Below are 72,089 nucleotides of genomic sequence, written 5' to 3' on the forward strand. Positions count from 1 at the left end.
TAGAATTTAAAAATTTGATTTTAAAAGAAATCCAGATTGTTTTTCTCGAGAAAATGCTTCCAACAAAATGAGCTACATTTGGCAGTTTTTGAAACGAGCTCAGATTCTCAAGTTCAATAGCTCATTGTGAAGCAAATCCAGTGTAAAATTTAAAAATGTAATTTTGAAAGAAATCCAGATTGTTTTTCTCGAGAAAATGCTTCCAACAAAATGAGCTATTTTTGGCAGTTTTTGAAATGAGCTCCGATTTTGAAGTTTAATAGCTCGTTGCGAAGCAAATCCAGTATAGAATTTGAAAATTTGATTTTGGGAGAAATCCATATTGTTTTTCTCGAGAAAATACTTCCAAATTTAGACTCTCGGTGGTAAAAATGTTAATTTTGGAAACCCGAGGTTCTGAAGTTAATTTATGAAAGCTTTTAAAACTTGATCTGGATTAAAATTTATAAAACTGGAGTTCTGGACTTCAAAAAATGAAATGAAATGTGATGAAATGTTATGAAATGCTGAGAAATGATATGAAATGATGAGAAATGACATGAAATGACATGCGAAATGCAGACCCTTAATAAAGAATTTTGGATGTCAGACCCCGATTGACACTTGTACCAGTTTAAAAAGCATTAAAATTGATAAAATTTGCAAAATAGCTCAAGAAATGGTTTTCGAGACTCTATTGGGTCAGAGTGACACTGAAAATTGGGGTTTGAGATGGATTGAACTGAAATGAGCCAGATTGAGCTGGGTTTTAGAGTTTCAGAACTCCAATGAGCTGACAAGGCACTGACTCAACTGACCTTTCCGACTGAATTTTCAAAAAAAAGCTGCCATTTTTAGAGAAATGGTACAGAATGGTCACTGGAGTGAAGTGAATTACGAACTTGAACTGACTTTGAGCTAAGAAAAAGGTCAATAATACTGACGTGAACTAAAATCGAAGCTCAAACACTAGCTCAATTGACTGAACTCAACTCAATTTCAGCTGAAAGAGCTAAAATGGACTAAAATGGGCTCCTAGACACTTGGAAATGGTTTTGAACTGAAACTGGAGCGCTTGAACTCCTGGTGAGCTCAAGTTAGACTCTGGGGAACATGACTGACTGGGAATGACTGACTTGGAGACAATTGGCATGGATTTGAGTGAGAAACAAGCTCATTTCTGAAGAAATGATCCCATTTTGGTAGGAATGGTCAGAAATGGAAATGGTCTTCTCACTGTAAGCTCAGATGTGCTTGGAATGACTGATATTCTAAATGTTCTGAATTGACCAGTGAGCTTTGTTGACTCCGACTGACTGAGGTCCGGGATGACCTAGGGGTAAAATGGTAATTTTCCTAATGAAAGTTGGTAAAATGGTGATTTTCTGAAAGCAACTCGGGGTTTGACTCCTACACTGACCTAACAGGGTTGGCACTGCACGAGGAGGGTTGTTTGAGAATGGATGAGGAAAATTTGGGGTGTTTACAATATGGGTATCTACACATAACCCTAGACGGCACTATTAGTTGCTGGGTGACAGCATCCGACATCGCCCAACCTAGGCATTCGAGAGGTTGGAGGCTCATGGCAGAACATCAAATCGTTGTTCTATCCCATTGGATTACACTGATCCAACATCCTCTTTCTTTCCACTTTTTCCAATTGCTTCTAGATCTCTATGATTTCAGCATTTTTTTTAGTATTTGCTTACATTTTGTTTTGTATTTTCATCTCAATCAGCTGTTACGGAGGATCCTCTATTTGTATTTGGGATTTCTCATGCTTCTGATTCACATTTTTTTTTGTTTGTTTCATGTGTTACATAGCATCTAGTCAGTTAATGATAATATCCTCTGTGTGTATCGTTTGCATCCTAGTATTTACCCTTCCATAATGTGGCATCCAGTGATTATTTCTGAAAATTATTTAGTTGGAGATGCTTCAAAAACAAAGTTCACTACCTTGTTTGGATGTTGAAGTCGATATAAATTCAGTTGTTGCAGTCTCTGCAGCTGGGAATGTGTGTCCCACAGCTTGAAGTTGTGTCTGGATGTGTATCTATGGTTAATGCTCGCCTGTCTTCTGTAGAGAATTACAAAAGGAAGTTCGTAATGGTTTTTCTAGAAAAGAAAATCCCCTTTCAGTTTCGGCATATATCTCAACGATGTGGGATTACAATTCCTGCATGCATTAGTTTTGTACTTGTTATTATCATCAGAGCATCTTCACCTTGCTAATCTCATTCAGGTTCCAGCAGAATTTAATCCACATTCTCGCTTTCTGATTCCTTGCACAACAGCAGTTGTGCGTTTATACTTGTTAGTTCTAGCATTGTATCTAAGTTTTCTTTTTCTTTTTTTCCTCTTAGTTTCCTCACATTTTACCTGAGTTTTGCTTTATCTCTGCCTTTAGGAATTAATTTTATCAAGTCTGTGAGTGTTGGATATTGTATAATGGAGATTGTCGTTTTGGGTTTATGTCTCAACAGCCATTAGTTTTAAAACATGAGTAGATGTACCTATATAATTCACATGATCTTTCCTGCATAACCAGTATATTAATGCCCTCCAGGTAGCATTTATAATCTCTACTTGTCTATGATTTCTGTGGAAAAGAAAGTGTGTCTAATAACTGCAACATGATGGGAGATGATTTCAAGACTTGTCAAGATGTTCAAAAAAAATATGTACATGGTTGTGATAAGTTCGCAGGATGTTTCTTCAAGTCTGAAAGTGTTTTAGCTTTAAAAACATTATGGATGCAGGTCTGGAGGATTCATAGGGTTTAATAAGTCTAGAGAGAATTTGAGTCTTGATTCAGGTATCTGTGTACATTGTTGCCTGATTGCTTCATCTCCTGGGCGCATATCACTCGTTGTCATTGTTGTATACCCACCTTCACTGGCACTTTTGCATCAACACATAGCATTTACGTATTTCTTCTTTTTAATGCGGATGCATGCCCTGCGGTGCAATTCTTTCACTGAGAAGGATGATCTAGATTTCACAGAATGACTGATAAACTTGGGTGTGAAACTGGTCTTTCTATTTCAAAATCACAATGAAAGGGAGGTGATCATCCGTGACCTCCTGAAGGCCACCAGCAATTTTGATCAAATCAACGCTATTGGGTATAGAGGGTTTTATCTGGTATGCAAAGCAAGTCCCCAGATAATATAGAAGTTGCAATCAAGAGGCTTTCAGGGGATTCTTACCCAATAAAATATGGGTTTCAGGTTAAAGCAGGAGCCTTTTTTTTAGCAATTTTCTTATTCATGACATATTGTTTGTATGTTTTCAGGGTCTTCATCATTTGGCAGCAAGCATCTGAAGGGTCTGGCATTTCTTCACAACTATTCCAGTAGATCAAGAGATCTCATCAACCATGAATTGGCAGATTGGACAGGAAACAGTTCACTAAGTCTTAAATAGTTCATATACTATGTGATGTCACCTAGAGAAGCTCTTTTAAACAGTTTCCCGGTCCAGGAAGGAAGCAACAGCATGTCAATCGAATTGATCATTTAAAAGGATATGCTTTTAAAAATGTAAAGGTCAGTACTTTGCATTTACTTGAAGTAATTGTTTCTGCACATATGGAGGCTATTGTGCCTGCGATACCAAGAATGGCCCAAGTTTTGGTGTCTTTATGTAGGATCTCTTATTGTAGTGTGGATTTCCTAGATTCGATTCTGCATTTATTGAAATCATTCATCTCGTGTGAGCTAGCAAAGATTTCTGGCAATTAAATGAACTCAGTAGATGACTCATCTTGTTTGGATTCTGAATCAGGGTGTTTTGGTATTCCATTTAATAATTTTAAGTGTGAAACAGAATCATGGGACCCTCATGATGTCCACTTTGGGTGTCATATTTACTGATCTGTCAATAATGAAAATAAAGAATATCCTGCAGTCTTTAGTATCATGGGCAGAGTTTGTTAATTTTGAACCTACATCTACCCTTTGTGATTATTTTCGTGCATTTGAGAATGTTATGGCAAGTTGTAGCTTTATATTAGTCAAAAGCTTAGGTGAGTTAGGTTTCCCTGTTGCAACTCAGCTTTGTTTGTCTGTTAAAACACTATTTCATGCTTGAGTGACAGTTTAGTTCATGGTAATGATGTTTCTGAAGGTGCTCCTTTCCAACACCTACACCCTGTGCTATCGCTGCATCTATGCATATAGTATTTACATAGTACCTTGTGTTTCATACCTCCATTCTCCTACATTTACCTACTGTAATTCACACCCCTATTTGCTGCCATCACATTGCAGCACATTTCCACAGAATCACTTGCCCCTTTTACAACACTTCACGTTTGGTCCAATAGCCTCTCACAGCATGCATTCACTATTTCCAACTCCACCTATTGTAAAACATCACCCTCACTGTCAATCCCAACATACACATTCACTGTTGCACCCACCTTCCTGCAACTACATGTGTACTCCAACACTTCCCAAACCACTCCCATTCTTGCACATTTCTTCATAGCATATTCCCAATGTCCCTATAGCTTCTAGCTACGTACCCATTTACTTACCACTCTCAAGTCCTAGCAGCTACAACCCTGTTCATTTCCAACAACACACCCTGTGTCAGCTGCTGCCACACTTGTTGCACTTCTGCACTAACACCTTATACCTGTATGCTCATTTGTAACTCCCATACTAACTCCATTTCCATCACATTCCACTACCTTCTCTGCATACCACCTTACTACTTCATTTATCTACACCACTTCACATCAGTGTTTTCACTATGTACATCAGCCACTTACTGTCACCACTTCGTTATAACTGTGACATTTGCAGCAGCATATTCACCCTGTTAAGGCATTGTTGTGTCATACCTCACCTTCAGGTCGCACCACCTGTAGCATCCACTTCACTATTAAAACTTTGCTTTACTCCTTCCCTTTGTTAGCATTTCCATCATTGTCCCTTTGGTTCATTATATCCATTATCTCTGCATCATACAAATTTTGAATCATGTATGTCATGCTACCGTCTTCCAATTGATAATCCTCACATCATCCACATCCTATATGCATCTTCCCCTCTTGTCATATTAATACATGTGGATTTCTTATTAGGTCTAAATCTTGCCTTTAGGTACATACATCTTATTTCTCCATGTATATATGCATTCTCATGTGCATTTGGCATATATATTTTCATGTACATGATATCCTTTATATAATATTCTTTGCTCTTCCATATTGCTTTTATACTAATCTTGTTTTGCAGGGAAATAGGAAGATGTTGATCTTCTCTCTTAGACTAAGATTTTATCATTTCAAATTTCAGTTGTAATAGCTAGATTATAATAAGAATTTACATTTCTCGCATTAGAATAGAATGTATGAGCATGCACATTTTCTAGAATTATGTGTTTCATATCATTTTGCTTTTTTCTTTAAAAAATTCATGAATAGGAACACAAATGACACGTGCACCATTCTAATAAAAGGTGATTAAACCCTAAGTTGATGATTTGCATCAATGGCCATAGTCAAGGTGTGGACAAAACTTAGGATTTTCATCTTTTATGGAATAACACTAGATCTACATTGGATCTCTTTCCAAAAATCAACATATTTTTAAATATTTCTTCTTTAATCAGAGTTTAACTTAAAGTTAACTCATAATATATATCAATGGCCATAGTCAAGATATATTAAGAGTTAATTTCATTTTAAAACTCCATAAAAGCACCGAAATATGTCTTATTCTTCACTTGAATTTAAATATGATTACTATATAATACATTCAATGACCATAGTTAGGGATGTATTATATCTTCAATCTTATTTCAATTCATTTAAAGAATGAAATATGCTTTTCAAAAACCAAAATTCAAAATTCATTTTTCATTCATCATTTAGGATAGAATTACATCATATTTTCAAAATTCTTTAATATTATTTCAAAATTCAAGTGATTTCGAAATAAATCCTCAAATATCTCCTTCACTTCTCTAATCAATCTTCAATTCTTATTTATAAACTTCAAATTCAACTTTTCTATTCTCAATTTTATCTCATTTTCAAAGATTCAAACTTCAATTTCAAAGTCCAATTTGACTTTAAAAAATTCAAATTCCTTTTTATATTCGAAATTCATTTTCCAATTTAAATCAAATTTCAAAGTTCAATTCAACTTTGGAATTCCAAATTTAATTTAACATCTCAGATCAAATTTCAAAGTTCAATTTAACTTTGAAATTCCTAGATTCATCTTCTGATTTCAAATTCAATCTTTAAAAATCAACTTTATTCTTTATCTTCAAAGTTCTATATAAAGATTGAGTCTTGATTCTCAATTCAAAATTAAAGTTTTGAGATTAATTCTAAATCTCAGAATTCGGTTTTCCCTAAGTTTTAAAATCAAAATTCGGATCTTCAAAATCCAAATCCATCTTCAAAGTCCCATTTTGGATTTTCAAAATCCAATTCCATCAAGGATTCCAGATCCCGGATTCAACTCCATCTTGGATTCTAGACATTGGATCCAATTCCATTTAGAATTCCAAACTTCGGATCCAACTTCGTTTTGGATTCTAGACTTCGGATCCAATTCCTTTTAGGATTCCAGATCTCGAATTCAAGTCCATCCCGGATTCCAGACTTCTGATCCAATTTCATCTAGGATTCCAGATCTCGGATTCAACTCCATCTTGGATTCCAGACTTCGGATCCAATTCAATTTAGGATTCCAAACTTCGGATCCAACTTCATCTTGGATTCCAGACTTCGGATTCAATTCCATTTGGGATTCAAACTTCAGATTCAAATTCTACCTTGAATTCCATATTTCAAAACCAATTCCAATTTCAGATCACATCTGGACTTCTTAAATCCAATTCTATTTTCAAATTCCATTTGGATTTTTTAAATCCAAATTCCATTTGGATTTTTTAAATCCAAATTCCATTCTGATTTTGAACTTTAAATCTAGAATTCAATTCCATTACAAAATTCCATCTACATTTCGAAATCGAGATTCAAAATTTAAATTCAAAGTCCATTTTTGACTTTTTGAAACTTCACTTTTTCTATCTCAGCCTCAAATTCCCCTCTCTTCATTCTTTTCAATTCTAGATTTATTTTTCCAAACTCTGATTATTTCAAAACTTGGAACTTCAAACATCTTTTCAGATATATCTCAAGTTCTAAGTTAGATTCAAACTTCCAAAAATCATTTCTTCACTCCATTATCACATTTATTTCAGCTACACTTGGGAAATCTCAAATTTCCAAAAGTGTTTTCTCAAAAGCATACATTTCTGCATTTGCATTGCACAAGCATGATTCTCTGTGCATCCTTAGACTTAGAATAAATTCTTAGATAATATTTAGGCAAAGCAAAAAGGCATAAAATCAATCCTTGGTTCGATTACCCCTGGTAAGGGCAAGGCGCCAGTAATGGTCGAACCTCGTACCGACGAGCGAATCCTGTCTCTCCATTTTCCTGCAAATTTTCAAAACAAAGGTGAGTAATTTTTCTAAATATTTTTAAAATTAAGGTCAAGTGAGACCTTCGCAAAAGAGCTCCTCCCTCTCTTTTTTTTCTTTTCTCTTCTCTCTTCTTTTTCTGTCTTTTATTTCCCCTTCAAAAAAGGAAAATAGAGGCTAGAAAGGAAAAGAGAAGGAAACACAAGAGAAAAATTTTTGCGATGATCACAGAAGTTGGCAACCGAGATGGGACTCATCTTCGTCCGGTTGAATCTATGTCTTTGCTTTGCTTTAATCTTATCTAAGTCTTTATTCTACAAATGTTAGCTTCATTTTTCATGCAAACCTTAGGAGCCTAGACTCTGCACTAGATGACATCATTTCATATAGGATCTAAGTATGGTTTGGTAGGACCATATTGAGGAGATTATTCCATGTTCCCTTAGACTTAGGTCTGAAATACAACACTCCTCAATTCTAGGGATTGAATGCAAACAATGTATGCAAGTGTGTGCTTCCATTCATTTAAACTCTATCTCTTTTAGGACATGCATTAGAGCCTTCTGGTTTTATTGCATGTTGAACATGTTTTCAAAAACATTCCTACCTATATTTTCCCAGTCTTCACGTTGCTGGGTTGTCTCATTGAACCATAGTTTGGGAGAGAGCCTCACAACTGGACCACTTATTGGGGTTAGTGCCCCCCCTACCACGTACCTAAGGGCCATAGTCTGAGGTATATCGGTAGGTGCTCAAGGATGTTGGGAATCCATTACCTTAGAACCGGAGAAATATTTCTATGCCACGTACTTCGAGCTTCTGCTTGAGTATATCAACGTACCTTGATTGAAATCAGATGATCTAAACCATAGAGTTAGGATTAAGGTCCTACTAGCCATTTCAAAATATTGCATTTAGGGTCAGCTTTAGGGAGTGTTGTGTGCGCATCCTTGTTTATGTAGCTGTGATTCTATGATGTTTATATACCTCTTATATTACCTTATATTTTCTAAAACCCTGGGTATATTATTCAAAATTTCCTCTTTATTTTCAAAATGCAGGTGTATTTTTCTTTTCTTCTTTTGATTTCTTTGATTCTTTCTAATCCTGCCTGCAATTTTTCAAATTTTCAAAATCTACCATCTATTTTCAAAATTTTATTCTATGTATCTTCTAAATTCTATTCCTTGTCTTTCTGCAATAAAAATCTCTTTTGTCAAGAGATGTCCCTTTTAATTGGTCATATTCTTAATTGTCTATCTTCACAGAGAAACAATACGATTGTCGTACCTTCCATGCAGACTCAATCCCTAGTAAAGGGATATCCTTTTGTCAAATCGATTTCTCATATTATAAATTTCTGTCAAAATCTGTTTTAAAAGGGTCCCATTATGTCCTTCAGCGAGAACATTTGGCATTGTCGGGTGGTTTGGACGAGATCAAAGACTGCACCACTCTAGCACCTCAATCACAAAGTGAGATGGATTCCCATAAGTTTTCCGGAGAGGGAGTTCAGGATAGCAATAACGAGGTTGATGCCGCCATTTATCGTTTGTTCAAAAAGATGATGGTTGAGATATTATCTGAGCAAGTTGAAGCCAATTTCGAAAAAGTTCCACCAAAGAAGAGGCACCTGTCGTCTTCCCAATGAACGATCACGGCAATAGTGGCGTAGGAAGTTCTAAGACCTTCAGGGGCAGCGGTAACAAAGGCAACCAGGGCAATCCAAGCAGCAACCTAGGGGAATCTGAAGGCCAGAAGGGGAAGTTCGGCAAAACCCAGTACAGACCGCTTCAGTCCAGTCCTCAGCAAAAGGGCAAGAATCAGGAGAAGCCAAAGCGCAAAGACTGGAGCAGGGATCGAGAGTTCACTCCTTTAGACAAGTCGCTCGACAAAGTTCTTGAGTACATGTTGACCAAGGGATCAGTCAGGCTCCCAAAAAGCCACAAGCCCTCCCACAATCATGGGAAGATTCAAAGACCAGTTCTGCAAGTTCCATCGAACAGTGGGGCATGACACTGATCATTGTTTCGTCCTCAAAAATATTGTCCAAGATTGCATTGATAAAAATCTCTCTGTTGAAGATGAAGAAAAAGAGCATCCGGTGGTCTTAACTGAACAGGGTCAGTCGAGTTCCCAGAAAGGAGTTAGCACCCAACAGAAGTCAAGCAAGCCAAAGAAAATAAAGCATGATGGTTGGGGTTATGATCACAAGTTTACCTCTTTAGGTCAGCCAATTGAGGAAGTTCTCGGATACATGCTTGCAAAAGATATGATTGAACTCCCAAGGATTGTTGATCCTCCTGTCACCATGGGAAAATGAAAAGAGTGTTTCTGCAAATTTCATCAAGCAAGGGGGCACGATACAAAGTGTTGCTTTGTCCTAAAAAACATCATACAAGATTACATCGACAAAGAAATTTTGGTACCAGAGGAAGGAGAGGAGCAACCTGCAGTTCCGACCTAGACTCTTCCAGACCACTCAAAGAATTGATGATACCAAAGTTTTCTGTTTTGATCCACTTTTGTCGGTCGCCTTGTAGGGGCAAGTCAACCCAGTCTTTTATGACCTTTTGTTCAAAGTACTTGTAAATATTCAGTATTGTTATCAGTTTCTGCTTATCAATGAAATGTCAATTTTCTTCATAAACTTTGATATCCAATACTTCTTTCACTTGCCATACTGGGGCATTAAATTCCTATTCTTTTTAAGATACGGGACACTCCCGACATCATTCATGAGAGAAATGAAAATACTTATGTGGGTTTTTCAAAATCATGAAATTTTAGAAATTTTCTACAAAATCTTCATTATGATCGCCAAGGGTTCAATATTTTGGTCTAATCCTTTTTCAAAAATCAACCCTTGTGTTGATTTTATCTGCCAAAAATCGGTTTCAAACCATTGTCTTCAAAAATCAACCCTGGTGTTGATCTTCTTTTTCAAAATTAGGTTTCAAACCATTTGTCTTCAAAAATTTGACCCTCATGTTGATCTCTCTTCAAAATTAACCCTCGTATTGACTCCCCTTTTAAAGATTAGTTTTGGCGCTGATCATTCTTCTTGCGATTGATTTTCTTCCGAAAATGGTTTCTCACTTGTCTTTCAAATAAACATTTTCCTCTCGCTTTAAAGATCTCACGTGCAGGCAGGATCAGACCAACTCTTTTTCTCAAATCTTATCAATTTTCAGTTAATCTTGTTATCTTTATTAATTTCATCCATTGTTATTCATTTTTCAATTTGATCAAGTTTACATCAATTTAGTATCAATTTGTCAATTTTTGTCAAGTTTTATCAATTTTTCATCAATTTTATTCTTTATTTCTTATTACCCTTTCAGGTTAAGGGATAAACCTAATGCCTCTTTTCAATGAGGTGTTCTTTTATTCAATTTCCCGCTCAGGTTAAGGGATAAACCTGACCCTCATTCTTCGTGGTGTTCCCATTCAGGATAAGGGATAATCCTGAGACCCCTCACGGAAGTAGCAATGCTACCTGTGAGAATTCCCTTCCAAAATAAATTTTCATAAATTTCTTTAAGTTTTCTCCATTTTTACAAATTTTATTCTTTTTCCCCCTTCAAATTAAGGGTTAAACCTGAACCTCGTTCTCCAAGGTGTCGTCCCCTTCAGAATAAGGGATAAACCTGAATTATTTCCCATAAATTCATCAAATCACCATCAAATTTTACTCTATTCTCCTTCAGGATAAGGGGAAATCCTCAAATCATCATAAATAATTCAAATTTTAGACCATCTTGGGTCAAGAATCTTGAATAAATCTTCATAATCGTCAGAATCTATTCGTGACTTTTTGTCAATCCTTCCAGAATCTGACTCTCGGGTTGGAAGTATTTCCTTCACATCTGAGTGCTGACTCAGGTTTTTTATTTCTTTTTATTTTTCTTTAAAAAAAAAAGGTCCGGGTTCCGCATCGGGTCTCATATATTCTTATTTCTGGAGTTTCGAGTTCTGACTCGGGCTTCCTTTTGGATCCGATGTTCGCATTGGACCAATTGTTACATCGAGAATTTGAGTTCTCCAACTCAATTTTCTCATTCTTTCTTTTATTTTGAAAAACCAGGTCCTGACTCGGGTTTTCTCCTTTTGTATATATTCTTATTTCCAGAGTTTCGAGTTCCGACTCGGACTTCCTTTTGGTTTCGATGTTCGTATTGGACCAATTGTTACCTCGAGAATTCGAGTTCACAAACTCGATTTTCTCATTCATTCTTTTATTTTGAAAAACCGGGTTCCGACTCATGTTTTCCCTTTTTATATATATATTCTTATTTTCAGAGTTTCGAGTTCCGACTTGGGCTTTCTTTTGGATCCGATGTTCGCATTGGACCAATTGTTACGTCCAAAATTCGAGTTCTTAAAATCGATTTTCTCATTAATCTTTTATTTTGAAAAAATGGGTTCTGACTCGGGTTTTCCCTTTTTATATATATATTCTTATTTCCGAAGTTTCGAGTTCTGACTCGGGCTTCCTTCTAGATTCGATGTTCGCATTGGACCAATTGTTACGTCGAAAATTCGAGTTCTTAAACTCCATTTTCTCTTTTATCTTTTATTTTGAAAAACCGGGTTCCGACTCGAATTTTCCTTTTATATATATTCTTATTTTTGGAGTTTCGAGTTTCGACTCGGGCTTCCTTTTGGATCCGATGTTCGCATTGGACCAATTGTTACGTCAAAAATTTGAGTTCATAAACTCGATTTTCTCATTAATCTTTTATTTTAAAAAATCGGGTCCCGACTCGGGTTTTCTCCATTTGTATATATTCTTATTTTCGGAGTTTTGAGTTCTGACTCGTGCTTCCTTTTGGTTCTGATATTCGTATTAGACCAATTGTTACCTCGAGAATTCGAGTTCTCAAACTTGATGTTCTCATTCATTCTTTTATTTTGAAAAACTGGGTTCCAACTCGAGTTTTTCCTTTCTATATATATATTCTTATTTTTGGAGTTTCGAGTTCCGACTCGGGCTTCCTTTAGGATTCGATGTTCGTATTAGACCAATTGTTACGTCGAAAATTCGAGTTCTTAAACTCGATTTTCTCATTAATCTTTTATTTTGAAAAGTCAGGTTCTTACTCGGGTTTTCCCTTTTTATATATATATATTCTTATTTCCGGAGATTAGAGTTCTGACTTAGGCTTCCTTTTGGATCTGATGTTCGCATTGGACAAATTGTTACGTCGAAAATTTGAGTTCTTAAACTCGATTTTCTCTTTTATCTTTTATTTTAAAAAATCGAGTTCCAACTCGGATTTTCCCTTTTATATATATTCTTATTTTCGGAGTTTCGAGTTTCGACTCGGGCTTCCTTTTGGATCCGATGTTCGCATTGGACCAATTGTTACATCGAAAATTCGAGTTCTCAAACTCGATTTTCTCATTCATTCTTTTATTTTGAAAAACCGGGTTCTGACTCGGGTTTTCTCTTTTTGTATATATTCTTATTTCCGGAGTTTTGAGTTCTGACTCGGGCTTCCTTTTAGATCTGATGTTCTCATCGAACCAATTGTTACGACGAAAATTCGAGTTCTCAAACTTGATTTTCTCTTTCATCTTTTATTTTGAAAAAAACGGGTTTCGACTCGGGTTTTCTCGTTTTGTATATATTCTTATTTTCGGAGTTTCGAGTTCCGACTCTGACTTCCTTTTGGTTCCAACGCTCGCATTGGACCAATTGTTACCTCAAAAATTCAAGTTTTCAAACTTGATTTTCTCTTCTTTCTTTCATTTTAAAGATCTGGGTTCTGACTCGGGTTTTCCCCTTTATCTTCCATTTCCGCAATTTTGAATTCTTACTCGGATTTCCCCTTCAGAATAAGGGATAATCCTGAAACACGGACAATCATTCTCGCTTACATCTCAAGTGGGTCTCTTTTTACTCTCCGTTGAAAAACCCCGTGCTCATACTGGTGCATTTTGAAAAACCCAGTGCTCGTACTGGTATATTTTCAAAACCCAGTGCTCGTACTGGTGTGCATTTTCGAAAACCCAGTGCTCGTACTGGTGCATTTCGAAACCTAGTGCTTGTACTGGTGTGTTTTTCAAAATTCAGTGCTCGTACTGGTGCATTTTCAAAATCCAGTGCTCGTACTGATGCTTTTTCAAAATCCAGTGCTCGTACTGGTGTGTTTTTCAAAAACCCAGTGCTCGTACTGGTATATTTTCAAAATTCAGTGATCGCACTGGTGTGCATTTTCGAAAACCCAGTGTTCGTACTGGTGCATTTTCGAAACTCAGTGCTCGTACTGGTGTGCACTTTCGAAAACCTAGTGCTCGTACTGGTGCATTCTCGAAATCCAGTGCTCGTACTAGTGTGTTTTTTAAAACCAAGTGCTCGTATTGGTACATCTTCAAAAATCCAATGCTCGTACTGGTACATCTAGCGCTCGTGCTAGTGTATGGCTGACTAATCAGTTAACCCTCCAGGTTCAGTCTTTGTACTAACATTCATCAACATTCAAGCTCTAAATCTCAAATTCAACCTTCGGGTCATCATTTTATAAAAAATTCAATCATTTTTCTCTTGCGAATGACTCTTTTTCTAGGGAGAGTTTGAGGGAGCTCGTTCCTTTCGCATGCAACCATCTTTCATTTGCAAGAACCCTTTTTCCAAAGAGAGTTTGAAGGGACTTGTTTTCTTCGCAAACAGTTTGCAAAACAACAACCAACTTTACACAAAAGAACCCTTTTTCCAAGGAGAGCTTCGATGAAAGTTTGTTTCTTTTTGTGGCCCCCAATTTTCTCATCTTTGGCCAACCTATTCACAGAGGACCCTCTTCTAGGGAGAGTGTGATTGACTCATTCGTCTGTGATACTTTTTCAACTTTATTGTCGTTCGCTTTTCCATAAGAGAAGCCTAGAGATAGGGAGTTTTGACGAAAACTTAATTTCTCTTCGAAAGTTCCGTTTTGCAAACACCTCCTCTTTAGGGAAGAGAGGAGTATTTCCAACTTCCCATTCAGGTAAGAGCTAAGCATGAGTCTCTCTTTTTGGAAAAAAAGAGAGGAGAATTTTGTCACGGACGTGTCGATTCGATATCAAGCAATTACTTTCATCAAGGATTTCAAGACTATTTTTCCAATTTACAATAAAAAACCACTGTTGATCTCAAAGTTTTTATTGCACAAAGAATTACCTCAAACTACCTTCAGTATTACTTTCAAAAGAACAAGACTTTTGCAAAGAAAGAGCAAAATTCAAGATTTTTCTGTTGGTCAACCAAGAGGATAAAGAAAAATCTTCGATATGACCGGCAAAGGAAAAAATTGATGATGTTGAAAAGTCATAAGTGAATTGATATTGAGCATAGCTATGGCACATTCTTAAAGATCGTTCCTCTGGCAGTAAGGCGGTGAAAATATTCTGGGTAGTAAAAGAGCCTACCCAATCCATATCTCCTCAGTCATTTAAGTTGCAATCAAATATCTGCAAAAGGGATCTCTCAATTGTCGTCAAGATGAAGACGAATATGCGAGCTAGACCCCCAGGGCCAAAGAAGATTTGGATCATCTCCGAGACGAAGGAGTTTGTAAAGGATACTTCTAGAGAAAGTTCAGATCACCGTCGAGATGAAGGCGAATGTGATAAATCTCCCGACAAACCCTAAAAGATATTTGATTTCTGCTATCATCTAGAGAGTTTTGACCAATGAGCCAATATCATCAGTATAATGTCTGAGAAAAAGAAGGATCAGAGCATCTCCAAGATGAAGGAGTTTGTGACGTACCCTTCCTCGAAAAAAGAGAGAAAAGTCAAGACATCTCCAAAATGAAGGATGATGTAATAAGCTTCTCCCAAAAACCCAAGAAAGCGCCATGACTCAAAAGAGTGCAAAGAGATCATCATCGGAAAAGCCCCAAGATATCAAACTGCCTGAAACTGCCAGGAATCATCTTTATCTATGTGAAATTCTTTTATCAATGTCTTTTCACTCAATTACTTTTATGATACTGAGAACAAATTCCTCTCTTTTCATATCAAGGAAATTGATATCTTCCTTGAAGAAACTCAACAACAACAAATTTGAGTTTGATTCTTGATTCTACGAAGTTAGCCCAATTGGAGTTAATACTCTAGGTAGAAAGAGGTGATATTCTCACACATATATGCACAATTCAATCATTCTGAGTCAACTACAAATTTTGGCATCTTATTGGCAATATTTTCTCGTTATCCCAACATGAAGTAAGAACTTGATGTTTGTTTTGACGTATCCTGACGTCATCCCTCCTTAAGACTGAAAAGTCCTTTCCTTCCATCTGATCTGAGCACTCTTAGATTCGCACACTTCCTTGTGTTTCCCACTATCCCGCCATAGACATTTCCCGCTCAAGATAAGGGTTAAACCAGAACTTTCTGCAAAAGGTCTGTTATTGTCAAAAGCTATTTTAGTCTCAGCAATGAGGCACCCCGTTATCAACCCCTTTTTGAGCTTTAGGAACCCCCATTTTCATCCTTTTGCAAACCCCTCTTGGACTTATTGTGCAAAGTCTAGAGGTCCCATCACAGTTTCCTCGCTCTTCAAGGATTCTGTATCCATTCAGGCTAAGGATTAAAACCTGTTAACTCGCTCCTCGAGGTATCTCCCAAACCTTTTGCGAGAGGTCATCTGTTTTTAAAAGCTGATTTAGTCTCAGCAATGAGGCGCTCAAGATCATCCCTTTTCCAATTTTTAGGGAACCCCATTTTTCTCTTCTCGCAAACCCCTTTTGGATTTGTTGGTTGTAAACACCCCAAATTTTTCAAAATTTTATAAATATTTCCTTTTTGACCTTGGTGAAATTCCACTAGAGGGGGGGTGAATAGTGAAATTCATTTCAGATCGATAATATAAAAAATATGACAATTAGGCACAACACAATAAACACATAATTTTATATTGGTTCGGCCGAGTTACTGACCTACATTCAGTCCCCAAGTAAAACACTTGAGCCTTTCACTATAAAATTCGTGTTACGGGATAAATAGTACAACACCCTCTTCCTCGAAGGTCTACTTCTCTCAACAGAGAAGGAAAACACCCTCTTCCTCAGAGGTCTACTTCTCTCAACAGAGAAGGGAAACATCCTCTTTCACCGAGGTCTACTTCTCTCAACAGAGAAGAGATACAGTAGATAACAGAAAGTTACAACACTTTCCTAAAGAACCTTTAGAATGATATGCAGAGTATGAATGCACGTATGAAGATTCTCAGAATGTTCTCTCTTTTGAATATAGGCAGAATAATCTCTCAGGAGAACAAAATGTTCTTTTTTTTTTACACACACTTGATTCTTTTGTTAGAGAGATTTTCTTATCTTTTTCTCTTTAGTTTCTCTTTCTTTTTCTAAGCTCTTTTTCAATGTGTCGAGTAGAAATTTTTTTCTTTGAAAGCTCACATGTGTCTCCTTGAAAAATTATTTTGTTTGTATATATATAGGTCTTAAGAAAGTAGTCGTTGCTTTTTGAAATAATTGTCCTTTTTTTATGTGAGGTGTCAGGTCATCTCAAAACAACTTTTATGTGAAATGATATGTGTACTATATTGCTTTTTCAAAAATTTATCATTCATAAATTAAATATTTGAGGTACACTATACGTTGTTGTAAAAAAATGAGATTTAATTTGTAATGGGTCTTTTCTAAAAAATAAATGCTTTGTAGTACATTAAACGTTGAAGTGTAATTTATAATGTAATTTGTCTTTACTCAATTTAATGATTTGTAGTACATTAATAGTTTTCTTACAAATCGTCACTTCTTTTGTTAAATGTATGTAAGTACAATAAATGCTTGTTAAGTAGTTTATTTTATAAATGGTCATTTCTTGAATAAATGCTTTTGAAGTGTCATTTAATGTTTACAAAGAGAATGATGACTTTAAATATAAGTCGACATTTTTGAGTGTGGATTTTAGTATTTAAATAAATAAATGGTCATTTCTTAACTTAATTGTCTTGTTAAACAATAAGTAGTTGTGTATAAAATAATATTTGTTTTCTCAAATCGTCAATTCAAGATGAACGATTGTGTATTATGAGTCAATGCATTTGTCTTTTTCTTTTATAAAAGCTTTTGAAATCATGAGCTTTTATATCTTGTCAAAATGTTTTTTTCATAAATGCTTGTAGGAAGTACAATGATTTGTTTCAAAAAGGTGTTTTTGAAATGCTACAATATACATAACGTATCTTTTTATGAAAGCTTAACTTTTTTGTAAATAAATGACTTGTATGATTTCAAAGCATATAGTCTAATATGAAATATGCATGCTTCTGAAGGTTCTGTTACATATGACTCTAAAAAAGAAAAAAAGTCTTCATCTTGAGGTAGCCAATCTTCTTGGATAATCTTTATGAATGTATGGCTCATCAAGCTTTTTCTTCAAAGTAATATGATTGCATCAAATAGTTGCACTTGATCAAGTTGTCTTCAATCTTCTTAAGTGAAATAACCTTGCATCAAATACTCGTTAAATACATAGCACATCATATCCAGTCATAATATAACATATTCAGTTTCACATATGAAAGCATATCATATTTATCATATCTCATGAAAGCATATCATGTATTTATCATGTATCATCTATATGCATCATGAAAGCATATCATATTTATCATGTATCATCAAAACATAGTTTCTCAACATTCTCCTCCTTTTTTATGATGACAATATATACTCCCCCTGTCAATAAGCCATATGCATAATGATAATTTAAATATGCTATCATAAAAAATGCATAAAAAGATAGTAATATAAAAACGTTTAAGTTCAAGAAATCGTATCGCCTACATAGGAGAGGTAGGTTTTTCTCCTCCTGTCATTGACAAAAAGGAGGGATCAGAGTAGGAAAGTTAATATTACTGACCAAAATTATAAATCATTCGGAATTCAACGGAGAGCGTAGTTTCTTGAGAATGTCTCTTTATTCAGTCTTGAAGGACTGAAAGGCTGCCTATAATGATGCTTGATTCTCCAATAGAAGATCCTGTGTGGTTTGGACATCTGTGAGTGTAGAGAAAATATCAATATGGGATGTCTGAGTTGGATCGGCATCATCATATGCTTTATTCTGAGGTTGTTGCAGTTGAGATCCTTCTTGCAAGAAGACAAACTCGTTAAAGACTATGGTAGAGTCGGAAATGATGTCATTTTAGAGGGGTACATTAAAGTGTTGAAGAATTGAAGTGATGAAACAACCGAAAGGAAGGAGACAGAAGACTCAAAATTTTAACATATTTTGAAAGATAATGGATGACCAATTGATGGAAAAAGAACAAAAAATGGCATAGATTAGGAGAGAGATCTCGTTTGGCACGAATCCCTTGGATGGTTGTTTGGGAAAGACATTGTGCGATAGGATTTGTGACAGAAGCTGAGCATGAGGTTTCAGATTGCTCATGTACCATAAAAAGTGGGTGGATCTTGTGGAGTGAAGCACCTTTTTAAACACAGTACGATCGATAGGTACTATGTTGGGTAGGTCAATGCCACATGAAGGAAGATTCAGAATTCGTCCTAAGGAGTGAGTGTCAAAAGAAATGGTTTTTCCATGAACCATGGTGGTGATAGCAGTTTGATCATGATTTACTGACAGGTTGGTATAAAAAAACTTGATGAGAGTGGGATAATATGAAGCAGTGTTTGATGATCCTAAAATATGAACAAAGTCTTAGATCAAAGGAGGTGAAGTCTTCGAAGTGAACTAACCTTCCTGTTTGGATGGGAAGTGAGCTTACGTAGTTGTAGTGGTGAATGAGATCTGGATATCGCAGTGAACTAGATTCAATCATGTTGAAGTCATCAGAGAAGGATTTGAAAGAGGAGGCCATGGCAAGTAACTAAGAAAATAAGGTATAACCTTGGAAAGGATATAAGGAGATAGAAGCTTTTGAATGGGTGATGTATTTGTGAAGAATGCATCACTTCATTAAATAGAAGGATGATGTGTATTTTAATAACAACTTGATGTTTTGTGAATGAAAATTGAAATGAATAAGATTTGGATTTTAGCTGGGTCCATTATTCTTAAATGTCTATTTATGAAGAGTGAATTGTATATTTTAAGGGACTCATGAATGAGTGATCAAGTCACTCTTTGGAAGAGTGTGTGGATATGGACATAAGAATTTATTATGTCATGATAGATATGACACATAAAGGGTGGTTTGAATCTTTATGAATGAAAGAAAAACATAGTTTCGAACAAGCCTTTTTATCATAAGGAAAACTCGATATAGAAAAGTCCATTGAATTGAGAGAGAAGTCATGGTTTGAGAATAGTGTGCTATTTGAAACAAGCCTTTTATGTGTGATTGATAAGGATAGACAAGATAGAAAGGATGAATAGAGACAAAGAAATGTATGGCACGATGTTTTTTTTTTTTTAAAAAATAATGATCCACGGATTTTGAAGAATCCGGTCATAGAGGTGATGAGACATAAAGAGTCTTGGAATGAGGATGATAATAAAAAATGGCGTAAGAAGAGATGAATGTATGAATGATATAATGTGATATGATAGTGTGAAATAAAAAGTTTAATAATGGCCTAATAAAACAAACAACAAGTTGGTATATAAATCATGGGTCTAAATATTTGATTTAATTAAAGGAGATAGTCTAAATTTTCGTAAGGGCGATTTTGAGAAAAAAGACAAGAGAGAGTTATGAGATGAGTGACATGAACGAATGTCATCATGGATTATTTAAAAAAATGGTTTTTATGGATAGGCGTAAAAGGAGATAGGTCATAGGGTAATCGTGTGATATGTACTTTGAAAGATATGACATTTTGAAAGAAATGAGTGACATAAAGTATTTGTTTATGATTAATATATTTTAATATTTGTGGTTTCTATGAGTGTACGTGAATATGAGGACACACTTTGACTTTTAGTAGTAAGAGAGATGATGAAACAAAAAGAGAAAAAGTAAAAATAATTCGAGAGATTAAAAAAGATGATAAGAATAGATAAATGATAGACTAAAAAAAATAAGAATAGACAAGGAGTCAGATTCGAAAAAAATCTAAAATATATAAATGATAAACTAAACAATAGTACAAAAAAAATCATAAGATATTGCAAAGTTTTATCTAAGTAAAAATACAATTAAGTGTGATTAATTATAAGTCACTTAGTTTACAGATTCCTAATTCTCTTCTAATTCGTATAAAGTCTTCATGTTTTAAAGGTTTAGTGAAAATATCTGCTAATTGTTGATTAGTGGGTATAAATTCAAGTTTGATTATGTTGTTTAAAACTTGTTCTCTTAAAAAGTGGTGTCGAATTTGAATGTGCTTTGTACGTGAGTGAAGAATAGGATTTTTAGATAAATTGATTGCACATGTATTATCACACAAAACAGTTGTGTTTTCAAATTTTAAACCAAAGTCTTTTAATGTCTGTTTCATCCAGATGACTTGTGTACATGCTAAGCTTGCAACAATATATTCAGCTTCAGTAATTGATAATGATACACAATTTTGTTTCTTACTGAACCATGAAACTAGTGAGTGCCCTAGCATATGACATGTTCCACTTGTGCTTTTTCTATCAGATTTACTACTAGCAAAATCAACATCACTGTATGAGATTAAATCAAATATAGATGATTTTGAATAAAATAACCTAAAATCAACGGTTCCTTTTAGATATCTCATTATTTTTTTTACAGCTTTAAGATGTGATTCTTTTGGATTTGATTGAAATCTAGCACACAAGCAAACACTGAACATGATATCTGGACGGCTAGCAGTTAAATATAGTTGTGATCCTATCATACCTCTGAATAATTTTGTATCCACACTCTTACCATCTTCATCTTTGTCCAATACAGGGGTTGTGCTCATAGGTGTATTCTTTAAAGCAGTTGAGTTCATGTTAAACCTCTTCAGAAGTTCATGCGCATATTTAGACTGATTGATGAAGACTCCATCCTTGGTTTGCTTAATATGCAGTCCAAGAAAGTAGGTGAGTTCTCCCATCATACTCATTTCAAATTCTTTCTGCATGGACTTAGAAAAGTCTTCACAAAGACCATTGTTAGTAGATCCAAAGATGATATCGTCCACATATATTTGAACGATTAAGGTATGATCATTCACTATTTTTACAAATAAAGTTGAGTCTGCTTTGCCTACAGAAAATCCAGTTTTTAATAGAAAAGTTTTAAGTCTATCGTACCAAGCACAAGGTGCTTGTTTTAATCCATATAAAGCACGTTTTAGTTTAAAAACATGATCAGGAAATTGTTTATTTTAAAAACCTGAAGGTTGTTTTACATAAACTTCTTCATTTATAAAACCATTTAAAAAAGCACTTTTAACATCCATTTGATATAGTTTAAAGTCCATATAACTTGCATATGCCAAAAACATTCTTATGGATTCAAGTTTAGCAACAGGAGCAAATGTTTCATCAAAGTCAATACCTTTCTCCTGATTGTATCCTTGAGCCACAAGCCTTGCCTTGTTTCTTATAACATTACCTGATTCATCCAGCTTGTTTCTGAAGATCCAGCTTGTCCCAATGATTTGATGATCTTTTGGTTTTGGTACAAGATCTCACACATCATTTCTTTGGAACTGGTTAAGTTCTTCAGTCATTGCTAGCATCCAGAACTCGTCTATGATGGCTTCATTAATATTTTTAGGTTCAAGTTGAGAAATGAAAGCCATATTTGCAATATGTTCCATCTGAGCTCTTTTTTGAGCCCCTTTGGTCAGGTCTCCCAAAATCTGCTTTTGAGGATGATCTCTGGTTTCAGCAAATGTTCTTTGATGATCATCTTCATTTGATACAGTTGTATTATCTATAGAAAAATTTGTACTTTCAAGATCATCATCATTAGAGTTATTTTGTACAGTTTGACCAATAGATTCATCAAATCTAACATGCATAGATTCTTCAATAGTATTGAAAATCTTATTGAATACTCTGTATGCTTTACTATGACTTGAATATCCTACGAAAATGCCTTCAACAAATTTAACATCAAATTTATCAAGACTATCTTTAGTATTTAGGATGAAGCATTTACAACTAAAAACTTTAAAGTAGTCTATTCTTAGAGTTCTGTCATAGAATAATTCATAGGGAGTTTTATTCAATAAGGGCCTGATAAGAACTCTATTTGAGATATAGCATGCAGTATTTACAGCTTCAGCCCAGAAAAATTTTGCAATTTTATAATGATGGAGCATTGTTCTGGTAGATTCTTGAAGAGTTCTATTCTTTCTTTCTACTACACCATTTTGGGGTGCAGCTCTAGGAAAGGCAAAGTTATGTAGAATACCATGCAAGTTACAAAAATTTACAAAAAGATCATTATCAAATTCTCCTCCATGGTCACTACGAATTTTAACAATTATAGAAGATTTTTCATTTTGTAATTTTTTACATAAAATTTCAAATTCATAAAACGTATCACTTTTGTTTTTCAAAAATATTACCCAAGTGAACCTTGAGTAATCATCAATAATGACAAAAGCATATTTATTATGATTAAGACTAGCTACCCTAGAAGGACCAAAAAGATCCAGGTGGAGAAGCTCTAAAGGTCTTTTGCTTGACACAATGTTCTTTGATTTGAAAGATAATTTTGACAATTTTCCTAATTGACAAGCATCACAAAAATAGTCCTTTTTAAATGATATTTTAGGTAACCCACGTACCAAGTTATTTTTAGCCAGTTTAGAAATATATTTAGAATTAACATGTCCCATTCTCATATGCCATAAATTTCAAGAGTCATTATTTGCTATAAGGCAATGTTTAGAGATATTTTCTAGGTATAATTCATATACATTATTTTTCATTATACCTTTCAAAATAATATTTTCGTTTGTGTCTATAATGAGGCATGCATCATGTTTGAAACTAACGTTATATCGTATGTCACACATTTGACTGATACTTAAGAGGTTATGTTTTAAACCTTTAACAAGGAGAACGTCTTTAATAAGGGGTTTATCGATATTACTAATATTGCCAATCTCAATTATTAAACCTTTGTTGTTATCTCCAAAGGTGATAGTTCCTCCTTCTTTATGATGAAGAACAACAAAAAGATCTGGATGTCCTGTCATATGTTTTGAACATCCATTGTCTAGTATCCATATGTTCTTCTTTTTCAGTGCCTACAATAGATCAAGTAAAAGTTCTTTTTGGTACCCGATCAGGCCCCTTTTTGTTAGACTTTGGAACCCATATCCATTTTGAATTGGGTTTATCTATAATCTTAGAGGAGTACAAGGAATTAAAATTAAGATTATAATACTCCTTTTTAGGTTCAAAAGAACCTTTCACAAAAGTGGTGTTTTGATTCATACAAGAAGGTTTGCTGAAATGAGAGTAACCAATACCATTCTTGTAAAAAGAGAATTTTTGAGAGGATAGGAGTTTATCCAGGTTCTCTTTTCCTTTGGTAAACTTGAAAACCGTTTTCATAAGGTTTTCTGTTTTACTTTTTAATTCTGAAATTTCTACTTGAAGATTTTTAGTCTTGGAGCTAGTAGAAGAGATTTCAGAAGTAAGCATAAATTTTTTCTTTTTCAACTCAGAATTTTCAATACTGAGTTTTTCATTTTTCTGAGAAAGCTCTAAATTTTCAGATTTTAAACTTTTATTTTTGAGACTCATTTTTCTAGATTCTTCAAATAGTTCTTGAAAAGCATCTAGAAGTTCTTCAAAGGAAAAGTCAGAAATTTCACTTACAGAGCTTTCGTTTACCATGAAGCACATGTTTGCAGTTTCAGCTTCATCATCACTTGACTCTTCATTGGTGGATGGTTCTGAATCATCCCATTGAGCATGAAGAGCCTTCTTCTTGAAGAACCTTTTCTTTGGTTCCTCTACTTTAGATCTTCTCTTTAGAAGAGGACAATCACATTTTACGTGACCTCACTTATTGCATTGATAGCACATGGTGTCTTCTTTAGAATCTTTCTTTTCTTTATGCTTTTTGGACAGCCTGTTTTTTCTCATGAAGAGTTGGAATCTTTAAGTAAGTAGCGCAATTTCAGACTCATTTTCTGAGTCCACATTCTCAGAGATGGCTGGGAAGGCTAGATTTTTCTTTGGAGATTGTTCTTCTTCCCTTCTTTCCTTCATATGAACTTCATAGGCCATAAGATTGCCTATTAAGTCGTCAAGAGTAAGCTTGGAAAGATCTTGGTCTTCTTCAATAGCTGTAGTTTTTTTCTCCCAGTCAGTTGTGAGAGATCTCAAGATTTTTTTCACCTTATCAGTCTGGGAATAAGTTTCTCATAGAGATTTAAGATCATTGGTGATATTGGTGAATCTAGTGAACATTTCAGTAATGGTTTCATCTTTGATTATCTTGAAAAGTTTGTATTTTCGAACCAATGATGAGATCTTAGCTTATTTTACTCTGTTTGTTCCCTCATGAATAACTTCCAAAGAATGCCAAATATCATGAGCAGAATCACAAATAGATATTCTGTTAAATTCATTTTGGTCTATGGCACAGTATAAATCATGCATGGCTTTTGCATTTAAGTTTGTCATTTTTCTTTCTTCATCAGTCCATGAAGAGTAGTATAATGTAGGAGAAGAGTATGGACATTCTACCATTTTCCATAAAACAAAATCAACTAACTTGAGAAATATGGTCATTCTACATTTTCAATAGCCATAGTTAGTGCGATTAAAAAAAGGAGGGCGAGATGAGTGTTGACCTTCGATGTTACGAGCATAAGAGGTTGATGCCATTTGTGTGCTAGAAGACTTGTTATGTCCAAACCAGCAGAATCTGCTCTGATATCAAATAAAATTCCACTAGAGGGGGGTGAATAGTGGAATTTGTTTCAGATTGATAATATAAAAAATATGACAATTAGGCACAACACAATAAACACAGAATTTTATACTGGTTCGGCCAAGTTACTGACCTACATCCAGTCCCCAAGTAAAACACTTGAGCCTTTCACTATAAAATTCGTGTTACAGGATAAAAAGTACAACACCCTCTTCCTCAGAGGTCTACTTCTCTCAACAGAGAAGGAAACCACCCTATTCCTCAGAGGTCTACTTCTCTCAACAGAGAAGGGAAACACCCTCTTTCACAGAGGTCTACTTCTCTCAACAGAGAAGGGATACAATAGATAACAGAAAGTTACAACACTTTCCTAAAGAACCTTCAGAATGATCTGCAGAGTATGAATGCACATATGATGATTGTCAGAATGTTCTCTCTTTTGAATATAGGCAGAATAATCTCTCAGGCGAACAAAATGTTCTTTTCTTTTTCACATACACTTGATTCTTTTATCAGAGAGCTTTTCTTGTCTTTTTCTCTTTCTTTTTCTAAGATCTTTTTCAGTGTGTCGAGTAAGAATTTTTCTCTTTGAAAGCTCACATGTGTCTCCTTGAAAATTTATTTTGTTTGTACATATATAGGTTTTAAGAAAATAGTCGTTGCTTTTTGAAATAATTGTCCTTTTGTGATGTGAGGTGTCAGGTCATCTCAAAACAACTTGTGTGTGAAATGATATGTGTACTATATTGCTTTTTCAAAAAGTCATCATTCATAAATTAAATATTTGAGGTACACTATACGTTGTTGTAAAAAAATGAGATTTAATTTATAATGGGTCTTTTCTCAAAAATAAATGCTTTGTAGTACATTAAACGTTGAAGTGTAATTTATAATGTAATTTGTGTTTACTCAATTTAATGATTTGTAGTACACTAATAGTTTTCTTACAAATCGTCACTTCTTTGGTTAAATGTATATAAGTACAATAAATGCTTGTTAAGTAGTTTATTTTATAAATGGTCATTTCTTGAATAAATGCTTTTGAAGTGCCATTTAATGTTTACAAAAAGAATGATGACTTTAAATATAAGTCGACATTTTTGAGTGTGGATTTTAGTATTTAAATAAATAAATGGTCATTTCCTAACTTAATTGTCTTGTTAAAAAATAAGTAGTTGTGTATAAAATAATATTTGTTTTCTCAAATCGTCAATTCAAGATGAACGATTGTGTATTATGAGTCAATGCATTTTGTCTTTTTCTTTCATAAAAGCTTTTGAAATCATGAACTTTTATATCTTGTCAAAATGTCTTTTTCATAAATGCTTGTAGGAAGTACAATGATTTGTTTCAAAAAGGTGTTTTTAAAATGCTACAATATACATAACGTATCCTTTTATGAAAGTTTAACTTTTTGTAAATAAATGACTTGTATGATTTCAAAGCATATAGTCTAATATGAAATATGCATGCTTCTGAAGGTTCTGTTACATATGACTCTAAAGAAGAAAAAAAGTCTTCATCTTGAGGTAGCCGATCTTCTTGGATAATCTTTATGAATGTATGGCCTATCAAGCTTTTTCTTCAGAGTAGTATGATTGCATCAAATAGTTGCACTTGATCAAGTTGTCTTCACTCTTCTTAAGTGAAATAACCTTGCATCAAATACTCGTTAAATACATAGCACATCATATCCAGTCATAATATAACATATTCAGTTTCACATATGAAAGCATATCATATTTATCATATCTCATGAAAGCATATCATGTATTTAGCATATATCATCTATATGCATCATGAAAGCATATCATATTTATCATGTATCATCAAAACATAGTTTCTCAACACTTGGCCCCCGTTTTCTGAATAAATTGAGTCATTTTCGCTCAAAATTTTTAGTGTATTCCTTGGATTTACTAGAATCAAAGTCATTTTATACATCTAACTCAATTTCGGATCCAGTTTAAAATCCAAATCTGAGCCCCGTTGTCCAATTTTCAAATTAAATTTACAAAAATATCAAAAATAATTTTAAATGGCTCGGACGGTCAATCCGACATCAGTTTGGATTCACTACTCTCTATTTCTCGATTCGAGGTAAAAAATTCGAATATCTTCTTAAAACCCGGGTCAAAAACCCATTTTTCTGAAGAAATTTCAAAAGATTAACCTGAATCCTCAAAAAACCCCTCCTCTGTAAATATTTTAAAAAAAATTACAAAATATAGTTTCAAAATCCCTTATTTTCCCTTATATTTTAGAATTTTATGTCAAAAGCCCCCAAAAGATAGAAAATGTTAGAAAAAGAACAAGAAAAAAAATCAAAATGGAACAAAAGAAATATATATATATATATACCTCGAAAGCTCCTTTTTGAAAAAATCATCTTTTGTTAAAATCTATTTTTTTGAAAAACCTTATAAAAGAGCCTCATTTTGAAAATTTTGACAAAATTAAAAGACATGCTTGAAAAAAAAAAAAGAGAAAAAAAGAGGAAAACCCTAATTTGGTTTAAGGAGGTCAGGTGACTCCCTCTTCCAACTTTCTCTCTCCATCGCACTCTCTCCTTCATCCCTCCATCACCAACAACCTCGCCCAATCCCTCCATCGCCAACAACCTCTACCGATCCCTCCATCATCTTCTTTATGACCCTCTGATCGATGGCATCTTCCTCAACCCGTCGATCTCCAACCGACTTCTTCACGATCCTTCCTTTTGAGATTTCCTATTTTGAATATCTGCTAACCTCAATTGTCCATTACATTTCTGATGCTCCCATTCCTTGTTTCATGGTGTTCATGGCGTTTGTTCATCACTTGTACAACCCTCACATCCAGCATCTCACTATCACCATCATCATATACCTTTACATATTCCACTGTACAATCCAATGCTAACGTTGCTCTGTCATTTACATGAGATCGGCTTGGCTCCCAGTCTTTCCATAAAGTGGTATATTATGGAGTTTGCCCTGATTCACATACTTATAACTTGCTATTCAAGGCTCTTGCAAAGAATAGAAAATCACGTCTGGATGCAAATATCATTCATAAAATGTTCAAGAATGGATTCCAGCTTAGTGATAGCAGCTGCAACTTGAGAACTAAGTTGTCTCTGGATGAATCAAATCAGGATATAGCCACCAAAGTTTGGAAACATGTGCTGGGAAAGAACAATACATTCAGGCATGAAAATGCCAACAAAAAAAAAAGAGGGGATATATGAAAGATTTGCTGAGAGTGGGAAAACTGAGGGGGAGAGTAACTCAGATGATCCTGATTATTTGAAAAGGCATGCTAGTAGGAGCATCCTACTGAAGGTCTACATGGCCTAGTTGAATGCACTGATTCTTCACTTTCTTTATTGAATCTTGCAGGATGCCATCTACATCAGATCAGTGGAATCACTGGTAAGTATGCATAATATATTGATTTTATCGTGCATTTACCTTTGCTGTTTTCTGCAATTGTTACAGGTAATAAAAAAACAAAACAAAAGATCTGCTCCAAACCCTTCCACCTGTCCTCCTTCACTGCTGCAATTCACCTACAACAACTACCACTTCCCACCAGAAAAACTACAGGACCCAGGGGAGGTATCGTATGCAGAAAATTGGTTTGAAGCCCTCCGATACGGGTCGATGTACTGACTATCAGGTTTAGTTGTCTTAAGGATAAACATCTTTCAAGATTTTGGTAATTTTGACTTGCAAAATCAGAGTGGACCGTATATTGAGACTAATGGTAATAAATAAAGGAACAGAAGGAGAAGTTCTATTTTGAGACGGAAGGGAGTTTCTGCTAAAAAAAAAAGGGGGGGGGGGGGAACAGGTTTCGGTTTTCAACCCATTGCTGGTAAGATGGAAGGATTTTAATATACTTGCTGTTTGGATTTTCTTTCTATGGTGGCATTACTTCTGCAGCTGGATCGTTTTTCCATTCAGTTATTGTTCCAGTTGGTGTGTTTAATCTGAATTTATTGAATAAATTATGGCTTAGCGATGTTACAGTACAGGTGCATTTTATGCATTATATCATAGTCAGTGGAGAAGACCCACGTGAGGGGATTGAGTTCACAATGTGTAAAAAGCTTGTTCAGGTATGGGCTGCATCACCCATGGCACTTTGCCTTTCTTTCTCTCTTTTCTTTGGTTATGATACAAAATTCACAAAATTTTTGGGTTGTTACTAATCAGTCTGAATTCTCGATGTATCATGTTAATGCCACAAATCACTGTTTAGAATTGTGAGTTTGAGGTTTTGAATTGTACTAATCATCATATGTTTTTAGCATTTACCTCGAGCATTTTTCAGATCCCTTTGGCAATTTGGCATTTGAATACAGGGAGTTCTATGAAAAATAGATCGTTTAAGTGTCCTTCTTCAGGAGGAGACAACAAAGAAAAGGAAAAATCAATTTAGAATATCTAGTCCACATAGGATCCTTTCTCTTAATATTAGCAACTATCAATATCCCTAGTAATGGTATTTTGTTTCCATTATTGCCTCTCGGACCATGAATTCTATTGCTTACTGTCATAATATACATGAATGCCACTAGCAAAACATGATTTTCATGGTTCGACATGTCTATGCTTTTTACATTGACATGCGTAGCTAATTGGCAACATTTTCAGTGTCATAAAATCTGTAATTCCTTTCATTTTGAGTGTGTGTGATAGAACAATGATCAAAAGATATCCTTAGGTCTTCTTCCTTAATGACTTGTTGACATTACATTAGATGAATGTGTCCCCCCTTAATTTAGTTGCTTGATTTAGCATGTCATTAATTATTACTATGAAGACACTCGGCTTGATAGCAGCATTTTTTATAATAAAAAAAAATAATAAAAATAAATAATTTTTTTTTTTTTTTGCAAATGTTCTGTGCATCGTGTGATCACGACCACCTGTGCCATCCTTAAATCTTCTCTTATAGACACAAAAGTGATCCTAATCTAAGAAGTAGTTGGAATTATTGGTCTCTCATGTATCTTTATCATTTGGTATTGTTCTTATTCCATGTTTGTTTGTTTGTGGTTCAAACTTTGGAATAATCATTTGTGTACATTGATGCATTTGCATTCAGCATGAACAAGTAGATCTAACACATTATTACAAGATACTATCATAATATTTCATTTGCAATTGTTAGATTACAAGATGAAGATGGTGTTACGAAAATTCTATCATGGCTAGGCCTGCTGGACTATGTTGCTATGGAGAATCATTTTCGACAATCATGTACCACTAATAGACACCCTTACCTGTCACCATTTCACAACAAGGCAGTCTCTTACTCCACATTTGTTTCACAACATCCATCACCTTCATCATTTCTTATTACACCATATTGCAAACAACACTACTCACCATGACACATCATCCATCACCATCATTAGTTGTTGCATCCATCCGCTACCTGACAGCTATATCACATTTTCGTTTTTAATATTTCCTGCATTCATACCCTCTCACAACACTCCCTCACATTCGCTTGTACTCTACCTATTACAATATCTACTACATTCAGACATTCCATATATGTTTCTAGTATGGCACAAGAATAATGATTTGTAGGTACACCCTCTAAATAGAGTAGGCATGGATATGTATGTCTGGTATAAATAACTAGCATTGTTTTGCAGGAAATATATGGAAATTGCCATTTTTCTTTCTTAAAATTAGAGATTCTTGTAATTTTGAATTCCAGATTATAATAGCTAGACATCAATGAGAAATTTTCATTTCCCGTACTAGATTAGAATGTATGAGCATGCATTTTCATAGAATTACTTGTTTTCATATCATTTTCCCCTTATTTCTCAAAAAATCACAAATGGGCACACGAATGGCACGTGCACCGTTTTATAAGAGGTGATTAAATCCTAAGTTGATGATTTGCATCAATGGCCATAGTCAGGATGTGAACAAAACTTAGAATTTTCATCTTTTATGGAATAACACTAGATCCCTCTTCAAAAATCATCATATTTTTAAATATTTTCTTCTTTTATCAGGGTTTAACTTAAAATTAACTCAAAATATATATCAATGGCCATAGTCAGGATATATTGAGAGTTAATTTCATTTTAAACTCTATAGAAGCACCAAAATATATTTTATTCTTCACCTGAATTCAAATATGATTATTATATAATACATTCAATGACCATAGTCAGGAATGTATTACATCCTCAATCTTATTTCAATTCATTTAAAGAATGAAATATGATTTTCAAATCCAATTTCAAATTCTTTAAATTCATTCATCATTTAGGATAGAATTGCATCATATTTTCAAAATTCTTTTTTAAAATCCAAGTGATCTTGAATATCTTTCTTCAATTTCTATTTCAAATCATCAATTCTATCTCATTTCAAAAGTTCAAAAATCTGATTTCAAAGTCCAATTTGACTTTGAAATTTCAAATTCATTTTATATTCAAAACTCAGATCAAAATTCAAAGTTCACTTTGAAATTCCTTGATTCATCTTATGATTTCAAATTCAAACTTTAAAATCAAAATTATTCTTTATCTTCAAAGTGCTATCTAAAGATTGAGTCTTGATTCTCAAAATTCAAAATCAAAGTTTTGAGATTGATTCTGAATCTCAAAAATCGATTTTTTTTCTAAATTTTAAATTTAATCTAGATTTTCAAAATCCAGATCCATCTTTAAAAGTCCCATTTGGACTTTCAAAATCCAAATTAGAAACCCAATTCCACTTTGGATCTAGATTTTCAAATCCAACCCCATTTTGGATCTCAGACTTCAGATCCAATTCCATTTAGGATTCCAGATTTCGGATCCAACTCCAATTTTGGATTCCAGACTTTGGATCCAAATTTCATTTAGGATTCCAGACTTCGGATCCAATTCAATTTAGGATTCCAGATTTCGGATTCAACTCCATTTTTTGATTCCAGACTTCGAATCCAATTCCATTTAGGATTCCAGATTTCGGATCCAACTCCAATTTTGGATTCTAGACTTTGGATCCCAAAGTCCATTTAGGATTCCAGATTCTGGATTCAGTTCCATCCTGGATATCAGATTTCAGATCAAAAATTTATTCCAGATTTCAGATCAAATTCTATTCTAAATTTACAACCCAGTTCCATTTCCAATTCTCATTTTAAAAGCTAATTTCAAATTTGTTCCTCAAGGCTAAGTTCAAATTCAATTCCATTTTCAGATCCCATCTGGACTTCTTAAATCCAATTCTACTTTCAAGTTCCGTTTTGGATTTCTTAGATCCAAAATTCCATCCTAATTTCAAACTTTAAATCTGAAATTCAATTCCATTTCAAATTTCATCTCTACTTCGAAATCCAGACTCCAAAATTCGAATTCAAAGTCCATTTTGACTTTGAAACTTCATTTTCTTTTTCTATCTCTGTAAGAACCATGATAATTCTGAGATATATTGTATTGATATGTGTTTTAGTTTCCTTTGTTTCTTGCTTCGTCGCAAGCTTTTTTCTCGTAATTGTGTTATTTCAGCGATACGAAGCCCGAATCACGTAAATTCTGAAATTCTAAGCGACGAAGAACAATGCTAGCAATCTAAGGTCTCATACTCTTAGATTTGATTTATAACATATCGTAGTGGGTTCATTCTGAATTTGGAACCTAAACGAGAAAAATATCTCATTGTTTTACGTATTTTGGCAAAAAATGGCATATCGACAAATACAAGTTGGATCGAGGCCCAATTTCGTCGGAATTGAAGATTTAAATGTATATTAATATTATTTAGATCTTAATTCATAAAAGATAATTTAAAATTTTAACTTTTGAATTAATTTAAATCAATTTATTTAAATAACGAAGTAAATTGGGTTTTTCATAAAGTGAATTGCAATTTTCGTAAAATCTAAAAGTATATTATAAACATAAAAGTGGTTTTTCAAAATATTTTGTATGGAGGACTGTCTTAGGAATTTGTGAAAGTGGTTGGCATGGGCTCCACCTCAGCCCATGCCATTTTGAGGATTTATGAAAATGAATTTACAAAAAAACTCCTTTTAATAGGCAATTTTAAAAAGTTTGTAAAAAACAAAAACTTGAGGATTTGTATGAGTTTTTAGAAAGTAGGTGGGCACAACCCACATGCTTTTTAGGGGGTAGCCCTTACCCACTCCAATCAATCAAAAGAAAAAAAAAACAAATAAAAAAAGGGTTAGGTTTGTTTAAAGTCAAGGGGGTTGTTAGGGGGTTGTTGGGGGCCAGCCCCTTGACCACCTTTGACTCACTCTAGCTAGACCTAGTGGGGGAGTGTAAACACCCCAAATTTTCACTCACCTCCCTGATATCTCCTTCAATCAGCACATTTCAGTTCTTCAAAAACAATGAAGGGCAAAATGGTCATTTTCTGAGATGAAACCTTGCAGAAAGTCCTAAATTCCATCCCCGAGTCTCAAAATTTCTCTATTTAGACTCAGAAATATCTTCAAACTGCAAAATTTCAAAATCCTACTCTTAACAAGAAACTAGAATTTCCAATTCCTAATTCAGAGGGGCATTTCAGGAAACATGTCTTTGCATAGCATTTCATGAACACTTCACACCATTTCACTGCACAGCATGTCATTTTGAGATCCAGAACTCCTGATTTTCAAAATTGTCAATCCAGATTTGAACTTTAAACTTTTCAAAATTGATTTTCAGAACCCTGGGTCTTCAAAATTACCAATTCTTCCTATTTTACCCCCAGGACTCCGAATTACAAAAGTTTTCTCAAGAAAACAATTTGGATAGTTTTGATATTGATTTTTAAAATTTCCATAGTTGAAAAGAAGAGGACACAATTTTAAAGATTTTATCTCAAAACTTTTTGCAAAAAGACTTTAAATCTCTTTATAAAATTTTTGTACTTTCTTATATACATATTTTAGCCCCGAGAAACCATTTTTTTCTTCCAAATTTTTGAAAACAAACAAAGTTTTATCTCGTATTATAAAAATTCCAAAAAGAAGTTATTTCTTTTGCTTTTTATTTTCAAATAAATGGTGTGGGACCCGCCTTGAACTAGCATCACACTCAGACTCTCAGGTATGTTTCTTACTTTCAAGCGGGGTCCACCCGGAGATGGCACCAATTTTACAAATTCCTCTTTTTAATTTTTCAATGTTATTTTATAAAATAATCAGTGGGCCCACACATGGGTGGCGCCCCACTTGAAAATAAGAAATTTGCCAAAACAAAAATAAACATTATTTTCAAAAGGATTTTAAAGTGGGTTGAAGTGGCATTTCCCTAAATAACCTCCCATTCATTTATTTTTTTCGTTCACTATTCATTTTTTTTAAAAGAAGCAGCCTTAGATGGCGCCACTGCCCAAATTTTCTTAAAATATTCATTTTACCGAAACTTTAGGTAAATGAACCAATTTTTAAAAAAAAATCCTAAGATTTCGTCCCCCTCCAAAATGGCGGATTTTCAAATATCGATTTCAAAAGGTTTCAAAACTGTAACGGTACTTAAAAGGAAAATGGCGATTTTTTTTTTAGAAAGGGTTTCAAAATCTTTAAAAAGAGGGGTTGTTGGAAATCAAAGGGGGAAAGCCAGATTGATTTTTTTTTCTCTTTTCTTTGGGTTTTCGCAGACGCCCTCTTCCTTGCCGTGGAGCTCTTTCCTTTTTGGGGATTTTATCTCCTCCATCTAGCGTGAAGAAGATCTAGCAGGGGCATTTGACGCAGGAAATCCAGCTGCTGCCCATTTCCTTCATCCCACCAACAGATAACGACCCTTACTGGGTGTCTACAGGATTGTTTGACACAGGAAATCCAAATACAAAAAGCTGCTGCAAGTGTACTATCCAGAAGGCTTCTCCTTTCGATCTCTGCCGAATCAAGGTAAAGATCCATCTCCCCTTTTCATCTACATTTACAGAAACCAAGCATTGCATTTCTACTCTCATACACTGCAGATCCATTAAGTTTAGTGATGTGATATGTACCTCTGTTTATTTAAATGCATTAGGAACCGATAACACCTCGCAATGATGTTATCGATTCATTTGAATAACATTGTTTTAATCAAACTATTATTTTCTCTAAGATTTTATCAGTTTTTTTTTTTCAACATCTTAAATATCGGAGGATAAAGTTTTCATTTTCACGCTCATGGTCTTCATGTTCATGTCCAGTTACCTTGTATGTGGTCATATCATGGTTTGAGAAATCATTTTTAAGCAAAAAAAATAATTTTGTTTTATCAGTGTTTTCGTCAATGTCAATGCAATAAACAGGATTTCATGTATCATTGATGGCAGCCCATCCATGTTCGTGTCTCTGTCCTTATTTTCTTGTGAGCTTTACTTGATATTAACTCCAACTTTCCTACACCTTACTGTCCCCTGTATCTCTATATAAATTTTTTTTTCCTGCATATCATATCATGGTTTAAACGATAGTCCAGTAGGACTCAACGTACAACAATATGTGCCATTAACCAAGGCACAATAGTCTAATTCTTCTGCTAATTTTTTTTTCTGTTCTACTTTTCATTTTCTGTTGAGCATAGACAACATCTCTCATCTTAGCATTACAGTCGTTTCATGTAACATCTCATAGTCAAAAAACATTATGTAATGCATTCACCTATACTCTATTGAATGGTTTATACCCTCTTTTGCCAATGCTTTTGCTTCCCATATGCATGTAATCATCCATTATTTGTCACTTTGTTTTCTCTATTAGACGTTGGCTCTCCTGTGTAACACATGACATTAAATATTGGCAGAACAATAGTTGTTTTGCTTATATTAAGATATTTAGGAGTTAGATATCATTGTTAATGGAACTTTGTCATGTTGTTTATCAGTACAGTAGGTCAATATTCTGTTCAGCGTTCACATAACTTGGGAACGTCTCTGCCAATCCAGCATGCACCACTTGAATGATTTTTGATGGGATTTCTGCAGTTCTGTTTTATCATAACAAAAACATTTCTTTTTCTCTATGGCGTTCTCCCAGATCATGATCCTATCTCTTAAGGTTTCTAATATCATTTAAAATATAGAGATTCCAGCCTCTAACTGGAGATGGTTACATAGATGAGCTGCACCAAATTTCAGCAAGAACCACCGTGTCTCAGTGAGCTACATAAATCAGTTTATTTATGTGAAACAAAAAAATTTTTTTTTTGAAGGCTAATTATGTTCGACCTATGTGTGCTCAAAGACTAAGTATAGACGACCGCTTGCTGGGGAAACTGGTTGACCCTCGTGATAAAACCATAAGATATGATGAACCACTCTCTTTTCTGCAGGTGTACAGTCTTGATAATGGGCCATATTCGGGTATATTAATATCCATTCATGATTTCTGGACCATCTTTGGTATGCTCATTTATTGATATACAGGGAATCTTCATACCAAATTTTACTAAGAAATATTTTATAATTTGGGAATTATGGCTTTGCGAAATCATGTGCAGAAACTGTGTATACCTTGTATTTTCTGATCTAGGCACTTACCCATCATCTATGGAAATTCAATCATCATATTTATATTTTCCATCATAAATTTGTATATCTTATTGTGCAGGATCTTATTGACAAAAATCTTTTAGTGAAAGGAGACGAAGAAGAAAAAATGGATATTCTCAATCAGCCCTTTCCTCCGCACAACACAACAATGATATCTGAACAACCCTTCCTACCTCATAAGCACATCAAACCATGTTCCGTCCAAGATCTCTAAGTTCAGCATCAGGTGTCAGTGCTACAACAAGCAGCTCCAACTTCTAAGAAGATGGACATAATCTCAGCACTTGGCAAGCTGAAAGTGTCTGAAGAACCCGCAAGATCATCCCCCAGATTAAGAGGAATTCCTTAATTAGTTCATCAAGCCTATGTCGGAAAAGGAAAGTCAAAAGCCTCTGACTGCTCTGTCCAATGTCTCAATTTTGGACTTAGCCAAGAGTTCCTGCAAGCATCAACAAGTACTGGATGATTTGCTCAAAAAAATTAAAGTTAAGCCCAGTACCACACCTGAAGACATGACTCAAATTGTGAATTCAGCCATGACAAATGCACCAATCACTTTCTCGGATGAGGACCTTCCAAAGCCTCACTCCTTTCATAATAATGCCCTGTACATTGTCGTTCGAGTAAAAGGAATGACAGTACCCCATGTGCTGGTTGATGAAGGCAGCAACCTCAACATATGTCCCGAAATGACCGCAAAGGCACTAGGCATCAAGGAAGAAGAATACATTCCAGATTCTATCACCATCTATGGATTTGATAATCACGGTCAAACAGCTAAAGGCAAGATATTCTTGGAGGTGTTCATCAATTACTCAGTGCACTACATCCTCTTTCATGTGGTCAATGTGCCACCCACCTACAATCTATTGCTCGATAGGACATGGATTCATAATGCAAACGCAGTACCTTCCACTCTTCATCAATGTGTAAAATGGTCCAAAGGTGGAATGATTACAATAGTACTGGGAGAAGACCCAGAAGAAAGGCTCCCGCAGCCCATGATCCCTCGACCATCATTCACAGCAGATATCCCTAGCATTAGAGAAAGTGAAGAAATCAGTCTCGTAGAAAGTCGGGAAATACTCCAGACAACATCAGAATTATATCTGCACACTGTGGCCATGACCTGATGGAGAGGTCCCAAATTCTTTAAGATTGGAGGTCGGATCAACTACAGCACTCTCAAAGATCATCCGTTGTTTTCACAGTTCATGAAATCAAGAAAGGGATTTGATTTACTTCTGAAGCATGGTTATCAACCCTTTAAAGGACTGGGTAAAAACAAAGATGGTTGCATTGAGCCAATGATTCAAAAGCATCATCCCCACAGAGCAGGACTGTTATCATCGCAAAATTTTTCCCCTCCCTTGCGAGAAAGAAAGGAATTTCGCGAGTCAAACTCGACCAAAGTTTTGAAAATTGTTTTGAAAATTACTCGCCTCCGTTTTGAAAATTTGCGGGAAAATTCCGTGGAATGGGATCCGCCTGTCGGTACGAGGTTCAACCGTTCCTGGCGCCTTTACCAGGGGTAATTGAACCAAGGATCAATTACATGCTTTAACTTGACTCAAATATCTAAATTATGCTCTATTTTTCCTAGAATGCACAAAGAATCAGGCTTGTGCTATGAAATTTTGAAAATAATGCAAGTTTGAGAAACATGATGTTTGCTTTGGAAAATTGAAATATGCTGGAAAAATGATTGGAAAAGTACTTGAAATTGGGATTCCTGGGAAAATCATTGAAGTTCATTGACAATCAGAAATTTGCATTGGAAAGTGATTTCTCAGGAAAGCTTAAAAATCTGAGAAAATTGGTTTTGAGATTGGAAACTTGGAATTGATTTTATGAGAAAATGAATTTGAGAAATGCTGGGAAAATCAAGAAATTCATTGGAAAAGGATTTCTGAAAAGGAGAATGAATTCATAGGAAAACTGGGTTCTCAGAAAAATAGGAAATCTGAGAAAATCGATTTTTGAAAACTTGGGATTTTGAAATTTGAGAATTTTAAAACATTGGAAAATCTTGGTTTGAACTTGGAAAATGCTTTGAAATCTCTTTTGAAAACTCAGGATTTTGAGAAAATTAGATCCTGAGAAAGACTTGGAAATTCTTGAGAAAGCTGAATTTTCTGAAATTGAAATTGGAAAATAAATTTGAGAATAATGCAATTTGAATGATATGAATGAATGAATATGAATTTGAAAAGGGAATTTCATTGAGGAATTGGGAAATCCTTTTAAAACTTTAAAAAATGCAGTGCATTTTGAAGTTAGCCTAAGTGTGTAGGCTGAATGTGGCTAATACGAAGATCATAAATCTTGGTTTTCTTCGTATTCTGACTATGGCCATAAATACGAATCCCACCGAGTTTATAAACTCCATAAAAGCTTGTGCACGTGCCATTCGTATAAACCATAGTGAATTTGAAATAATGTGCATGAATCATACATCACATATTAAAATTTTGCAGAAATTAAACTATATGCAATGCAACCCTATTCTAAGCAGAAATGTAACTCTTATTCCAAATATTACATTGATTTTTTACATTGAATTGAATAAAATAAAGAAATAAAATAACTAAGTCTTCTTCTTGGATGTTCCTGCAAAACTAGAAAACAAGGTTAGCATAAAAATGTAGGTTTTTCTGAATTTATCCGAAAATATGGGAAATTATCGGATATTATTCAGATATAAACCCAAATTCATACCCCCTTTGATATAAACATGATAAATAATGAATAAATTTCGAAAATAAACTTGAAAATTCGAAATTGGGGTCAAAATGACCAAAATACCCCTGATGACCTTGAAATCAGGGTTTTACGAAAGAATTTTTGTAAATTTTGTTATTTTGAAAATCAAATGAAATAAACCAAACATAATATGATAAGATATGATGATATGCATGAAATTTTGGAGAATTAGAAATGGAAATTTCGAAATTTAGGTCAAAATGACCAAAATACCCCCAATAACAAGACTATGGCCTTGAAACCAGGGTTTTCTGAAATAAATTTTGTAAAATTGAAAAATATGAAATGAAAATGACATTGAAATTAACCCTAATATGATTCTACATGCTTATGTACATGATAAAAACCCTAAAATGGCGAAAATATCATAAATATCAAATTTAACCTGATTTTTGCCTGATTTTCGCTTATGAATTTAAAGATAAACTAACACATGGAGCAAATGAACTTGGAATTAAACCAAATTTGGCATGGAGACCTAAAATAACCCTAAAAACATAATGGAGCTCAAAAATCTATTTTTTTTGTATTTTTAAATATGGAAATTCAAATAAAAACCCTAAATTTTGTGATTTTTGCCTAAAATGTTGATTCTAAAGGGGATTTAGGATATCCAATTTCCATAAAAAATTCCCAAATTTTATGGGGTGACAGAGGACAGTGAGAAAAGTATTTTTTCCTTTTACACTTTCTGGTTTTGACCTATGGTCGGAGCTGTACCACTCCGGCAAGTCGGATCGGAATCCGGCGACTCTAGGATTTAGGGGAAACAGACAGGTTTCGGTAGAAAACATGGGAAAAATGGTAGACAGATGGGAAAAAGTCTGAAATTGTGGGAAAATGTCCCTGACAAACAGAGGAAGATTTCCTATTTTTATAGAGTTGGGATTCGGGTTACGGTTTGGAAAAGGGCATGCTGTTATCAGAGACCCGAATCTCTGGAATTTCGGGATATTGAAATCTGTCAGACAGAAATACAAATTTCGGAAAAAATACTGAAACAGTTCCAAAAATTCCCAAATTTTGAGAAATGACATAAACATATGTGAGGAACAACTTTCATGTTGAAAGTTTTTGCAGACAGGTTACAGATTTGGCGGACTTGATGCATTAGAGCCTGTCTATACCCTGACAAAGGAAAATCGAGATTTTCCCAGGGGTCTAGGAAATCCGATTTTTGTAAGAGATCAAAACTACTTGGAAATACCTAAAAATTTCCAGATCACTAGTATATTTAATTATGAATCCATTGTGATTTTTGAAGGACAATCCGGATCTCCCACAATGGTGATCTTGACTGATCTTGTCTGCTAAAACAAATATTGGAAATTCCAGGCAGGTCCAAAACCCATTGTCACCTTTTTTTTTTGGTAATAATGATTTAAAATTAGATCAAAATTTTTACAGTAACTAAAGTCATACAGATCTAACATTAATAAAATTCACAGAATTTAAAGATGCAAAAATTTACATGAAATAACCTATGGACTTTGTACCGAAATGAACTCTATGGATTCTAACTTAGATCATAATGAAATGTACATTGAAATGAATGGAATAAATTAACAATCCTAACATAAATGCATTTTCTATCATAAAGTATCATGAAATATAAAACTAATACACAAATCAATGGGGATACAACATATTCTTTGTTGTTGGCTTGCGAAACGGAAGATCCAATCCATTGAGTGGATGGACCTTATCGTTTGATTAGCCCCTATACATGAGATATGTATTTTTCATATTTTCCCTTTCTTTTCTTTTCTTTTTTTTTGTTTTTATTTTTATCCACAACTAAAACCTTTCACCAACATGAGTTCAGTTTTAAACTGATTCACGTTGTGTTGATGAAGCAATTTATGACAGCATTCTATCATCATATGGCATGGAAAAGGGTTATTACACATTCAAACCAAATATAACAAGGTGGGGGCCTTACCTCAAGCTTTTCCTTGCAACAAAATGGAGCAGCTGCAACGAAGGGGGTTGCTGGAGATGGAGGTTACTCAAAGGGGCTTGCTGCAACGTCTAGAGGGACTGAAGCAAAGTGGAGGATCAGCTGTTACCAAAGAATGGCTGGAGAGGGCTGGAGGAAGGAGGTCCGGCTGGAGCTTGAATGGCTGGAAGTTCAGCTTCTATTGGTGGTGATGAAGGCTGTTGGCAGTGGCTGAGAGAGATGGCAGATGAAGCTGCCAAGGAGGTTGGTAATGGCTGGAAGTGTTGTGGCTGTTGGCTGGATGAAGATGCAGCAAGGAGCTGATCCGCTGGAGGCTGTGGTAGCAGTGAGCTTGGAGGTGGGCTGCAGCAAGGATGGTGGCTGGAATGGAGAGCTGGATGCAAGGATGAAGATGGCTGGAGCTGAAGCTTGAAGACGTGGCTGGGCTCTTGCTGCACCAAAGGAGGTTGTCCTCAAGGAGAGAGGGTGCTGTGGGACTTCAAAGGGGAGAGAAAGAGAGAGAGAGAGACGTTTTTTTTTTGGAGAGGATGGGCTGCCGTGTGAGAGCTTTTTTTCTCCTTTTTTTCTTTTACTAACTTAGGTAGAAATCATCAAGACCTAAGTTTTCTAAGAGGGAATGAGTTTAATGAGGAAAGGGAAGTGCGTGAATCCCTCAGCAGACGTGGATGGGCTGGAAGGCTAGGGAAAGGAAGGGAGGAAGGAAAGGAAGAAGGAAAGAAAGGGAAGAAAAGAAAGGAAAGAAAAGGAAGGGAAAAGGAAAGAAGAGGAAGAGAAGGGGCTGGATAGGGTATACGTGAGTGGTTGGGAGAGGAAAGAAAGGAGGAAAGAAAGAAAAAGAAAGAAGAAAGAAAGAAAAGAAAGAAAAGAAAGAAAAAAAAAGAAAAAAAGGAAAGTAAAAAAATAAAAATAAAAATAAAAATAAAAAAGAAAATGGAGGAAGAAAGAAAAAAAATGGGCTGGATTGAGGGCTAGGGTGGTCGACCCCCTTGTGGGTCCCACCTTAGGAAAATAAAATAATAAAAAAAAAAATAAAACAAACAAAAAAAATAAAGAAAAAGGTAAAATTTTTTTTTCTTTTTTTATAAATTAAAACAGAAAAGGCAAATGGATGGGCCATCTCAGAGCGGGTCCAAATTCCACTTTTGAAATTCATTTTGACGATTAAAGGGGTAAAATAGTCTTTTCAGAAACTTTCCAGATGAAACGAGCTATTTTTGGCAGTTTTTGAAACGAGCTCGGATTTTGAAGTTCAATACCTCGTTGCGAAGCAAATCCAATGTAGAATTTAAAAATGTAATTTTGAAAGAAATCCAAATTGTTTTTGTTGAGAAAATGCTTCCAAATCTATTTTCAGACAAAATGAGCTATTTTTGGCAGTTTTTGAAACGAGCTCAGATTTTGAAGTTCAATAGCTCATTGCGAAGCAAATCCAGTGTAAAACTTGAAAATTTGATTTTGAAAGAAATCCAGATTATTTTTCTTGAGAAAATATTTCCAAATTTAGACTCCCGGGGTGAAAATGTCAATTTTGGAAACCCAGGGTTTCAAATTGATTTCTAAAAGCTTTTAAAACTCGATTTGGATTGAAATTTATAAAACTGGAGTTTTGGACTTCGAAAATGAAATGAAATGTGATGAAATGATATGAAATGATGAGAAATGACATGAAATGTTATGCGAAATGCTAACCTTGAATAAAGAATTTTGGATGTCAGACCCCGATTGACACTTGTATCAGTTTTTAAAAAAAACATTAAAATTGATAAAATTTGCAAAATAGCTCAAGAAATGGTTTTCGGGACTCTACTGGGTCAGAGTGACACTGAAAATTGGGGTTCGAGCTGGATTGAACTGAAATGAGCTGGATTGAGCTGAGTTTTAGAGTTTCAGAACTCAAGTGAACTAACCAGACATTGACTCAACTGACCTTTCCGACTGAATTTTCCAGAAAAGTTGCCATTTTTAGAGAAATGGTACGGAATGGTCATTGAAGCAAAGTGAATTACGAATCTGAGCTGGGTTTGAGCTATAACAAAGGTCAGTAATACTAAGATGAACTAAAATCAAGTCTCAAACACTAACTCAACTGACTGAACTCGGCTCAATTTCAGCTGAAAGAGCTGAAATGGACTAAAATGGGCTCCTCAACACTTAGAAATGGTTTTGAACTGAAATTGGAGCACTTGAACTCCTGGTGAGCTGAAGTTAGACTCTGAGGAATATGACTGACTATGAATGACTGACTCAGAGGCAATTTGCTTGGATTTGAGTGAGAAATAAGCTCATTCCCGAAGAAATGATCCCATTTTGGCAAGAATGGTTAGAAATGAAAATGGTCTTCTCACTGTGAGCTCAGATGAGCTTGGAATGATTGATATTCTAAATGTTCTGAACTGACCAGTGAGCTTGGTTGACTCCGACTGACTAGGGTTCGGGATGACCTAAGGGTAAAATGGTAATTTTCCTAATGAAAATGGGTAAAATGGTGATTTTCTAAAACTGACTCGGGGTTTGACTCCTACACTGACCTGACAGGGTTGGCATTGCCTGAGGAGGATTGTTTGAGAATGAGTGAGGAAAATTTGGGGTGTTTACAGATGCCCCTCTTTGCTACTAAGCCGGCTTGAAGACGGGCTTAGTGGCAAAGAAAAACACACCAAATTTGGGCTATAAAAATGCCCCAGTTAGAAGGATCTGACTGAATATAAAAATATTAGCCCTAATGAAAATGGTAGATATGAAATGAAGAATGAAGAAGAGAAATTTACTTCAAAGAAGTGAGATTCAGGTTTTTTCCCTTAACCTGGATGGGACATGAAATACCTCGTGTAGAAACGAAGCTCAGGTTTAACCCTTAACCTGACCGGGAAATGAAATACCTCATCAAAATGAGGCTCAGGTTTGTACCCTTATCCTGATTGGGCGGAAAATGAAATACCTCATCAAAGGAGGCTCAGGTTTGTACCCTTATCCTGATTGGGCAGAAAATGAAATACCTCATCAAAGGAGGCTCAGGTTTATACCCTTATCCTGATTGGGCGGGGAAATGAAATACCTCATCAAAGGAGGCTCAGGTTTATACCCTTATCCTGATTGGGCAGAAAATGAAATACCTCATCCGAGGAGGCTCAGGTTTGTACCCTTATCCTGATTGGGAAGAAAATGAAATACCTCATCTAAAGGAGGCTCAGGTTTGTACCCTTATCCTGATTGGGAAGAAAATGAAATACCTCATCTAAAGGAGGCTCAGGTTTGTACCCTTATCCTGATTGGGAAAAAAATGAAATACCTCATCAAAGGAGGCTCAGGTTTGTACCCTTATCCTGATTGGGCAGAAAATGAAATACCTCATCAAAGGAGGCTCAGGTTTGTACCCTTATCCTGATTGGGTGGAAAATGAAATACCTCATCAAAGGAGGCTCAGGTTTGTACCCTTATCCTGATTGGGCAGAAAATGAAATACCTCATCAAAGGAGGCTCAGGTTTGTACCCTTATCCTGATTGGGCAAAAAATAAAATACCTCATCAAAGGAGGCTCAGGTTTATACCCTTATCCTGATTGGGCCGAAAATGAAATACCTCATCAAAGGAGGCTCAGGTTTGTACCCTTATCCTGATTGGGCAGAAAAATGAATAGAATCCTCGAAGGAAGAAACCATGATGGAACCTTCGGATTTCCGCACAATGAATCCGATAGGGGTTTTGCAAAAGGATGAAATTGGGGTCCCTAAAGCTTGAAAAGGGGTTTGATTTTGGGCGCCTCATTGCTGAGACTAAATAACTTTTGAAATTGGTGACCTTTTGCTGGAATTGGTGACTTAACCTCAAGCCGAAATTGGACTGTCTATGGTGGGACAGTGGGGACACAGGGAAGTGTGCGAATCTGAGAGCCCATGCGCTCAGATTATACCAACAGAAGGGAAGGAATCTTGAAAACTCCCATTATCAAGTCCTTAAAAGGGATAACAACTGATGTCGGGATGCGCCAAAGATGAACCTCAAGCTCTCGCTTCACGCCAGAATAGCTAGAAAATATTGTCAAAATGTTGAAAATTATTGTTGATTCGAAATAATTGAAAGTGATGCACATTGCTTTGAAAATATTCCCTCTTTTCTACCTGAAGTATTATCTCCGATTGGGCTTAACTTCGTAAAATCATGCCAGAACCCTGTCACGGCAAGAGGGTTCTGGCATGTTTTGAAGATGCGCCAGTTACTGCAAGAGGATTCCAGCGTTTCAAGATCACGGCCAGAAGATTCCGGTGTCTCCCTATCATGGCAAGAAAATCCCGGCGAAGATGGGATCGAACGACACTCCGAGGGTTTTTCGGAAGAGAGAGAGGAAAGAGACCAAAAAGGGATTTTCGTTTTAAGGGTTTCATTTTTAAGAAAAACGAAAAGGTACAAAATTGAAGTGAAACGATGCCTATTTAAAAAAGATGATTTAAAAAAAAAAAAAATCCAAGGGGTATCGGGTCCCTTCATTTAAAATTTAAAAAAAAATTTAGTCAACTAAAACTTTATCGGTCGACTAAGAATGTGCGACTCATTCTAAAAACATCAGTCGACTAGAAATATATCGGTCGACTAATATGGTGCGATTCATTCTAAAATTTTAAAACATCAGTCGACTAGAATTTTATCGATCGACTAATATAGTGCAATTTTGAGATTTTGTTGAAAAATCAACATTTTTACAAATCCAAAAATGAGCAAATACCTAATTCTCTCCTAATTCTTATAAAATCTTCATTTTTAAGAGGTTTAGTGAAGATATCGACATGTTGTTCTTTAGTGGGAATAAAATTTAACGAAATATCTCCTTTTAAAACATGATCTCTTATAAAATGATGTCTAACTTCAATATGCTTAGTTCTTGAGTGCTGAACAGGATTTTTCGAGAGATTTATAGCACTAGTGTTATCACAATAAATAGTTGTTGTGGAGAAATTCAAACCAAAATCTTTTAAGGTCTGTTTCATCCATAGTACTTGTGAACATGCTAAACTAGCCGCTATATATTCTGCTTCAGTTGTTGAGAGTGACACTGAATTTTGTTTTTTACTAAACCAAGAGACTAAAGAATTTCCTAAGAAATAACAAGTTCTACTAGTACTCTTGCGATCAAATTTACTTCCTGCAAAATCTACATCACTATATGAAACTAAATCAAAGGAAGATGATTTTGGGTAAAACAAACCGAAATCTGAAGTATCTTTCAAATAACGAAGAATTTGTTTTACGGCAGTTAAATGAGATTCCTTTGGATTAGCTTGAAATCTTGCACACATACAAACACTAAACATAATATCAGGTTGACTAGCAGTTAAGTATAATAGAGATCCGATCATACCTCTGTAGAGCTTAGTATCTACACTTTTACCATTTTCATCTTTATCAAGAAAAGTAGTTGTAATCATAGGATTCCTTCTTGATTTCGATGAGTCCATCCCAAATCGCTTGAGAAGTTCTTTTCTATACTTAGCCTGATTGATGAAGATTCCTTCTTCAGATTGCTTTATTTGAAGTCCAAGGAAGTAGTGTAATTCGCCCATCAAGCTCATTTCAAACTCTTCCTGCATAGCTTTAGCAAATTCTTGACAAAGAGAATCATTAGTAGAACCAAATATTATGTCATCAACATAAATTTGCACAATAAGAATATCTGAATTAAGATTTTTAATAAATAAAGTGGAGTCTACCCGACCAATGGAAAAACCAGATTGTTCTAAAAAATTTCGTAGTCTTTCATACCATGCTCTTGGTGCTTGTTTGAGTCCATACAAAGCTCTTTTCAATTTGCAGACTTTTTTTGGATATTTCTCATTTTCAAAGCCTGGAGGTTGCTCTACATAAACTTCTTCATTGATGTGTTCATTTAAGAATGCACTCTTAACATCAATTTGATATAACTTGAAGTTTATGTAACTAGCAAAAGCAAGCATCATTCGAATTGACTCTAATCGAGCCACTGGTGCATAGGTTTCATCAAAATCTATGCCTTCTTCTTGATTATAGCCTTGTGCTACTAGCCTTGCTTTGTTACGAATGACTTCACCATTTTCGTCCAGCTTATTTCGGAAGACCCATCTTGTTCCAATTACTGGATGATCCTTTGGTCTATCAACTAGATCCCAAACATCATTCCTAGTAAATTGGTTAAGTTCTTCAGACATGGCCAAAAGCCAAAATTCATCATCACATGCCTCATTGATATTCTTTGGTTCTAATTTAGATATGATGTAATGGTGTTCCTAGACCTCTTCGCCCCTGCATACACTGGTACTAAGACCAAATGTACGCACACGACCTAAATCTAAATCTAAACTAATACAGGTACTAAAATGTAAATACACAATTAACAACAACTAAGGAACAAATATGCTAACTATCTATGTCAGAATTATATAACTAAATAAATAACTAAACTAACAGAATAAACTATTCTAAAATACTGAAAAGATAAATACAGGAAATCACAAACTAAGTTTTTCTTAAACCCACCTGTCTAATTGATCCTAGAAAGAGCAGTATGTGAATCATATATTTACTAACTATGTTAATCTTATATTCACTTACTAATCCTACTAACTAAAAATAAAACAACTAAGTAACTAACTAACACGAATTAATAAATCAAACTCTAAGAAATAAGGTAAGTAATAAGCCGTTCCCCGACAACGGCGCCAAAATTTGGTTGCTCTTTTGAAATGATATTTTTAAAACAAGGATTTTCAATAAAACTTTGGAAAATCGTCAACCAAAAGTATAAAAACCGACTTTCCACAAAGTGGTAAGTACGGGTCGAATCCTCAGGGAACAGGAATTACTCAGAATATTTCTCAAATTTTAATTTATTAATTATAAATGTCAATCTACAGTTATACAGCTAATTAAAATACAATTAATCACTAAAAGGATTGAAAAAGCAATCTAATCTTCAGTTGCATGCCAGGGGTATTTTGGTCCTTTCGCCGATTAGACAATCTTCACACTTGGACCATGAACCCTGGAAAAACGAATATGCTTTTCAACCTAAAAACAAAGGAAAATGCAAAGTTAGTATTTTATTCTAAGAATGAAAACTATCAATGAAACTAAGTCTAATTTTTTTTTTAAGAAATTAATAAAACAAATTCTAATTATAAAAAACAATTAAATAAAATATTAAACTAATTCTAAAATTAGATAAACTAAGTCTAACATTGCTTTATGATGCTTATGTATCTCCTAAGATGCAGAAAATACTGAAAACAGTCCTAAAATGCCGAAACTAAAGAAATTACAAATATGCCCCTAACTAGTGTAAAATAGAGTTCTAACAGGTTGTTGGAAAACCACTGTTTGACAGGGCAAACGAGGTCCGATTTTCCCGAATTTTATTCTGTTCTGTAACTGACAGATTAAATAATCTGACAGTTTTTACAGAATGAAAAAAAAAATATTTGGAACTCCAGATATAAGCGTTTCAAAATTGGGAAAAATCAGGATATCGTAAGTCCCGAAATTTAAAATCCAGAAAAAGCGGTTTTCATAAAACACTTAAAAATCAGACCAAACCAACTCGGATCGAGCTGAAATTTGGTCTGAAGTCAGATAACATGCCAATAAAGTGAATAAAAAAATAATTTTCTAAAATCTCGGAATTTTTGCACATGAAATGACGACAGTGCGATTGGGCAAAAATCAGGTTTTTTTTTTCAATACACTATTCACTCTATGAACCTATTTTAAACACTATGAATGCAATATAAATGTAAAGCAGACCTAAATGACACTAAATAACAGATTATATGCTGATATTAACTACGATGAAGCTAAATGAAGTCTAAATGAGGTATGATATGCACTTTATGACTATAAACTGAATGAGCTAATAATGCAAATACAACTAAGGTACTAAAACATGCATTTAACTATATGAATAAGTAATGCACTAAATATAAACTAAATACAACTGTACTAACTAAATTATCTAACATAAAAAAAAAAACAATTAACAAGCACACGTTAAACCAACAATGATAAACTTTAACTAGAACGATTAAGTAAGTAACTAAACTAGCTATTCTAAAGGTACTATGAATTAAATCTAAAGGAAATGAAGCCACTAAAGAACAATAAGGTGTTGATTTTAAAATAGGACTAGGGTCGACTAGGGTTGACTCGACTAAGCTCGGTTCTAACTAGATGAACTAGGTTAGACTAAGAGTAGCTTCAGTTGACTCAAGTAGGTTTGGTCTTGACTTCACTAGGCTCGGTTTGGGTTAGGCACACGACTCATCTAACTAAGTCAATTAGATTGACTAGGTTAGGTTAGGTGAGGTAGGCTCGATTGACTTAAGGTTGGGTTAGGTTTGATCTAGGACTTGACTTAGGCTAGGTTATGACTCAGACTAGGTTCGGTGGACTTAGCTAACTGGGTCAACTAGATTGATTAGGTTTGACTACTATAATAAAAACCTAAGAATCAAAACCTAATTAATTAATAACATTAATGACTCTATACCCTTTACACGCCTAATATATAAAACCTAATTAATTAATAACATTAATGACTCTATACCCTTTACACGCCTAATATATAAAACCTAATTAGAACTTACCTAACTAATAACCTATTTACTAACCTAAGGTTAACACCATTAACTAATTTATTTAATTCTAAGTTATGCTAACTCACTAGGTACGGTTATAGAGAGGGGCCCTTTAATCACTAGACACGGATTTGAAAAAAAAAACAACACCCTCCTTAATGGTAATTAAAAATCATTTTAAAAAGTTGAAGAGGCAAAAACGTCCAGCCTAGAGAGGAATTGCTCTCTTTAATGACATTTAAAAATCAACTTGGAAAGTGGAGAAAGTAAATCAGTCCAACTCAAGGGATTTAATACGTTTCCTTCTTGGGTTTTACAAATCAATTTGGGAATTGAAGCAATCCAACCTAGAGACTCACACGGTTTTAGCATTCCAACAAAAACTTTAAATAGCTTTTACTCCTTTCTCAAAATCGTGTGCACCTCTTTTAGAAGGAAATTGGAAACTTCAAATTTTGTTTCCCAAATTAATTGTAAACATTAAATCCTCTCTACTTTGGATGGATATCCAAATTCAAACCTTCTTAAATTGCTTTTCACGAAATTAGAGGAGTTCAATTTTTCTAAAAATGTTTTACACTGTAATTGCCTAATTACCCTCTAAAAAAAAATGCCAATACCTATTTAAGGATGTTCTAGGCTAACTAAATTAATTTCTACCTAGGGTAATGAAAGGTTAGTAATTGAATGACAACACAACTTCCTAAAATAAATAAATGCTACACCTATTTCAAGGCTTGCCTAAATGGACTCCAAAAAAAAATGTCTACAACAATAAAACCTAATACACTGAATGTAGACACCCTAATAAACCTACCTAACTGCAATTAATACTTACTAAAATTGGCCTAGAGCTCAATTGGAGCTCTAATGGCTGCCGCCCCTCCTTGGGGAAGAAGAAGACCTAAATAACACTAGACATTTTCACTTAATTAACATAAAATTGCAAAACTAATCAAAGAAAATTATGCTTATGACACATCTAACTTACACCAGACACTAATGAATCTAATTACACTAAACAAAAACACATTATCTAACTATGATGTTGGGAATTACATGAACAATAAGCAGCCCTCTAACTACACGCATAGACTAAAATACTAAGATTTTAAACTAATCACCAACTCTATTACACGATGAAAATCTAACTGGAGCTTGCATCAACAATTATACTAAAAAAAAAAACTAAACTAAACTAAATAGCAGACCTAAAGCCGGCTGAACACATCAATCAAAAACACACAAAGAAAAGAAACTCGATTTTTGTATTTTTTCGCAATGAAACAAACCACCGAAAACAATTAAACATCAAAACGAAATTCACAAAGACTCAAACATGATGAACTTGAATCACACAAACTTACAAACTGATAAACTGCAATTGAAAGAATAAACTACACGACATTCACAATGGACACACACGCACTTTACTAATTTCAACCTCTCCTTCAACGATTTTGGCATAAACTCTCACACACCACCTAAGAAATCCAACTTCCCTTAAAACGAAAATGAATGATACTAGAATCAACAAAGCACACACAGATCAAACAACAACACTATAGAAAACAAAGGAAAAAAAAACACGAATAATTTTATGAAATACAAGAATCGGCTAGAAATAGTCTAGCCGATTTTTTTTTCTTTTCTATTTAATTGAAACACAAAACAAACAAACCCAACGACTAAATTGAATCAAAATGAACCTTTTTTAAATTGGTTTTTCTGTAGAACAGACCCACAAACCCACTGGACAGACTTGAAGAATCGGCTAGATGAAGATCTAGCCGATTTTCACGATTTGGGTGAAAAATCTTAAAAAGCAAGATTCAAACAACTCAATCAAAAAAATAAACCTAATCTAACGTGCTGTTCTATGCACGGGATCTACTCTAAGGTTGAAAAAAAAGAAAAATAAGAAACACACAGAAAATAAAAAATAAAATCAACACACACAATTCGGTTTTAACTAGAAGAGAAGGGAGAAGAAGACCTACCTCTCGGGTGATCCGACGATCGTGGGGAAGAAGAAGAGCGGACAGTGGCTTGGCCTTGGCGTCCCAAACGGTTCGAGGATGCTGGAACTTCACCAAGAACAACACTTTTGCAGCTGCAACACGTTGGAGATCCACCGAGGATGGGATGTGTGCCGATTCTCGATCGGAGGGCTCAGAAAACCGGATGAAGGTAGGGCCGGTTCACCTTGATGATGTGTTTCGCACTATCAATCCAGATTAGTAGTCTACACCCCTGCTACACCTGCAAAAACACAGAAAATGGTGAAAAACGCAGCAAGGAAGAAGAAGAAATGTAAAGAAATAACAAGGGAGATCAAAATATGCTTGATTTCCAAGCATAAACCGGTCTTCAATGGCCAAAACGTGATGGAATGTTAGAGGAAGATGATGCTGGAGCTAGAGGCACTGTAGGGGGCATCAAATCTAAGCCAAAGACGCCTAGGGTTCTTCTAAAAAGTATATTTATACTTTTTGGAATTTCAGAAACAATGTTATAATAAATTATTTTACTAGGCGCCACTTTCTGGGGGGTTTTCTGCAAAACTTTTTAAAATGGATATGGATAGGCGCGTGGGTTGGATTTTGGGCTTTCTAAAGGTTGATCCAAGGTCCAAACAGCCTAATTGGGTCGGATATGGATCCGATCCACCTCGAAATTCGTGCCCAAACACTGAAATCGCCATAACTCTCTCATTTTAACTCTGATTTCTTTGAAATTCAAACCATAACCCCTTACTAACAAAATGCATCTAAACATGGGTTTAAAACCTTAAACTCATTACAAAATGCATGAAAAACTTGTTAACATGATGTGCAATTCATGCATCATCACTAAGAATTACTTCTATCTTCCCAGGATTTTCAACCATTCATGATTTTCCCAAAACTACATAAATTTTCTCGAGATTTCAAATCCTTTTCATCAGAACTTCCTGAGAGACTGATTTCCAGCTTTTTCCTGAGAAATGCTTTTCAACTCCAAATGTTTTCTAAGCATACATCATCTTTTTTCAACTTACATTTTACAAAATCTCATAGCACATGCTTGAATTCTCTCTGCATTTAGGATAGAACACAATTTCGATGATTTCACTAAGTCAAGCACATTTTTGGTCCTTGGTTCGATTACCCTTGTTAAAGGCGGCAGGAACAGTCGAACCTCGTACCAACAGGCCGAGCCCCATCCCATGGATTTTTCCGCCATTTTAAAAAATGGAGGCGAGTATTTCAAAACAAATTTCAAAATTCTGGTCAAGTTTGACTCGCAAAAGCATTTTCCTCTCTCTCCTGCAGGGAAGGGAAGATGGCAAAATTTTGCGACGATAACAGGTTTGGCGACCGTGATGAGATTTTTTCTTGTCTGATCAAAATTGTGCTTGATTTAGTTCAATTATTGAAACTGTGTTCACAAAATGTCAGCTCTTTTTGCTTTTAATATCATGTGAACCTAGGAACCTAGATTCTGACCTAGCTGACATTGACTGCATATAGCTTAGGCATGGTTTGGTAGGACCAGATTGAGGAGACATTTTCATGCTCACATAGACTTAGGTCTAAACACAACTCTTCTGAATTTAGGATCTGAATGTAAACAATGTATACTTCTTCAAAAGTTTCCAAAAATCTATCTCTCTAGGACTTAGAGCCTTCTATTTGTTGCGTGTAATCATTTTTCAACCCCCCTTACCTATTTTTACCCTGTCTTTACGTTGCTGGGCTCTCTTCCAGAACCCTAGTTCGGGACAGAGCCTCACAATTGGGCCACTTATTTGGGTTAACACCCCCTACCACGTACCGCGGGCCACAGTCTGAAGTATATCAGTAGGCGCTCAAGGATGTTGGAAAACCTTACTTTAGAACCGGAGTTGAAATTATATCTCACGTACCTCGGATTTCGATTCGGGTATATCGGCATAACTAGATTGGACAAAGATGATCTGAACCTAGAGTTAGGATTAAGGTCCTATAACTGTTTTTTAAAAATGATGCATCTAGAGTCAGCCTTTTAGGGAGTGCTAAATATGCATAAATGTTTGTGCACGATGTGATTGTTTGTTACCTCTATTCCTCTCATATTTTCCCCAAAATATTTTTTTTATATCCATATTCTCATCTTTTCCTTTTATTTTCTTAAAAACCTGGATGATTTTCCCAAATATCCAATTTCTTTCAGGTGATTTGTCATTCTCTCTTTCTACTGGATCTCGAATTTCTAGCTGCATTTTATATCCTGCCTGCAATTTTCAAAATTTCCTATATTTTTCTAAGTCTCATTCTGAGTTTTTCTTTGTTTTCAGTCCGATGGCATCCAATCAAGTCGATCCTATCTTTCTTGAAGGTCACATCTCCTACGAGGTGCGACAAGGTCATCCCGAACATCAAGCCCTTAGCACCATAACTTTCATTCCTCGGTGGTATTATTCATGGCTCAAAAGCTTTTCCCGCATGTTCCCGGACCATTTGAGCGAGTGCAGATTAGAAGTGGCGTCAGCAGTCAAAAAGCAGACAGTGAATGGCAGAACAATGGAATCCACGAACGTGCACCTTCTGGTTCCCATGGGGAGAGATGACCATTTTAATGGATGAATTTTTAGAAATCATGGGATTACCAGAACCAGCCGGTCAACCTGGAGATCTGTTAGAGCATCAATTCTAGATCAACGTCAAGCGTTTGGACCCCCGAGACTCATTAGCTCGTATGACGGGTCACCGATCTTGGCCCTTGATTCAGTTGGATGGAAATGAATACGGCAATCTACTTGAATTATACCATCAATACGGGACCTTCGTCGAAGTCAGCTCATTATCAAGGACAGCTAGAGAAAGAGTTCAGAATGCAATGGTCCTATGCACTGTAGGACTAACCCTCTTCCCAGACGGACAAAACTACATAGACATCAGAATAATTCAGCTTATGCAAAGATGGGGAAGTCGATAGACCAACCATCTCTCCATAGCCAAGGCAGCACTTGCTTTTCTGTATCAGGGTTTGACTCGTTTTTCACTTAGAGAATCCATTTTAGTTGAAGGATGCATCTACGTGCTCCAATCCTGGTTCTTCCAGCACGTTCCAGCCTGAGCGAGCTCTTTCAGATACAATGGCCAAGAACTCCTTTCAGTGATGCAGTACCAGTCCATGATCGACAACATCCAAGAAGATGACATAGTCTGGGAATATTTTGATCGACAATTATCTCCTCCCAGATATACGTACGCTTATGGCAAGCGGTTCAAATTGCTGGGACCATTCTTCTGCACTTACTACCAACCAGAGCGGTGTGTTCGGCAGTTCTCCTAGAGGCAACAGTATGCCGAAGCCCGATTACTATCAGGAGCTATGGCAGAATTCGATCTCACTTCTGCACAATGGTCCGGGGCATATCATTCTGCCCTCTACGGCTGGGATTCCTTTGTTTCTCTCAAATTCTTTCCTGGTCCTAAAGTGTCTGCCCACTATCATGAATGGCGAAAAATTGATTGTCTCCCACCTCTTTGTCAAGATCAATAAAAGTTCAAAATTTATCATTCTAATAAAATTTTCTCTCTCTCTATTGTGGTTTGACGACTTCGCCTAGGTAACAAGGCACATTTCTGTTGTTTATTTCTCTTTCAAAGAATGACAACACAATTGTCATGATTTTTAAGATGACTCAATCCCTAGTAATGGGATATCTTTTTCAAAATTGTCTACCATATTTCCAGCAAATATTTATTCCAAAAACCAATTCCTTCAGAATCTAATTAGGTCTTTGCCCTGCAGAGAGCATCTGCAGCATTTGATGGTTCAGACAAGATCAGGCAGAAAAACCACGTCTTCTCAGTACTCATCAGCTTCAGAAGAATAGATGGGCTCTCCGCGATCCGACAGGAGTCAAGATCAGCAACAAGAGGATGATGACATAGACCCATAAATGTATGCCATGTTCCGAAAGATGATGAACAAGCAGCCTGGGACCAGTTCAGAAAAGAATCCATTTAGAGAGAAGTTCCACGAGCACAAGGATAAGAAGGCTTCCAAGAAGCAGGTTCAGCCAGAGGAAATTTCAAATGAATCAGAATCAGCGGAAGACACCGATGAAGAGTATGAGGTGCCTCCGGCATTTCAGAAATAGGGCCAAGAACAAAGGAAGAGCCGCAAGTCAAAGAGTCAGGTCACAGAAGAGCCCCTGCAAACACAGTTCAGGGAAATGGCCAGAGTTGTTAAAGATCTGCAAGCCCGCGACAAGGGCAAGAAAGTCTTTACTAGCGAGGGTTTTTATGATGGCTTAGAAGGTGATGAAGACCTGGAGAACCTTCCTCGTAAATTCATCAACTTCGACGGTTCTGGCGACCCAAAATCCCATCTCGCCACATTCTTCGCTGAGTGCTCAAGGTTCAAGAGGGACAACAGAGCACTATTCCTATGTTTTCCCCGCAGCTTGGAAGGAGTTGCAGCTAAATGGTATGTTGAGCATATCAACCCCATCGAGCTCAAGGAGTTCGATAAAGTGGTGAATTTGTTTATTGAACGCTTCCTGTTCAATACGAAGGCGCTCCCAACACTAAGTCATCTTTGCAATCTAAGGCAGAATGAGAACGAAAAAACACAGGATTTCATTCATAGATGGAGATTAGCCTGCAATAAAATAAGAGATCCTATATCAGAAAGATATGCTTTATCATTGATCCTCAACAACTTTTCACAACCTCTGAGAGGATTAATCTCCACCGCACTATCCCGTACTTTCATTGAGCTGACTGAACGAGCCGAATGGCTCAAGCTGAGTGTGGAGAATAGAGTCTACAAAGGCTTCATATTTTCCAAAAATAACTCCCAAGGTGAACAAAAGAAAAAAACTCACTTCACCTACTCTGCCAACAACAACAGTAACAACAATCGTTATAAAGGGCAGAAGAAAGATTATTGCTACGGCACAGGCAATTCTAACAACAAAGGAGATCAGAAAAGAAAGCCTGCTCCTCAATACAACAAACCTCTTCAGCAGGATCAAGGGCCGAAACTGCGTGAAAAGGTCAAACATGAAGGATGAAGCTACAACAGAAAATTCACTCCTCTTGATCAATCACTCGAAGATGTACTCGAGTACATGTTGATGAAGGAAATGGTCAAGTTGCCAAGACTGGCTGATCGCCCTATGCCTATGGGGAAGTGGAAAGATCAATTTTGCAAGTTCCACAGGACAGTGGGACACAACACTGAGAACTGTTTCGTTCTCAAGAACATTGTGCAAGATCTTATTGACAAAAATCTGTTAGTGGAAGGAGATGAAGAAGAAAAAATGGATATTCTCAACCAACCATTTCCACCGCACACTACGGCAGTAATCACTGAACAATCATTCCAGCCTCAGGAGCACATCAAACCATGTTCCGTTCAAGATCTCCAAGTGCAGCATCAAGTTTTAGTACTGCGACAAGCAGCAACAACCACCAAGAAGGTGGACATAATTTCAGCTTTTGATAAGCTAAAAGTGTTAGCGGAGCCAGTCAAAGTATTTCTTACAGCAGTCAGTCAAATTCTAGGGTTCCCAAAACATTTTCTCAAATCCATCCCAAAAAAGGGAGAAGTTTCAAATCAAAAGCCACTGACTGCTTTGTCTAATATTTCAATTTTAGACTTGACCAAGAATTCCCCCAAGCATCAAGAAGTACTGGATGATTTGCTCAGAAAGATTAAAGTCAAACCCAGTACCATACCTGAAGACATGGCACAAATTGTGAATTCAGCCATGACAAATGCGCCAATCACCTTCTCGGATGAGGATCTTCCAAAGCCTCATTCCTTTCATAACAATGCCTTGTACATTGTCGTGCGAGTAAGAGGGATGAGAGTACCCCATGTGCTAGTTGATGGAGGCAGTAGCCTTAACATATGTCCTGAAATGACCGCAAAGGCGTTAGACATTAAGGAAGAAGAATACATTCCAGATCCTATCACCAAATATGGATTTGACAATCATGGTCAAACAGCTAAAGGCAAGATATTCCTGGAGGTGTTCATCAATTATTCGGTGCACTCAGTGCTTTTTCATGTGGTCAATGTACCACCCACCTATAACCTGTTGCTCGGAAGAACGTGGATTCATAACGCTAATGCAGTGCCTTCCACCCTTCATCAATGTGTAAAATGGTCCAAAGGTGGAATGATTACAACAGTATTGGGAGAGGACCCAGAAGAAAGGCTCCCGCAGCCCATGATCCCTCGACCATCATTCACAGCAGATATCCCTAGCATCAGGGAAAGTGAAGAAATCAGTCTTGGAGAAAGTCGATAAATATTGCAGACAACACCAGAATTATCTCTGCACACAGTAGCCATGACTCGATGGAGAGGTCCTGAATTCTTCAAGATTGGAGGCCGGATCAACTGCAATGCTATAAAAGATCATCCGTTGTTTCCACAATTCATGAAAGCAAGAAAGGGATTTGATTTACTCCTGAAGCATGGTTATCAACCCTTCAAAGGACTGGGCAAAAATGAAGATGACCTCATCGAGCCAATTATTCAAAAGCATCGTCCCCACAAAGCAGGACTAGGGTTTTCCGGCGGAAGCTCACCAAAGAAGACTGTTTTCGTCAAAGGGGCACATTGAGAACCATTTATTATTTTCTTTCTATTCTTTTCAATAAATGTCTCATTTTATCAATGTCCTTGATCAATTCAAAATTAATAAAATTTTAAGTTTCTTTGTCTATCTGGATGTCATCTGTCTCCTTCCCCTCTATCTCCTCATTTTATAATTCTAATGCCATTTTACGCATGGTTCTTTTTAAATGATTGTTTGTCTTATGATGGGCAATTTTCCTGAATCAAATTTCTTATCTAAAATTTCAGAATGTCTTCCCGAGCAATCAAGATGCTCATTCTCAATCCAAAAGCTTTCCAGAAATCGGCAGCGATTCACCGAGTCAAAGCAAGCGCAGAAGATAGCAAAGTTGCAAAGCAGTCAGATGATTACGCAGAATTTGATCAGTCTCTTCAAGAATTATCAGAGTTCACATCAGTTCAGAAACATGATGAACCATCTGCTCTAGTACAAGATCCGACTGAAGATGTCAATATCGATTCAGAGAACAATCCCAAAATTCTCCTTGATATTGATCGCAGTCAATGACACATCTCTAAAGAACATTCTTGAAAAAATGAGGCAGTGGAAATATCTTGAGCGCTAGAAAAAGAGAGAATTCACCCAAGCCTTATTTCCTCAAAATCACCTAAGCTGCAATTAAATATCCACAAAAGGGATCTCTCATTTGTCGTCAAGATGAAGGCGAATTAAGCGAGTAGACCCCCGGGGCCAAAGAAGATTTGAAAGATCTTCAAGATGACGGAGTTTGTGATGGATCCTTCCAGGGATAGTCCAAAGCACTGTCGAGATGAAGGCAGATGCGATGAACCTCCCGACAATCCCTAAAAGATATTTAATTTCAGCTGTCATCCAAAGATCTCAAGCCAATGAGCCAATATCATCAACATGACCCTGGAGGCAAAGAAGGATCGAAACATCTCCAAGTTGACGGAGTTTGTGATGTACCCTTTTCAAAAAGAGAGAGAGAGGAAAAAGAAAGAAAGAAAAGTCAAGACATCTCCAAAATGAAGGAGAATGTAACCGAAGCCCAAAAAGAGTGCAAAAAGATTATCATAAGAGAAGCTCCCAGGATATCAAACTGCCACATATATCAAGAATCTTCTTCAAATTTGTGAAATTCTATTATCAATATCCTTTCATCAATCGCTTTCATTTCTCTCTTTCCTGTTCATATCAAGGAAACTGATATCTTTCTTGAAGAAGGTCAATTGCAAGCAATTTGGATTCCAAATCTTGATTCTATAAAGCCAATCTCGTTTGAAGGTAAAACTTCCGGTAGAAAAGAGGAATATCTTTGCAACAATGCGCACTATTTCCAAACATTCTGAATCAATAACAGAATTTTCAATATTTTGACAATATTTTCTAGCTATCCCGGCGTGAAGTGAGAGCTTGATGTCCGTCTTTGATACATCCTGACACCAATCCCTCTTAAGGACTTGATTACGGGAGTTTTCAAGATTCCTTTCCTTATTTTTATGATTTGAGAGCGTGAGCTCTCAGATTCGCACACTTCCCTGTGTCCCCACTGTCCAACCATAGACAGTCCAATTTCGGTTCGAGGTCGAACCACCAATCATTTTCTCGCAAAAGGCCAATTCAAAAGCTAATTTAGTCTCAGAAATGACGCGCCAAGATCAATTCCTTTTCAATCTTTAGAGACCCCATTTTCTTTCATTTTGCAAAAACCCTGTCAGATCTATTGTGCAAAATCCGAAGGTTCCATCGTGGTCTCTTCTTTTGAGGACTCCATCCATTTTCCGCCCGATCAGGACAAGGGTACAAACCCGAGACTCCTTTGATGAGGTATTCCATTTTCCGCCCGATCAGGATAAGGGTACAAACCTGAGCCTCCTTTGATGAGGTATTCCATTTTCTGCCCGATCAGGATAAGGGTATAAATCTGAGCCTCATTTGATGAGGTATTCCATTTTCCGCCCGATCAGGATAAGGGTATAAACCTGAGCCTCCTTTGATGAGGTATTCTATTTTCCGCCCGATCAGGATAAGGGTACAAACCTGAGCCTCATTTGATGAGGTATTCCATTTTCCGCCCGATCAGGATAATGGTATAAACCTGAGCCTCATTCGAAGAGGTATTTCATTTTCCGCCCGATCAGGATAAGGGTATAAACCGGAGCCTCATTCAAAGAGGTATTTTATTTTTCGCCCAATCAGGTCAAGGGTTAAAACCTGAGCTTCGTTCCATACGAGGTATTTTTGTCCCACCACGGTTAAGGGCAAAAACCTAAACTTCGCTCTCATAGATTGAATCTTTCCTCTTCATTCTCCATTTCATATCTACCATCTTCATCCGGGCTAATATTTCTATACCTAGACAGATCTTTCTAACTGGGGCATTTTATATATATCCCAAATTTGGAGTGTTTTTCTTTGCCACTAAGCTTGGGCACAAGCCAGCTTAGTAGCAAAGAGGGGCATCTGTAAACACCCCAAATTTTCACTCACCTCCCTGACATCCCCCTCAATTATCACATCTCAGTTCTCCGAAATCAATGAAGGTCAAAATGGTCATTTTCTGAGATTGAACCCTGCAGAAAGTCCTAAATCCCATGCTCGAGTCTCAAAATTTCTCTATTTAGACTTAGAAATATCTTCAAACTGCAAGATTTTCAAAATCCCATGCTTGACAAGAAGTCAGAGTTCCCAATTCCTGATTCAGAGGGGCATTTAAGGAAACATGTCTTTGCATGAGCATTTCATATCACCGCACTACACAGCATGTCATTTTGAGATCCAGAACTCCTGATCTTCAAAATTGTCAACCCAGATTTGAGTTTTAAACTTTTCAAAATTGATTTTAAAACCCTAGATTTTCAAAATTACCAATCCTTCCTATTTTACCCCCAGGGCTTCGAATTATAAAAGATTTCTCAAGAAAACGATCTGGATAGTTTTGATATTGATTTTTAAAATTTTGTCAATTGGAAAGAAGGGGATGCAATTTTAAATTTAGAAGACCTTATTCCAAACTTTTACAAAAAGGGTTTCGAATTTCTCCGCATCTTTCTAAATTTTGCCCTGAAGAACCATTTTCTTCTATGTTTTGAAACCGAACCAAAGTTCCTTTCGTGCTTTCTAAACTAGCCTACGATTATGAAAATTTCAAAAAAAAATTGCTTGGCTTTTATTTCAAATAAATGACGTGGGACCCGCCTTGAGGTGGTGTCACACTCAAATTCTCAAATATTTCTCTTATTTTCAAAACAGTGCCCATCCAGAGGTGGCACCAATTTATAAAACTCTTTCTTTAGTTTTATTTTTAACCCTATTTATTTTAATAAAATCATCAGTGGGCCGACACATAGGTGGCGCATCACTAAAGCTCCTTGCCAAGAAAGAAAAAAAAATTATTTTTAAAAGATTTTCAAATCAAGATGAGGTGGCATCACCCTGAAATACCCATTTTTTTTTATTATTTGTTTCATTCCTTCACTCATTTTTTTTTAACAGTCCTAAATGGTGCCACTGCCGGATCTTCCTAAAAAATTGTTTACTTTACCTAAACACTAGGTAAAATAAACCAAAAAAAAATTCAAAGGCTAGGAGGTGTCCCCTCTCAAATGGCGACATTTTCAAAAAATTTCAAAAGTTAGTTTTGAGATTATCAAAACCTTTCAAAAATGAAATTCAAAATTTTTCAAAATTCCATTTTTTTTTTGCTTAAAGGATCAATGTTTTAAAAAGGGGCTTTGGACACCCGAAAGAGGGACTTTTTCTCTCCCCTTCTCACGAATCCCTCTGGTTTCCCCTTCTGTTTCCACTCCTCATTTGGCTTCATCAGAACCCACGACTTTCCTTTTTCCCTCACGGCTGTCGCCCCTTCAACCGAATAACCCAGGAGGGTCTAACGAACTAGAAACTCTTGCTGGAGGTTTGCTGCCTTTCCTGAAATCTATCGAGTCCGCTCATCATCAAGCAAAACATCGCTCGTGACCCACAGTTGGAGATCATTCGGTCTGGGTAAAAAGGTGAGAAACTTTTGCTCTATTTGCGTTTCTGTTAATTAATCATTATATTTGTTTTATGCATATTGTAAATCCATCGTTTCAGAGGATGATATTTACTTTCTGGGTTGCTGCATACCTTAAAGATCGATGATGCTCTACCATAGCATCACTGATCTCTCTGAAGACGCTATCTTTCTCACACCATTTTTTTATAGACTGTCTCAGTGTCACAGCCCCCTTCCGGATGCCATTTCTTACCAAAGTTTTTTTTTTCTTTTCCTTCTTTCTCTTTGCTCCTATATGGGTCATCTCATGCTGCATTTCAAGAAGGTTACAAAAAAAAATTGTTCTTCTTTTCAGAAATGTCGATTTAGTTAGTCCCTGTATGTGCAGGGAATGAGATTTTAAGTAATGTTGTCCTCTGGTTTTAGCATCTTCTAATATTCCTTTGTTTTGATTCTTTGAATTTTATCATTAACAAGGATGTTTTCCAACTTCGTTGTCTTTACTGAATTCTCAGATATAGTAGTTTGACCAGTCTGTGGCAAAACCACATAATCGATATCCGAGAGGGTTTATCGTACAGTAAATGATGCCCTTAACCAAGGCATTACATCCCAATTCAACACTAATCTTGAATTTTCTTTATGACATCTCATTACCTATCGCAATAATCATTGTTGACATCTATATATGTTAGCATTGTGTAGGCTGCTTTCAGAAGTTCACATTTGATCGGATATATGGTCAGTTGTCTATCACAAAGCAGTGCTCACATTATTCACCTGATTCTGTTTTGAATTGCGCACTATCAGTTGATTATCATATATGAGCTGAATCGTGATTGCAGAAAAACTCCCATCAGCCCCAAAAGGCTACAGGCGATAAGCACTCGAATGGTTGGCATTGCATTTTATATTCTTTCATTGTAGATTATCCATTTGCTCTCCTTCTTACATTCTTACCCCATTAGCTGTCTGTATACTCTGTGGTAGATAGTGGGTTTCATCACTGAACATTGTTAGCATGCTACATGTGTTATTTTCTGTTATTTAAGTTCACTCACAGTTGCATCCTGGGCTCTTCCATGGTAGGCGTCTTGCCTTATTGCAAAGCCCATTCCCTATAGTTGTTCTTTTAGTACCTAGTAAATTGGATTTCTTATTCATTGATAATTTGGAAGACCTGTGTAGGTGAGCCTATGTAAATTTTCCTGTTGCATTTTATTCTGATATTATTAGTCCCTTTTCACTTCTCTTACCTAATTATTCAGGATGTTTTGACATTGGTTTGTGATTAATTTAAAAGCTTTGATCAACTAAATATGTAACTTTTGCATGGAGTTTCTTTGTTGAGGTGACAGGTATAATCTGTTATTACATTCTTTATGTTGGATATTAGCTCAAGGTCACCCGAATTGCCCATACTATCTCATGTTGCTGGTCGATAGTCCCGCCAAGATTCAAAACTGTGACGTTTGCTGTGTAAAATGTCAAGTTTGGAAGTTGCATGTCTCCAGCCGCCTGGTTCTAAATGATCATTAGTCTGTTTGTTTGTTTGAATGATAGACATTTTTTATAAAACCAATTTTTTTTTTTAGTAATATGTTTGGACTGTTTCTGCACCTACGTCGGTTCTTTGTCCATACATATGTGTAAAATATTTGACAAAACTTAGTGTGTTCTCAGATGCTGTTTGTGAAAATCGTGGCTTTACACATCTCTTAATATAATCTCTTCTTCAACATCAACAGCCCTTGTCATGTTAGTAAGCTAGCTGTTCATGAATCAATCCTGATGTAATGATGCTAGATGAGAGCAAGCCAATTCTTGATAAAAGTAAAACCGCTACAGCAAAATGAACTACAATTGGTTTTCTCATTGTTTTATTTTATTGCCACTGTTTTTTTTTAGAAAGGATGTTACTATTGTTACATAATTGTTATAACCAAATGGGTTGTCATTGGTTTTATCGTTGTGATTATTATTACTATTGTTGTTGGTGCCATTTTGTTCTCATCATCATTTGCTACTGCCCTGCTATTTTTTTTTTACCAAATAAGAGCTTCAGCTTGTTCTATGTACCTGCTGTGTTATAGATAGCACATGGATATGATATATTACTATGTCACCTACTGTATAGATATGTTCCCCATACGTCAGTCATCCCTTATCATACGTATGCTTCGCTTATTGCTTGCGAGTTACCCCAATTATTTGTAGATATTGTCAATTTCCACATGTGTATCTGTTTCATTGATTCAAACATCATTGTATATTATGACATTCCATAGTATATCCTCGTGTTTCTAGTCATCCATGTTCTAGCATGTATCTCATCTGTGCAACATAGGTGCAAATAAATTTTTTCTTATTTGCAATTATAAAAACATATATATACGCATATATATCTTCATGTAAATATATACATAAATATATGTATATATATATATATATAAATATATATTTCCTTGGGTATCTCGTATATCCATTCCTTGTACTAACCCACTCTTGCAGGAAAATCTGGAGGAGACTGACTCTTTTAATTCTGTATTTTTTTTTATTTTTCTTTATGTCAGAGATGTAATAATCAATATTGGAATAATATTTACTTTTACTGCTTAGATTAGTATGCATATCATGTAGTTTGATTTTGTAATATCCTGATTTTGTGATTCATGCATTTTATTTCGAAAGCACTGTGGATGAACACGAATGGCACGAGCACCAACTCTTAGAGAGTTGAGGAACTCGGTGGAGTCCATATTTACGGCCCTAGTCGACAGGTCGAGCCCCATTCCAGGGATTTTCCCGCTATTTTAAAAAATAGAGGTGAGTATTTCAAAACAATTTTCAAAATTCTGGTCAAGTTTGACTCGCGAAAGCATTTTCCTCTCTCTCCCGCAGGGAAAGGAAGATGGCAAAATATTCGAGACGATAACATCCATCATGTCTCTTCTTTCGAGGATTTCATTCATTTTCTGCCCAATCAGGATAAGGGTATAAACCTGAGCTTCATTCGATGAGGTATTCCATTTTCCGCCCAATCAGGATAAGGGTATAAACCTGAGCCTCCTTTGATGAGGTATTCCATTTTCCCCCAGATCAGGATAAGGGTATAAGCCTGAGCCTCCTTTGATGAGGTATTTCATTTTCCGCCCGATCAGGATAAAGGTATAAACCTGAGCCTCCTTTGATGAGGTATTTCGTTTTTCGCCCGATCAGGATAAGGGTATAAACCTAAGCCTCCTTTGATGAGGTATTCCATTTTCCGCCCGATCAGGATAAGGGTATAAACCTAAGCCTCCTTTGATGAGGTATTCCATTTTCCGCCCGATCAGGATAAGGGTATAAACCTGAGCCTCCTTTGATGAGGTATTCCATTTTTCGCCCAATCAGGATAAGGGTATAAACCTGAGCCTCCTTTGATGAGTTATTCCATTTTCCGCCCAATCAGGATAAGGGTATAAACCTGAGCCTTCTTTGATGAGGTATTTCATTTTCCGCCCAATCAGGATAAGGGTATAAACCTGAGCCTCCTTTGATGAGGTATTTCATTTTCCGCCCGATAAGGATAAGGGTATAAACCTAAGCCTCCTTTGATGAGGTATTCCATTTTCCGCCCAATCAGGATAAGGGTATAAACCTGAGCCTCCTTTGATGAGGTATTTCATTTTCCGCCCGATCAGGATAAGGGTATAAACCTGAGCCTCTATTGATGAGGTATTTCATTTTCCGCCCGATCAGGATAAGGGTATAAACCTGAGCCTCATTTGATGAGGTATTTCATTTTCCGCCCGATCAGGATAAGGGTATAAACCTGAGCCTCCTTTGATGAGGTATTCCATTTTCTGCCCAATTAGGATAAGGGTATAAACCTGAGCCTCCTTTGATGAGGTATTTCATTTTCCGCCCGATCAGGATAAGGGTATAAACCTGAGCCTCCTTTGATAAGGTATTTCATTTTTCACCCGATCAGGATAAGGGTATAAACCTAAACCTTCTTTGATGAGGTATTCCATTTTTCGCCCAATCAGGATAAGGGTACAAACCTGAGCCTCCTTTGATGAGGTATTCCATTTTACGCCCAATCAGGATAAGGGTACAAACCTGAGCCTCATTTGATGAGGTATTCTATTTTCCGCCCGATCAGGTTAAGGGTACAAACTTGAGTCTCATTACGATGAGATATTTCATTCCCCAATCAGGTCAAGGGTTAAAACCTAAGCTTTGTTCCATACGAGGTATTTCTGTCCCATTCAGGATAAGGGAAAAAACCTGAACTTCACCGCCACAGAGCGAATCTTTCTCTTCATTCTCCATTTTATATCTATCATCTTCATTGGGCTAATTTCCTCATACTCAGTCAGATCATTTCAAGTGGGGCATTTTATATATAGCCAAAATTCGGTGTGTTTTCTTTCCCACTAAGCTCGACCACAAGCCGGCTTAGTAGCAAAGAGGGGCATCTGTAAACACCCCAAGTTTTCTCTCACCTCCCTGATATCTCCCTCAATCAGCATATTTTAGTTCTTCGGAAACAATGAAGGGCAAAATGGTCATTTTTTGAGATGGAACCTTGCAGAAAGTCCTAAATTCCATCCTCGAGTCTCAAAATTTCTCTATTTAGACTCAGAAATATCTTCAAATTGCAAAATTTCAAAATCCTACTCTTGACAAGAAACTAGAATTTCCAAATCCTAATTCTGAGGGGCATTTCAGGAAACATGTCTTTGCATAGCATTGCATGAACACTTCACACCATTTCACTGCACAGCATGTCATTTTGAGATCCAGAACTCCTGATTTTCAAAATTGTCAATCCAGATTTGAGATTTAAACTTTTTAAAATTGATTTTCAGAACACTGGGTCTTCAAAATTACCAATTCTTCCTATTTTACCCCCAGGACTCCGAATTACAAAAGTTTTCTCAAGAAAACAATTTGGATAGTTTTGATATTGATTTTTAAAATTTCCACAGTTGAAAAGAAGAGGACACAATTTTAAAGATTTTATCTCAAAACTTTTTGCAAAAAGACTTTAAATCTCTTTATAAAATTTTTGTACTTTCTTATATACATATTTTAGCCCCGAGAAACCATTTTTTTCTTCCAAATTTTTGAAAACAAACAAAGTTTTATCTCGTATTATAAAAATTCCAAAAAGAAGTTATTTCTTTTGCTTTTTATTTTCAAATAAATGGTGTGGGACCCGCCTTGAACTAGCATCACACTCAGACTCTCAGGTATGTTTCTTACTTTCAAGCGGGGTCCACCCGGAGATGGCACCAATTTTACAAATTCCTCTTTTTAATTTTTCAATGTTATTTTATAAAATAATCAGTGGGCCCACACATGGGTGGCGCCCCACTTGAAAATAAGAAATTTGCCAAAACAAAAATAAACATTATTTTCAAAAGGATTTTAAAGTGGGTTGAAGTGGCATTTCCCTAAATAACCTCCCATTCATTTATTTTTTTCGTTCACTATTCATTTTTTTTAAAAGAAGCAGCCTTAGATGGCGCCACTGCCCAAATTTTCTTAAAATATTCATTTTGCCAAAACTTTAGGTAAATGAACCAAATTTTTTTAAAAAATCCTAAGATTTTGTCCCCCTCTAAAACGGTGGATTTTCAAATATCGGTTTCAAAAGGTTTCAAAACTGTAATGGAACTCAAAAGGAAAACGACGATTGTTTTTTTTAGAAAGGGTTTCAAAATCTTTAAAAAGGGGGGTTGTTGGAAATCAAAGGGGGAAGGCCGGATTGATTTTTTCTCTTTTCTTTGGGTTTTCGCAGGCTGCCTCTTCCCTGCCGTGGAGCTCTTTCCCTTTTGGGGATTTCATCTCCTCCATCTAGCATGAAGAACATCCAGCATGGGCATTTGACGTAGGAAATCCAGCTGCTGCCCATTTCCTTCATACCACCAACAGATAAAGACCCTTGCTGGTTGTCTACAGGATCGTTTGACACAGGAAATCCAAAGACAAAAAGCTGCTGCAAGTATACCATCCAGATAGCTTCTCCATTCAATCTCTGCTGAATCAAGGTGAAGACCCATCTCCCCTTTTCATCTACATTTACAGAAACCAAGCATTGTATTCCTACTCTCATACACTGCAGATCCATTAAGTTTAGTGATGTGATTTGTACCTCTGTTTATTTAAATGCATTAGGAACCGATAACACCTCGCAATGATGTTATCGATTCATTTGAATAACATTGTTTTAACTAAACTACTATTTTCTCTAAGATTTTATCAGTTTTTTTTTTTCAGCATCTTAAATATCAGAGGATAAAGTTTTCATTTTCACGCTCATGGTCTTTATGTTCATGTCCAGTTACCCTGTATGTGGTCATATCATGGTTTGAGAAATCATTTTTAGCAAAAACAAAAAAAAACTTTGTTTTATCAGTGTTTTCATCAATGTCAATGCAATGAACAGGATTTCATGTATCATTGATGGCAGCCCATCCATGTTCGTGTCTCTGTCCTTATTTTCTTGTGAGTTTTACTTGATATTAACTCCAACTTTCCTACACTGTACTGTCCCCTGTATCTCTATATAAATTTTTTTTCCTACATATCATATCATGGTTTAAACGATAGTCCAGTAGGACTCATCGTACAACAATATGTGCCATTAACCAAGGCACAATAGTCTAATTCTTCTGCTAAAGTTTTTTTCTGTTCTACTTTTCATTTCCTGTTGAGCATAGACAGCATCTCTCATCTTGGCATTACAGCCATTTCATGTAACATCTCATAGTCAATTAACATTATGTAATGCATTCACCTATACTTTATTGAATGGTGTATACCCTCTTTTGCCAATGCTTTTGCTTCCCATATGCATGTAATCATCCATTATTTGTCACTTTTTTTTCTCTATCAGACGTTAACACATGACATTAAATATTGGCAGAACAATAGTTGTTTTGCCTATATTAAGATATTTAGGAGTTAGATATCATTGTTAATGGAATTTTGTCATGTTGTTTACCAGTGCAGTAGGTCAATATTTTGTTCAGCGTTCACATAACTTGGGAACGTCTCTGCCAATCCAGCATGCACCACTTGAATAATTTCTGGTGGGATTTCTACAGTTCTGTTTTATCATAACAGAAACATTTCCTTTTCTCTATGGTGTTCTCCCAGATCATGATCCTATCTCTTAAGGTTTCTGATATCATTTAAAATATAGAGATTCCAGCCTCTAACTGGAGATGGTTACATAGATGAGCTGCACCAAATTTCAGCAAGAACCACCGTGTCTCAGTGAGCTACATAAATCAGTTTATTTCTGTGAAACAATTTTTTTTTTTTTTGAAGGCTAATTATGTTCGACCTATGTGTGCTCAAAGGCTAATTATAGACGACTGCTTGCTGGAGAAACTGGTTGACCCTCGTGATAAAACCATAGGATATGATGAACCACTCTCTTTTCTGCAGGTGTGCAGTATTGATAATGGGCCATATTCGGGTATAGATATATTAATATCCATTCATGATTTCTGGACCATCTTTGGTATGCTCATTTATTGATATACAGGAAATCTTCATACCAAATTTTACTAAGAAATATTTTATAATTTGGGAATTATGGCTTTGCGAAATCATGTGCAGAAACTGTGTATACCTTGTATTTTCTAATCTAGGCACTTACCCATCATCTATGGAAATTCAATCATCATATTTATATTTTTCATCATAAATCTATATATCTATATATATGCCTATAAATATATATATATCCATATATATATACATATATATATGTGTGGATCTCTTCATATACCTTAGTTTTTAGGCATAAGCACATATGTATACACTTTTTCCTGTAAATACACCTCCATTATCACATGTCACTTAGCACAAATTTGAGCATTTAGATATATACATATATATCTTCATTGTATATGTTATATATATACCCATTTCCTTGGTGATCTTGTATATCCATTCCTTGTACTAATTCTCATTTTTCAGGAAAATCTGGAAGATATGGTTTCCTTTGGAGCAATCAAACATTTAGTTATATATTTTTTTTTTACTTTTTGTCAGCAATGTAACAATCAAATGTAAACTTTGGAATAATATTTATTCTTCTGCTTAGATTAAGATGCAATTCATATAGTTTGAATTCTTGCAATATCCTGATTACGGGGATCATGCATTGCATTTTCAAAATCACTATGGATGAACACGAATGGCACTTGCACCAACTCTTAGAGAGTTGATGAACTCGATGGAGTCCATATTTATGGTCCTAGTCGGAATATGGACGAGACCCAGATTCAGCATCTTTCTACTAGTCACACAGAGCCTACACTCTTAGGCTATCTTCAAAATTGCACATCATATTTCCAATTTTACAAAATATTGTGAATTAACTCAATTAAACTCTGAATATGTTCATGGCCACAGTCAGAATAGGTGAAGAGTTTACTTTGGCTTAATACACAATTTTCCAACCAATTTCTCAAAAAAAATCTTTCCGGATATCTTTTCTTAAGTGCATTCATACATTCAAATCATCTGCATCATGGCATCATCTGCTTTTCTCAAGAAAATTTCACTCCATGGAAATCGATTTCTCAAGAAAATCAGAAAATTTTTAAAGCTGATTTTCCCATGTCAAGTTTTTCCATGATTTTCCCTTGAAAATGTTATTTTCTTAAGATTCTTTTTCAAAAGGAATTTCTCATCTTTCTCAAGAATCAAAAATCGATTTTCAGATATTTCAAGGACAATATTCTCAGGATTTCAATCTCCTAAGTTTTGATTTTTCTTCTCCAAAGAGTTTTTGTTATCATCACAAAATTTTTACTTTTGCGAGTCAAACTGACCTTTGAAAAAGTTTTTGAAAATAACTCGCCTCTGTTTTAAAATGCGGGATAATTCCGAAGAATGGGACTCGCCTGTCGGTACGAGGTTCAACCATTCCTGGCGCCTTTACCAGGGGTAATTTAACCAAGGATCAATTGTGTGCTTAGCTTTGCTCAACTTGTCTAAATCATGTTCTATTTCCTAAATGCACAAAGAATCAGGCATGTGCTATGAATTTCTGAAAATGCATATTTGAAAACATGATGTTTGCTTCAAAGATTGGAAAATATTTGGAGATTCTTGGAAAATATAACACTTGGAAAATCATGAACTTAGTGAGAGAATATTTCTGAGGAAAATAAAAATCGATTTATGAAGAATCCAGAGGTTTTATGAAAATCGATTTTGAGAAATGTGAAATAACTTTGGAAAATTTTATTTCTTTGAATTCAAACTTTGAAATTGAAAATATAACTTAGAAAAATCGAATTTGGAACTTGGGAAATACTTGAAATATCCTTTGGCAAATCCATATTTTGAGAAAATCGATTTTTTGAATAAGACTTAGGAAATTTTGAAGAAATTGATTTCTCTGAATTGAAATTGAAATTTGTAAATGCATGAATTGA

The sequence above is a fragment of the Nuphar pumila genome, chromosome 4 (genome assembly GCF_984573655.1).
Source record: "Nuphar pumila chromosome 4, dmNupPumi1.hap1.1, whole genome shotgun sequence".
Classification (NCBI taxonomy): Eukaryota; Viridiplantae; Streptophyta; class Magnoliopsida; order Nymphaeales; family Nymphaeaceae; genus Nuphar; species Nuphar pumila.